The sequence below is a fragment of the Glycine max genome, chromosome 1 (genome assembly GCF_000004515.6).
Source record: "Glycine max cultivar Williams 82 chromosome 1, Glycine_max_v4.0, whole genome shotgun sequence".
NCBI lineage: Eukaryota > Viridiplantae > Streptophyta > Magnoliopsida > Fabales > Fabaceae > Glycine > Glycine max.
Window position 1 is genome coordinate 7,679,804 of NC_016088.4, and position 72,089 is coordinate 7,751,892.

At 34.3% G+C, this 72,089-nt stretch overlaps 1 protein-coding gene across 9 annotated transcripts; it reads right to left on the reverse strand.

Moving 5' to 3' along the window:
- Positions 1-24,448: 24,448 nt before the first annotated feature.
- Positions 24,449-30,535, reverse strand: LOC100794172 (probable ureide permease A3). Of its 9 annotated transcripts, none has more exons than XM_006573087.4 (8): positions 30,512-30,535; positions 29,356-29,661; positions 27,700-27,838; positions 27,022-27,196; positions 26,243-26,268; positions 26,052-26,152; positions 25,470-25,844; positions 24,449-24,890 (listed from the first exon to the last, which is right to left on the reverse strand). In XM_006573087.4, exons 2-8 carry the CDS (start codon positions 29,590-29,592, stop codon positions 24,723-24,725), a joined length of 1,221 nt encoding a protein of 406 aa, XP_006573150.1. In that variant the 5' UTR covers positions 29,593-29,661; positions 30,512-30,535; the 3' UTR covers positions 24,449-24,722. The 9 variants fall into 9 exon arrangements, with proteins under 9 accessions (XP_006573150.1, XP_003516366.1, XP_006573149.1 ...); XM_003516318.4 differs by having other exon boundaries at positions 26,243-26,265; positions 30,381-30,513; XM_006573086.3 differs by having other exon boundaries at positions 30,381-30,513.
- Positions 30,536-72,089: the final 41,554 nt, after the last annotated feature.

Here is a 72,089-nt window from a genome sequence, read left to right on the forward strand (position 1 = left end):
TTTAAAAATAGAAAAAAATATTAAAAAGAAATAAAAACTGTTTATAATATATCTAAACAAATAGATAAATAGATGAATGGATAAATAGATTAAAATTAAACTTAAGTATTAAATTATAAATTATAATCTACATTATGTGTTGCACAAACAAAATATTAATTATAACTATTGAGTAAAAGAATTATATAACAGCATTTTTTTTGTGATGCCACCAAAGATATGAGTAATATAGTACTTAAAAATGATAGTGTCGCCGACAACATTAATTATTTTTCATTTCGTCAAAGATACTAATTTTTTGTTGTACAAAAATGTATATTTCTTGAAAAGTAATTCTACTAGAATGGAGTAAAACTACTATAATCGTCAAAGATTTACTAGTTGTCTGAGTGGAAAGTATACTTAAATATAGTACGGCTTAATCTAATGCAAAGATAGAGAAGGTATCGATGTATTAAGTAGGGTGTCGATTATAAAAAAACAAAATAAATCAATTAACAGAAACCACTCATTATCATTTTATTTATTTTAAACTGTTTTTTAGGAAGTCCAACTTAATTAATTAAATAGTATAGGTGAGTTATTATAAATTGTCTAACATTATCTTTGATTTCAATAAATAAAAAAGTAATATTTTATTCATTTAAAAATATATAAAACTTGAACATGTGTGCTAATAATTGATAATGAAATATATATATATATATATATATATATATATATATATATATATATATATATATATATGAAAGTTCACACCCCTTTTTTCTATATTAGTGTGGTGTAGTTTTATAGTTTTGGAAAATTGTTATGGAATTTTTCTCATATAAATAATAGTTTGATAAATGTTATATGTATGAAATAAAATTGAAATTTCAATCAAATCAAATAAATATCTATTTTTAAGTTGTTATAAATTTTTTAATACTTGTTTTTGAAAAACTCCTTCTCTAGATTTAGTTGGAGTAAACAAGTGGGTGAGGAGATCCTTTTTCTGTCTGGGGAGGATGAATTTGGTGGATTTTCAATGTGGATCGCTAAAGAATGTGAAGTGTGAACAATTCAAGAAACGAATCATTTCCATAAAAAAGAATATCTGATTTTGCAAGTTAAACTCTGAGTGCGGTTCCTGTAAGGACTCTAATGCTCCAATTAATGTATGTAAAAAATGGTTAAGTGTGCAAAATTAGAGTATGTCAATTTTATATAGGCTTGTTTAACTTACAAGATTCTTGTGTTGGAGTTTTAATATTAACTTGGTGGTTGAAGAAAAATGGGAGAGAGGGAGGAGATGAATTTGAACTCCTCCCACTAATAAATTTACAACTAATATTTATTGATTAAAAAAACAAGACTTGTATTTTGTGTTAAAATTTTCTATTCTAATAATTAATATGAGTTAATATTATAAGATAATTATATTAGTTATTTATTATTAGTGAATTTTATTTTATGTGATCAAATTAGGTGAGCTCATTAGACAACTAAATCACATAATATGGACAATGAGCAAATGCCGGTATTGGTCCATTTGAGGATAATGAGAACCCTATTAGGTTAACACGCGATAAGAAGGTTATGGTTCCCATTATACCGTGTCATCACACATAGTTTCTCTTCTTCCTATCTAAAGAGTTACGAAGGTCTTATAGAGGAATAAAGAAGATCGGATTGAGGAAGAATCATGAAGCCATCAGTTACGATGTTAGCCAGTTATTCGTTGTTTCTTCAACATCCCATAATAGATCCTAAGAAGAGCACATAGATCGGAAATCACCTACAGATTCAGATTCTACTATGTTTGTTTGATCTATCATTATGGATCTATGTATTCCTAAAACTCTTCTTGATATTCTAACTAATGTGTTCCGGATGGTTATTAATATTTTATAAAGATCCCTTAAAATTCCAACAAGTGCTATTAGAACTATCATTACTGTTAGATTATTGGGACTTAAAGTTATTTGATTCTAATTATACTTGAATTGTTTTGGTTATATAAACCCAATTTTTTTTTGGAACAACACATATTAATGGTTAGTAAATTCAAATATTGCCATATTGGATATTTGATATTTTATTTTATTTTTTGTTAAAAAATAAAAGGGAAAAAATAATACAAGGGAGTACACGAAAATATTTAACTTGACATTAAAACTGAAACCACTTAAGCTAGAGCTTGATATCATTGTATGCAAGAGGAAGAGAGACGGCATAAAGACAAATATGAGAGTGTTCATTTAAGTTTGCTCTTAGCAAAGAAACAAAATAAAGATAAGAATTTACCTACTACTCCTACAAGAAATAAGTCTGGACACATGAAGAAAGAGTGTTCAAGGTATGCTACATGACATGTAAAGAAAGGTAAATCTTTTGCTCTTGTTTGTTCAGAAGTTGATTTAGCATATCATTCCCATTTATTTGCATATCTAATAATTTTTAATTAAATTGATTGACACGATATATTGCCAAAATAATTCTTATTGTGAAAATTGTATTGATTAAAATTACATAGATATTTTGTATGAAATTATTTATGTGAATTGTGTTCGGTCCAAAGGAAGACGCAATTTGACCAAATAATATTGTACCTGTAATGATAAATGTGTGACAATTATAAGGTGTTTTCATGTGAATAATATTCAGTCTAAAGAAAGATTATTATTTGACAAAATTTATTGTCAAATTTTTATCATTGCGTTGAGAATACTAATTACAAATTAATTTCTCGCCAAATTAATTACAAACTAATTGCGTTGAGAATGGAAAAATTTGACAAGAAAACTTTCAAAGATAAGAAAGAAAAGAAAACATATATCACTTGGAAAGATAATGACATGAATTCATCAAGTGATTCAGAAAACGAAATCGTAAATCTAAGCTTCATGGCCAAAGACTATGAAAGCGAAGAGGATGTAACATCTTTTAACTATTATTTATCTATTTCTTTTGATGAACTTCAAGATACATTCAATGATTTGCCTAAAGAATCTATCAAACTTGCCAAATTAGTTTCATTTTCTAAGAAAATCATTTCAAATTTAGAAAAGGAAATTTTGAAATTAAACGCAGAGTTAGAAAATCTTAGATCTAAAGTTAAAACATTAAAATCAATAGATAAAAACCAACCTTCTACAAAATGCTTAATACAAGAAAACAATGAAGCATCTCATTCATGTGAATGTTGTAATAAATTTAAAGAAGAAATTATAGATTTAAAAAAATGCTCTTGCCAAATTTACTCTTGGTAAAAATAACTTAGATATTATATTAGGAAGACAAAGATGTGTTTTTGACAAGGCTGGATTAGGGTATAATCCTAAAAATGAACAAAAGATGTACAAAAATTTCTTTGCCTCTACTCAAATGACTAGTTCTCCCTTCTTAACATGCTTTTATTGTGTTAAGAAAGGTCATAGTGTTTCAACATGTTATATTAGGAAGAATGATAATAACATTGGAAAAATGGTATGGATTCCAAAAGGATCTTTAGTCAAAACTAACATTCAAGGACCCAGGAAAATTTGGGTACCTAAATAAAAAATATGATTATATGATTGAACGACACAAAATTATTTGAATTTTGATATTTGTAATCGATTAGTAGCGAAGATATTTCAGAAAAACTATTGAAAACTCACAACCCTTCAAATATATGACTGTGTAATTGATTACAAGTGTCATGTAATCGATTACCAGTGAAAAGGTTTTAGAAAATATTTTGAAAAGACACATCTCTTTAAACTGTTTTGAACATGCACAATGGACATATATATATATATATATGCATGTCCTTACTTCTAAAATAAGTGAACTCTCAGAGAACTTAACTTTCAAAACCTCTCTAAACATCTTTGGCCAAACTCTTCCAAATTATTGAGAATTCCTATAAGAACTTCAAGTTGTATCATTTGCTCTAAAAGAAAAAAATCATTTTGTTCATCTTATAAAAATCAGTTGTAATCAAGAGATTGTTTATCTCTTGGCGTATGAGAAACTCGAACACAAGGGTGAAGGATCCCAAGGTGTGTTCAAAGATTGTAAAGGATTTACAAGGATAGTGGAAAATCTCAAGTGGGTTACTTGAGGATTGAACGTAGACACGAGAAGTGGCTGAACCAGTATAAATCGAGTTTGTAATTCTCTCTTCCCTTATCTCGTTTATTTTATTGCAATTTACTTTGTCTTACACATTTAAAGAACATTGTTAAATTGATTGCTACTTCTTCTTCTATATTCTAAATCTATCACATATCATTTAAAAGGGGATTAAAACTTGTTAGTCGGAAAATTTTTAAGACTTAATTCACCCCCCTCTTAAGTTACTGAGGCCACTTGTTCAACATAACATACCTTGAACGCCTTTCTTAATTTTAATAAGATTCTTGATGTTATTCAATTAATTGGTTCCCTTACGCGCTTTTAATCTCTATTTGAAAATGGTATTTCTGATACTTCATTGATTGCATAGTAGTGATCATCTACGTGTAATTGATAGAATTAGAAAGAGAATGATTTATACCAAGCTGGTCGGATAATCTCCGATAGGTTTATTAGTAAACTGATTAATCACCCTCATCATTACTCTTAATCCTTTAGTTTAAATTATTACTTGTCAATTGAGTATTTTTTAAGGCAAATAACATTATTAGACCACCGTCAATGACTAATAATTGACTTAGGAAAACTGACAATTAACAATCGTAAGAATCTTTTTAGAATTAGGATTGGGGGAATTGGTACTGCAAAATCATAATCCTTGGATATTAATCTCATATAATCTTTCAAATTATCTTGCTTTTTTAGATTCAATTTTGCATAAGATAATTGCTCATCAATCACATCTTAATTTCAAATTATTTCTTGAATTACTTAGTTACAAAATATATTATTTTGAGAACACAATTAGTCATTGGGGGATCAATATCTGGACTTTAGGCTTCGATACTAGTACGTAGGGTACACTTTCCCTTGTGCTTCACTATTTTATACATCAAGTTTTTGGCTCTGTTGCCAAGAACTAGTTGCGGAGTTCCTGAGTAATTATTTTTGTTAACTGAGTAATTTTGTTTATAGTGATGATTTAATTCTTTATTTAATTTTCCACCGCTCTTTACGTTTGATCCCTTCTGCTTGTGTTGATAGTGCATGCAAACCAAGTTCCAAAAAGCCAAAGTTGTTAGAATAATCTGAGATAGAAAGACATGCTTGGAGACTGAGAAAAGAACAATGAGAAAGAGCATTGGCAGAGGAAAAAGATGCTTCACGGACCCTTATAGATTATCTCACCCCTCACTTGAGGGAAACCAACAACATTCAACTGTCAGCCCTGCCTTAGGGGATTACTTTTGAATTCAAACACGGGTTCCTCAAGATTCTTCAACGTGTTCAACGGATCTTTCCATGAGGCATTTAAGGAGGTTCTTAAGGTTGTGGGACACTGTCAACCAACCCAACACAAGCAAGAAGTACATCGGGCTGATTGTTTTTCCTTTTTCACTAAATGGGAAAGCATGTAAGTGGTTTGGAGCACTTCCAGAAAATAGCATCACAAATTGGACCCAATGCTCCAACATATTCCTTAAAAAATACTTCTTTGTGATGAAAATTGATAAGCTGAATAGGGACATTGGCAATTTTACTCAAAGTGAACAACAGAAGCTTGGGAAAGATTCTAGGAGTTGATCAGGAGTTGCCCACATGATGGATTTAATCAATAAATGATGGCACATATATTCTATGGAGGATTATCTTCTCACAACAAGAGAAGCCTTGATGTTTCATGTCAAGGTAATTTGATAATGAAGCCACCAGCTGATGCCATCAAGATCATACAAGATATGTGTTCCAATCCCTACAACAATTTTGGGATAAGAGAATCATGAAGAGGACACTTAACCAGGTGGAGGATGAAGTAGCTACTTCTGGACTTGGACAACATATTCAAGCTTTATCTAAGCAAATTGAGACTTTAATGAATGCCCAATCCCTATTCCAAGTTCCTAACTCCACACCTTTCTACCATACTTATGATAGGTGTGGATCTGTCCATAGTCCAGGAGAATGCATAGTGGAAGGAGAATTGGCTTAAGCCATGTATGAAATTATGTGGGAGGCAGAAACAATGTCTATAAGTAGTTCTCCAATAATAATGACTTCCATCAAGGATAGAGTTACAGACAGGGGCAAAATCAAAACTTGTTTATGCCTCCCACCAACAAAATTAGAGGCCTAAACAAGAGAAGAGAAAACATATTGTGTAAGAATCACTAATGCAATACATCTCCCAAAATGATCAACACACAAAGCTTGTGGAAACCTAACTTCTTCCATACACTCTCTTTTGTCACAAAGAGATCCTTGCACACTTCCTTCTCAAATTGAAACTAGTTCAAAGAAGGAAGACACGAAGGCTATCATGACAAGAAACAAGAAGGTTGAAGAGGGTATGAAGCAGAAATAGGAATCCACTTAGACTATTACATAAGAAGTTCTTATTGGAGAGAACATGGTACCAGACAAAGAGGTAGAGGAAAGGGAGTGTACTGACATCTCCCAAGGCACGTATTCCTTTCACTCAAAGGGTAAAAAATAAGCAACATGATGAGTAGTTTAAAAAGTTTATTGATGTAATGAAGAGATTGCCCATTAACATTCCTTTTATTTAGGTTATTGCACAAATGCCAAGTACTTAAAAGACATACTTTCTTATAAGAAAAAGTTAGCAGATTTTGCATATGTAGGCCTTAATGAAGAATGCTTTGTTGTTTTCTCAAGGAAGCTACCCCCGAAGCTAAAAGACCTTAGGAGTTTTACAATTCCATGCATGATATGAGAGCTTTATTTTGAAAATTGCTTGTGTGACTTAGGGGATAGCATAAATTTAATGCCTTACTCTACTTTTTAGAAAATAGGCTTGAGGGAACTTGAACCCACTAATATCCCCCTTCACCTTGCAGACTGTTCTATGGTCCATCCTAGAAGGGTGATAGAGGATGTGCTGGTAAAGGTAGATAAATTCATTTTCCTTGCTAATTTTGTGGTTTTAGACATGGAGGAATATGAAAATGTCCCTATTATATTGGGACACCCTTTTTCTGAATACTTGTGATCTAGTGGTTGAAGTTAGGCTTGGAAGACTCACCCTTTGATTAGGTGATGAAAAAGTAATGTTTAATTTGTCTAATTATGTGAAAAAGTTTGTTTCTTTTGCTACTTGCAATTTTATTCAATCTAGGTACACTCTTGATAATTTGGTAGAGGCAACATTCCTAAGTGTAGGGGTGATTGATCCTATTGAGAGAGTTCTTATTCATGAGGACTTTGAATGGGCAATGAGCCTTGATGAAGAGGAAATACTGATGCTTTTTTAATCTCAACCAATGTCCAATCCGCATAAGTTTGAGAGGTTGTAATGGGGCAATGGCCCAATGCCAAAACCTTCCATTAAGGATCCTCTTAACTTGGAGTTGAAGCCCTTCCCATCCAATCTCAAATATATTTTTCTTGACCCACCTTCTTCTCTTCTAGTTAAGATTTTTTTAGGTTTACATGAAAATGAAGAGAAGAAATTGTTGAGGGTTCTCAAAGACAATAAGGAGACCTTTGTGTAGAACATTCACGACATAAATGGTCTTGACCTTACCATATACACCCACAAGATAAACACTGAAGATGGATTTGCACCTAGGAGACTACCCTAAAAGAGGCTCAACTTCAATTTGATGGAGGTAGTGAAAGGAGAGGTAATTAACTTGTTAGATGCAGGTATTATCTACCCTATTTATGATAGCCCTTGGGAAAGTCCTGTTCAATGTGTCACTTAAAAGAGGGGGGGGGGGGGGGCACTATTGTTATGGAGAATGAGAAACATGAATTGATTGTTGTTAGGAAAACCACTGGGCAACACATGTATGTCGATTATAGAAAACTTAATCAGGCCGCCTGGAAATACCACTTTCCTCTCCCTTTTATTGACCAAATGCTTGAAAAGTTGGTAGGAATTTTTTTATTATTATTGAATAAATGGCTATTTGGGCTATTTGCAAATTCCAGTTGCTTAAAGAGATCAAGTGAAAACTACTTCTACATGTCCCTATGGAACTTTTTCATATAGGCAAATGTTAGTTGGACTTTGCAATACTCCTACAACTTTCCAAAGACACACGATGTCTATTGTTTATGATTTGATTGAAATTTGCATTAAAATATTCATGGATGATTTTTCTATTTTTGGCACTTCTTTTGACACATGCTTGATCAATCTAAATTTGATCTTAAAAAGGTGTAAGGTACAAGGTTGGTTTTGAATTGGCAAAAGTGTCGGTTTATGTTAAGGGAGTGCATTGTTTTGGGTCACAAGGTGTCCCATGTTGCCATTGAGGTTAACCTTGCTAAAGTGAAAGTGATTGCAAGATTGCCTCCCCTAAATCGTGTGAGAGATGTTAGGATATTTTATGGGCGTCCTAGATTCTATAGGAGATTTGTAAAAGATTTCTCTAAAATGGAAAAACCCCTAAGCAATTTGTTAGCCAAGGAGGCTACTTTTGAGTTTTATAATGAGTTTCTAAGGGCAGTCAATTTTCTCAAGGAGAGGTTGGTAAATTCTCTTGTGGTGGTTGCCCCTGATTAGTCAATACCTTTCAAGCTCATGTGTGATGCCAGTGATTCAGTTGTAGGGGCAGTTTTAGGGAAAAGGAAAAATAAGGTGTTCCATACAATCTACTATGTTAGTAGAACACTTAATGATGTTGTGTTTTTAGCAGTTGTTTTTGCATTTAACAAGTTTAGGCATCACCTGGTATTGTATAAGGTTGTTTTTAGTGATCACTCTGCTATTAAGTTTCTCTTGTCTAAGCAGGATGCTAAGCCACGATTGATCTGATGGATATTGTTGTTGCAAGAATTCAACTTGGAGATTAAGGACAAAAAAAAGTCTAAAAATTTGGTAGATGATCCTTTTTCTTGATTTGGCTCCTCAGTTTCACAATCTGCAGATGATGGGATAATCAAAGAGAATTTTCCTGATATAAGTCTCTTAATTGTTGCTAATATTTCAAGAGCACCTTGGTATGCTGACATTGTCAACTATTTGGCATGCAAGGTGTTCCCAGCTGGCACCAACCGCTAAGGGAGGAAGAGGCTTACGTCTGAAGTCAGGAAGTATTTTTGGGATGATCCATACCTTTTAAAGGTATGTGGTGATAACCTGGTAACATGGTGTGTAACACGATGAGGTACATTCTATCCTTACTCATTGTCATTCTTTTAAAGTTGGAGTTCATTTGGGTCCTTTAAGGATTTCTTATAAAGTACTCCAGGGTGGGTTCTACTGGCCTACCATCTATGTAGATGCTCATGCATTTGTGGCAGCTTATGATAGATGCCAACTCATAGGGGCTTTGTCTAGGAAGATGGAAATGCCCCAAAACAACATACCTGTGATTGAACTGCTTAATGTTTGGGTAATAGACTTCATGGGTCCTTTCCCCAAGTCCTTTGGTAGATAATATATTTTGGTGGTTGTGGACTACATGTCTAAGTGGGTGGAAGCTGTGGAACTTCCCAATAATTCTTCTTGTTAGACAAGTGGCCTCAATAACTTAAGAGGGGGGTGAATTAAGTTTCAAAATTTTACCACTAACAAACTTAAACCCCCTTTTAAATGATAGGCTTAGAATGCAGAAAAAGAAGAAGAAGAAGAAGTAATCAATTTAACAATGTTCTTTTAAATGCGCAAGACAAAGTAAATTGCAGTAAAATAACTGAGATAAGGGAAGGGAGAAGCGCAAACTTGATTTATACTGGTTCAGCCACTTCCCGTGCCTACGTCCAGTCCTCAAGCAATCCACTTGAAATTTTCACTAACTTTGTGAAAAACCTTTTTACAACTTCTAAACAACCAGGGAATCCTTTTCCCTTGTGTTTAGGAAACTCACAATTCAAGAGACAACCAGTCTCTTGATTACAACTTACTTTTTGAGATGAACAGAAATATTTATTTCCTTTAGAGTGGATAATACAATTTGATGTTCCTAGATGAACTCTCAATAGATTTGCAAGTGTTTGCCCAAGAGTTGTTGAGAGAGCATTTGACAATGAAGTTCTCTTGGAATATCTCTCTCTTGCTTTTTGAAATCAGACACATATATATATAGGCCCTTCGTGCCTTTTCAAAATGGTTTGAAGATATGTATCTTTTCAAAAAGATTTTTCTAAATTTTTTCATTGGTAATCGATTACAAAGTTATATTTTGAAGGGTCATGACTTTTGAATTTGAATTTCAAGTGTTCTGTTGCTGGTAGTCGATTACAAACATCTGGTAATCGATTATAGGTTCAAAATTCAAATTCAAAACCCTTTTTAACAACAATTTTTCAAAATTGTCTTCTGGTAATTGATTACACTGCCTGATAATCGATTACCAGAGCCTTGGATGTCTTGGAAACACTCTGTTTTGAGGCAAGACTTGATCTTGAATTAATCTTGAAGCAAGGCTTTGTTTGTTGAAGCAACCTTGTATTAATCTTGAAGAAATGCTTATCCTTTGAAGCAACCTTGTTTGATTCTTCTTTGGCATCATCAAAATCATGTATTCATACATTCACACTTCTCAGGTGGTTGTCAAGTGTTAAAGAAAAATAATTTTACAAGGTTTGGCACACCTAGAGCATGGTGGTACTCATTTTTGCAACAAACTCTTTGATGGTCTTTTGGCCAAATATGGAGTCACTCATAAAGTCGGTACTCCCTACCACCCATAAACGAGTGCCCAAGTGGAACTTTCCAATATGGAGTTAAAGAGAATTTTAGATAAAACTGTAAGCATGTCCAAAAAAGACTAGGCAATAAAATCAGATGATTATGGAATTGTGTTTGGGAAAAATTGTCATTTACAGGACTTTTTTTAAAAATCCCATTGGAATGTCTCCTTATGGAATTGTGTTTGGGAAAAATTGTCATTTACCTATGAAATTGGAATACAGAGACTTTTGGGCTCTCAAGTTGCTTAGATTTGATTATGAGCTTGCAAGGAAGAACATGTTGATGCAATTGAATGAGCTAGATAAGCTTGGATTGACAGCCTATTAAAACGCAAAATTGTTCAATGAGAGAACTAAGGAATGGCATGATGCAAGGATTAAGCAAAGGAAATTCCAATTAGGGGAGAAGGTGCTTGTTTAAAATTCCTACCTCCGTCTATTTCGTAGGAAGCTTCAATCAAGATGGGGTAGACCATTTGAGGTGAACAAGGTATTCCCTTGTGGAGTACTAGAGCTAAAAAAGTCAAATGGCCACACCTTCAAAATAAATGATTATCGGGTCAAGGCATACAAGGAAGGATCGCAACAAGTGCATGCTATTGTGCACTTTTCTGACCCTTGATCTTATGGCCACACGTCAGGTTTAGGACATCGAACAAGTGTTTTCCAGGAGATAACCTATGACTTGTATCCTTTAAAATTTGGTTCATTTAGTTAGTTTTGCATTTTAGATTGCTTTTTTTTTATTGGATTTTCTTAAAAATCCATTGTAGGGATGATCATGGCCTTGATGAAGTCATCATCGGTCGTGATTAAGTTCTACATCAAAATTTGGTGTGTAGTCGGGGTGAAATGATCAAGAATTTGATCATTCGAGCTAGAAAAGTTCAAAAATTCGATGTGGGGCTGTGATCATTCACCATAAGAGCCATTGCAACCTTGATAAAACCATCAAGGTCATGATCACCAACACCATATAAATATTGATAGATGGGGGTGAGGATCATTTGATCCAAGCTGTGGTCTTGAACGTCCAAATTCTCTCTCCATCTTTTGACTCCTGTTTCTCCATTTCCTTTGCCTTTTAGGTTCATTTGACTCGTTTCTCCCCTGCATTGCATTTAGGGTAGATTATTTTCTGCATTACATTTTATTTTAGTTTATTTTAATTTTTGCAATTGAAAATTCTTGAGAAAAACATGAAGAAAGGGAGATACTGAAGCCCCCATCACAACCCTAATGAAATTCATCCATGCCGTGATTAATTTGATCCAAGCCATGATCAATTTTATCAAGGTCTTGATGAAATTGATCTAAGCCATGAAGAATTTGATCACAACTGTGGCCATTTTTAGCATGACTTGGATCGGTCTGATCACAATTGTGATGATCTAGGACCATGTTAAATTTTGGTTTCTTTTTATTTTCTCAACTAGCCACATTATTTCTTGTTCTAGTTTTCTTTCTGAGTGGAGATGGCTAGCGAAGGCAAATCCAAAAGGCGTGGGAAGTATTCGAGGACTGCTAGAACCATTCAAGGAAGAGCCTTATGGATCTAACTTAATCTGTTCACATGAAGACCACTGCTAGACGTCAACATGTGCTCGATTTTTCATCCTCCTCTCATCATCATTAGTCATCACTACCACCACTGCCTCCTTCTCCACTTGCTCAAGTCCATCCCGAGGCACATGCGCCATATGACACTCCTGTGTCGCAAGCATTCATGTAGTGGTGTAATGAGTTAAAGGTCCTTGAGTTCTACTCTACCAGGACACTTCATATGGAAGTTCTCTAGCTAGTTGGCCTTCACACACCCGTTGTAGTCTACTGCAAAGCCATTGGTTGGTCATGCCTAGAAGAAATTTAGGAGAAAGGCTATAGAGAGCTCATTATTGAGTTTCTTGATACATGTCAGGAGTGGGATCCAAAGCCTAACTCTATTCAGATTTCACCACTAACTGAGTGCCTCCTGCACATGGTGGCCTTTTATATGATGGGAGAGGGGAGGACTATGACCCTAGATGATTTCAATATCATCATGGGTTTTAAGGCACCAGAAACTATGGCCACACCAGAGTAGAGAGAGGCATTTGTCTGGAGACTGATGGGATACCAAGAGTTTGAGTCCTGACACACCATTAGTAGCTGCTACATGTTCTATTCGGGCAACTCTAAGGTCTGGGCCATTAGGGACCCTACACTCCATATTTTATTGAGGTGAATTTTTGGCTCTAACTTTAGCTGGAAGGAGAGCACGGGTGAAGTTGGGTCCAAAGATCTCCTCCTTATGTGAAGCATGCATCAATGCCTTAGGGCCAATATAGGTCTTATGTTCATCCGCAACTGCTAGCATATAGGCCTTAGGAAGCCCAAGGAGGGTAAGAGTTATATGTGTGAGTTCCCTCATTACACGCCTGACAGTCCACTTTGGCTTTGATGAGGCAAATGCATACCAGTGTATTGAGGCTAACCCCATTGTGATGAAGACAGTAGTATCCATAGGACTCGCTCGCCATGTTAATTGGAACCATTATGTTATAGTAGAGTAGGCAGAGGGAGAGCAAGCTACAAGGAGTAGTTTGACGTAGAGCAATGACACCCACAGGAGCAAGAAATGGCCTTACCATGACAATCACAGCAACAACCACCACCACTGTTCGCATTTGACATACAGACACTTTTGGGGCGGTTGGATGGCATGCAAGCTCACTTTGATGAGTGCTTTGTTGCTCAGGATGCACGAGTTTCCAAGAACCTTGTCGCATAAATGGAGTTCTTGACACAGATGCAAGAAGGCTTCTTTTATGGTCCACCTCTGACTTGAGGAGGTTTTATCTTGTTTTTCTTTTTGTTTTCTTAGTTTCTAGTATTTCCATTTAGTTCGTTATTTCAGTACTTTGTTATTTCCATTTCAACTTTTCATTTTGTTTTGTATTTATTTTGAATGCATTAAGGGCACTATATTGTATAAGTGTGGGAGGGGTACCACTGTTGTTTTCCTAACTTGAGATATGATATGAGTCTTTGCCTTTGTTTTGATTCTTGCGATTTGTGATCTAAAAAATTTCTCCTGGTTGAGATATTGTGTTTAAGAGAGACTCTATAAAAAAAATATGGAAAAACATGAATTGCATTGAGATAACATGAATTTTCTCAAGGGGAGAATCATCAATAGAAGTTTTTGTAGATTTTCTCTTTGGGTTTCCTTTAGATATGTGAGTACTTGAGCTGATAATTCTCTTTTGTGTGTTGATAAATGTGAAATTTGAGTTAATTTGATAGTCAATTTGGGTAAGAATGATTGTAATTTTTTCACTTTACTGTTGTTTTTAATGAAATAACGAAGAAATGAATATCTTTACAATTTTTTATCAGCAGAAGTCAAATGAAGAAGATTTCATGTGATTTGGAGGAAAATTGATGCAAAAATTGGAAGAAAAAGCCTTGAAGAAAAGTTGCAAGAATTGGACAACTCGCTTAGTGCGTGTACTCGCTTAGGGACCAGCTCCTGCTTTGTGCGAAGAAGGCTTACGAGAAAGCCCAAGGTCACGCTTAGCGCGTTGTTCGTGCTAAGCGCGTGATTAAACCGCCATTCTCGCTAAGCCCAGGAATGTGTGCTCAGTTTAAAGTCAACATGAAAAGTAAGCTACCTTAGGCCTATAAAAGGAGTAGGAATCAGAAGGGAAAGACACCGAGTCTCAAAGCTCTCTAGTGAAGATATCCAAAGCTTGAGCACCTGTAATTAGGGAAACCTTCCTTCTCTAGCCATTCCTCCCTTATTTCTTTTAGTCATTCAATCCCCTCTTCTATCCATATTAACCACTGAAGTGTAAAGTCTCTCATGGTTATGAGAGGAAAAACCCCTATTGTTGGGAGCCTGGCAGGCCAACTCTTGTAATGTAACTCTTTCTATTATTTATTTAATGCAATTCTGTTTCTACTACTCTTCTGTATGATTCTATGTTTTTATGGGCTGATCATCCATATAGTGTTTAGGGGATAATGCATTGAAAAATGGTTATTTTCTAAAGAATTGGAGAAGGGTATCAAAATGAAATCATTGCTAGAAATAGATTGATATTCGTTTAGCCTATTTCATACATCTATGATCTTAACGCAATTTATTATTTTTATCTTTGCAAAGAAATTTGGGAGAAAAGAATAAATAAATTAGGTTCTTCATGCGAGAAACTAAAGATAAAGTGTCTTAGTAGATGTGGGTGGAAACAAGGATTTCATTAGATAGAAAAAATCATTAACATTGCATCACAAGTAGTTTTGGCATGTTAGGCCCCGACATAATCACATTCAGGATTCATCTTTCTACATTTAAATTATTGTTTATTTTTCTTGTTATCTCTTTCTTTTCCTTTTATCCCCAATTTTCACATTTACAATTCATTATGTCTTCTACTTCTTCTAATTGCTTAATAATTGTGTTTCCATCACTTTAAGTACAATCAAAGTCCTTATGGAATCAACACTCGGACTTTCAAGTCTTTTACTACTTAAAGCGAATTGGTACACTTGCCAAAAAGTAGATAACATGGTGAGAAGGTGGATGATCCACCAGGGAGGAAGCCCAAAGCATATTGTGGCACTGTCACAGCTCACCTTATGGAGGCCATTATATGGAGATAAGACAACTACCAGAATACTCCAGGCTAGATTTTTCTAGCCCCCCATCTTCAAGGATGCCCACAACCATGTACTTCGTTGTGATCAATGCTAGAGAACAGGAGGAATTTCTTGGAGGAACAAAATGCCACTGCAAAACATCATTGAGATAGAGGTCTTTGACTATTGGGGGATTGATTTTGTGGGACCACTACCATCCTCATACATGAATGTATACATCCTGGTAGTTGTTGATTATGTGTCTAAGTGGGTGGAAGCCATAGCCACCCCAAAGAACGATGTCGAGATCGTGATTAAATTTCTGAAGAGGAATATCTTCTCCCGCTTTGGAGTTCCCAGAGTGTTGATTAGTGATGGAGGGACGCATTTTTGCAATACACAGTTGCAGAAGGTTTTGGGACACTATAATGTTAAAGTGGCTCCACCTAATAATCCCCAGACCAATAGCCAGGCAGAAGTGTCAAACAAAGAATTGAAAAGAATCCTAGAGAAGACCGTCACTTCTTCAAGGAAACGATGAGCAATCTCGAGTCAGCCTCAAAAGGGGTAGCCCGCATGGGACTCCTCCCAGTTTGCATCTGAGGTTTCCTGGCACAGATACCAGGACAATGTTTACCTCTGGAACATCCTTCCAGAGAGGAACGTGGAGCTTGCTTCCACCATGTACGACAAGTTATACGGGGAGCTCCAGAGGAGATAGCGGTACCCCCAGCTCATGCGCCTCCCACGGAAGAGGATCGGCGTCTCTCTGGTAAAGGAGTTCTACACAAATGTCTATGATCCAGAGGATGGCGCTCCCAAGCATTGCCGAGTACGGGAAAGTCATTCAATTCGATGCTAGGACATTGAGTGACTTCTTGGAGACCCTTGTGATCATTCCAGAGGGGGAGCAGTACCCCACCTACTCCCAGTATCTGCACACATACCCGGACCACCAGGCCATCACGGCCAAGCTCTGCATACTGGGTGTATAGTTCATCTTGAACGCTGATGGGGCCCTATGGAAGCTTCTACGGAAGGACCTCACCACACTAGCCCAAACTTGGAGTGTTTTGAGCTACTTCAACCTTGCTCCCACCTCTCACACCTCCAACCTGAACGTGGATCAGGCTTGACTCATCTAGGGCTTGGTGACACAGATGGACATGGACCTAGGCAACATGATATCATGATAGATTGCATAGATCACCTAGTCCAGCACCTCTCGGCTCAGATTCCCTGCATTGATCATGACAGTATGTGACATTCAGGGGGTCACTTTAGACACCTTGACCTTCGAGTCGCTGAGTCCCGTGATCAACTTGGCATACATTAGGAAGAACTATTGAATTCCAGCAGATCCTTCTATCACTTTCCCAGGACCAAGGCGGGTTAGAGCTGTTCCAGTCCCTCCACCACCAGTTTCGCCGCCATCACCAGCTCCACCAGCCAGCCTCCTTCTTCCTCTTCCCAACCAGAGCCGCTCGTGCAAATGATGCAGAGTGTTCACTACGGCCAACGCTTTATCATCGAGAGCCTTCATTAGCTCTCAGTTTAGCTTTCTCTCCAGCCACCACTCATGACACCAGCAGACTTCCTTTAGCGAGTCGCCTGGCCTAAAGACCAGCCCTCGCCTGATAGGGGGGTGACACCTCTAGTGCTGGAGATGCTGCAGACGTCGGGGCAGACACTGACTATGTTATAGATCTCATGACCGCATAGGGAGATTGAGACCCATGGTCCACATAGGATTGAGGCCATTTTTGAGTTGACCAAGATTTTCTTTTCTTTTCTTTATCTTTAATTTTCTTTATTTCTATTTTTGTCTTTTTCTTTTCCATTAAATTTCAATGTACTTTCTTTTTCAGTAATGATAATTTAATTTCAACAATTAAGTCCATTGGTTTAATTTTAGTTAATAAATAAAAATTGCATGATAGACATAGGGAAGCAGTAATTGGCTATGACTTGTTCTGGATGCATTGATGAATGAGATGTACTGATGAGATGATTGTGAAAATTTTGATTCTTGTGAGCAGGCGTCATTGTGAGTTATGAAGTATGAATCGAAAGCACAAGAGTGAAGAGGTTAGTACGTCTGAACGAAAATCATGGTATGGTAAGCCGAATACTTGATAAATGTCCGGTGAGATGTGTGACCTAATAATTGTGAGAGAATAATTGCCCTTAATTTCCTGATTTTGCATGATTCTTAGATTGTTAAGTGCATACATAAGGTGGAAATGATCAAGACCCTGTTTGGATTTTCTTAGCCACTGAGCCAAAAAGCCAACCTGTTACTAGAATGAATCCCTTGCATCCTGTTAAGCCTAATGTAATAAATTTTTTTGAAACCTGAGCCAAATGAAATTAATGACCACCTTATTTTAGGTTGTAGGAGAGCATGAGTCAAGACAAATTTATCCCTAATTTGGGGAGGAGGATTTTGGTTTTGGGTGAAAATTTTTGTTTCAGGAACATCAATAACAACATATACTCAAATGTAAATTGTGATAAGTTGCTACAGTACTAGTTTAGTTCAAAAAAATATTGTGTTTCAAATAAATAGCTAATAGCAACTAAGTGCCAAATAAATTTTGTGTGCTGTTAAGAATAGAGGGCAGGGAAGTTGGAGCTGTGAAATTTAAAGTAATGGGTTATCAGAAAAACATGAGGGAGGTGCTATCTTAGAACCTAACTTTGATTCCAAAGAAAAACCATGAGTTCCTTGTTAGCCCAACCACATTACAAGCCTAAAAAGTCCTTAGTGATCCATAGTATGTATGCATGATTGCCTTAACTGAGAAGAAGTGCAAAGTTGGGAATATTAGTTCAATTGTTGAAATTAAAAACATTCTTAGCCTAGACACTTATGCACTGAGGGAAACACTAGCCTTGTGAGGAATGAAGTGTTGTAATTTTGCCTTGATTTTAGTTGCTAACCTTTTTCATCTCAATGTGTATTCCTTCATGTTTTCATCATAAAAATCAAGAAAAATGCAAGCTCAGGGTCAGTCATTGAAAGGTTTGAAATGGTTCACAGTTATCTAATTTGTTGGTACATTCAGAACATGTCTTTTGCTTGAGACAAGAAAAGATTTTAATTTGGGGGAGTTGATAACTGTGAAATTTGAGTTAATTTGATAGTCAATTTTGGCTAAGAATGATGACAATTTCTTCACTTTACTATTGTATTTAATGAAATAATGAAGAACTTAATATCTTTACAATTTTTTATCAGCAGAAGTCAAAAAAAGAATATTTCAAGTGCTTTGGAGGAAAATTGATGCAAAAACTGGAAGAAAAAGTCTTGAAGAAAAGTTGAAAGAATTGGACAGCTTGCTTAGCGGGCAAGAACGACTCAACGCACGAGAATGGCTCAGCGCGCGTGCTCGCTTAGCGATCAGCTCATGCTTAGCACGAAGAAGGCTCACGAGAAAGCCCAAGGTCATGCTTAGCACGAACATTGCGCTAAGCACGTAATTAAACCACCATTCTCGCTAAGCTCAAGAGTGCGCTCTCAGCGCAAAGTTAGCATGAAAAGTAAGTTATCTTAGGCCTATAAAAGAAGTAGGAAACAAAAGGGAAAGACACAACGAGTCTTAGAGCTCTCTAGTGAAGATATCCAAAGCCTGAGCACCTCTAATTGGGGAAACCCCCATTTTCTAGCCATTCCTCCCTTATTTCTTTTAGCCATCCAATCCTTTCTTCCATCCACATTAGCCCCTGAAGTGTAAAGCTTCTCATGGCTATGAGAGGCTAAACCCCCATTGTTGGGAGCTTGGCATGCCAACTCTTGGTATTCGTTTAGCCTATTTCATACATTTCTGATCTTAATGCAATTTATTATTTTTATCTTTGCAAAGAAATTTGGGAGAAAAGAATAAATAAATTAGGCTCTTCATGCGGGAAATCAAATATAAAGTGTCTTAGTAGATGTGGGTGGAAACAAAGATTTCATTAGATAGAAAAAAAATCATTAACATTGCATCACAAGTAGTTTTGGCATGCTAGGCTCCAACATAATCACATTCTGAATTCATCTTTCGGCATTTAAATTATTGTTCATTTTTCTTGTTATTTCTTCCTTTTCCTTTTATCCCCAATTTTCACACTTACAATTCCTTATCTCTTCTACTTCTTCTAATTGCTTAATAATTGTGTTTGCATCACTTTAAGTACAATCAAAGTCTCTGTGGAATCGACTCTCGAACTTCCGAGTCTTTTACTATTTAAAACGAATTGGTACACTTGCCAAAGAGTTAATATATGTGTGATCAATCCTTTCGGTGGCATCCTTTATGTATTCTATTTTGATATACATATTCGTGAATGATGCTTGAAATTTATTGAAATGTTGAGACATATATAGGCATTCTTGTGAACCCAAATTTTTTAGACGAGTTTTCCATAGTTGTCCAAGTTGAGCCTAATTGAATATTTTCTTTGATACCTGATTTGTATTGGGTTAAATTGTGACAATGTGAAAAGGGAAAGTGAACTCCAACTTTCTTCTCTCAAAATGAAATAAAAGGGGTCAAAAGTTAGTTAAGGAATATATATATATATATATATATATATATATATATATATATATATATATATATAAAGAATACCCAAGTGAAATAAAAGAAAAAAAAGAAAGAGAAAATAAGGAGGAAAAAAGAGTGAATTTCGAAGTGAATAAGGTCAGTGAAAAGGAAAGGTAGAAGTTTCCCTGAACTTTGAGTTAATTGTTATTGTAGCCCTTTGGTTTCCTATTCCTTTTACTATCTACCTTACATTACAAGCCTAACCCCATTACAACCTGAATTGCCTCACTTGTTTGGAATTTTTAAATGTCTATTAGAGTTTAGTTGATTAATTAACATATTTGTGAATATGTCTACTGAATTATGATTTGAGTGTTTCTTGATATATGATACTACTAAGAGATTGTGAGAAGAGTGAACCAACAACTCATTGAGATTATTGTGCAAGTGTAGTTAAGCCTGATGGATTCCTTGAGTTATTTTGTGTGACTTGATGTGTTGAATGTTTTGTATAAAGAAGTACAAGGAACTCTATTACATAAGACTTGATTGAGAGAATTTGCTTAATTTGTATGAGAATTAGAATAATTGTTTGAAGGCAAGCAAAACTCAAGTGTGAGGAGGTTATGATGTAACCTACCTTGAACCCCTTTCTTACATAAGACTTGTATATGGTGTAACCGATATGTACCCATGAGTACCCAACAAGTACTGTGTACTATACCCGGTACGCGTATGATATGAGTAAGTACCCATGCTTTGAAGTATTCAAGTGCTCAATGTATGTGCGCCTAGGTGTGGAGACAAAATGGAAAAAGCCTAATACAAGGCAATTACTTCATGCACTTCCTTTTTTGCATCATGTACCCCCAAAAGACTTGAACAGCCAAAAATACCCTTCACCCTCGAGATTGAATTTGCCTCAGTATATAAGATTGATGTGAGTATGACAAGTTAGCAATAGAAGATTCATAAGAAACCGCAAACTAGTGTTGTACTTTTCTTCAACTATGGACAATGAGAATTTAGACAATATGTTGTGCTATTAATTAATTATGAACATAATGTTTTTGTTTCCAATTTCTCAATATTTTCTAATTTTTGTCTAATAACATGATACTTCCTTTTTTGCTTCATGTATCCCCAAAAGACTAGAACTGCAAAAAACACCCCTCACCCTCGAGATTGAATTTGCTAATGTATATAAGATTGATGTGAGTATGACAAGTTAGCAAGAGAAGAATCACAAGAAACCAAACAAAACTAGTGTTGTACTTTTCTTCAACTATGGACAATGAGAATTTAGACAATATGTTGTGTTATTAATTAACTATGGATATAATGTTTTTCTTTCAAATTTCTCAATATTTTCTAATTTTTGTCTAATAACATGATACTTCCTTTTTTGCTTCATGTATCCCCAAAAGACTTGAATTGCCAAAAACACCCCTCACCCCCAAGATTGATTTTGCTATGTATATAAGATTGATGTTGTAACATCCCATTTTTCATAAAATAAATTAAAAATATTTTTATTTAAAATAAATAGAATTTTAGGAAAATACTGAGCTTTTTGTAATTAAATAAATAAGAGAAATAGTTTTATTAATTAAAATAATAGTTTTAAGGTAAATAAAATAAATATATGTTTTTAGAAAAAAAAATTATTTATTTATTTGACATGGAGTAAAATAAATTTTCTTTATATAAAATGATAAAATAAAGAAAAATAGAGTAAATAATAGACACAGAATACCCTAACTATAAATAGAGACCAAATAGATCACTTTTTACATTTACCACACATTTCTACGCTTTCTCTTTCTCTTTAATCTGCTTTCCCTTCTTCCTTTCCCAAAATCTTTTTTTTCCCGCATATCCTCAAACCTGTCTTAGTAAAATGACGATTCCAGACTCGTCAACCGTTGGATCATTGTAAACTTTTAACACGAGGTTCAAAATTTATTTTCACAAACACCCACCATTGAGATTTTGAGAAAATATTTGTGGTGGAAGAAATGTTCCTCGCACTAAGCTTTCTCTTTTCCTACATACACCCAAACATGTCCCAGTAAAACTATGATCCTGAACTCGTTAACCGTTGGATCATCTTGAAATTAGTACACTATTGGGATTTGTGAAATAATGTTTTTGCATGGAGAAATTAGTCTCACACGTTGATAGTAAAATGGAGACTACAATCTTTTTTTCTTCTCTGTAACGCTTGGAAATCCTAGCAGAACAATCAAAGAAAAAACTTGAGGAGTCTCACAGAACCGCTAGAGATGTCGCTATCACTATCAGATTACACCTGTGAGTCCATTTAGAGGTAATGGATGAGTTTATCGCAATTGGGGTTATAATGAACACGTGTAAGGATCTTTAGGGGATCAAATTGAGGTTTATTTTGAGATATATATTTGATTGTAATTCTTCATGTATGATTATAATCACGAGATTGTAATATTGAGATCATGAAATTGCGATTAAAATTTTGTGTAAGTGATTGATTGAATATGTGATGAATTATGGGATAACATCTTCCTTTTAGATCATAATATTGTTATTGAGATTGAGTATAAATGCAAAGTTGAAGATGCATTGATTTGTGAGATACACATAAACATGTGATGATGGATTGTGACGTTGTGATATGTTAAAATTGTGGACATGAAATTTGGTTGTGAATAAGTGTGTGGTTAACTCTTGATGTGACAATACTTGTGTTGTGAGCTGTGAACTATACAATAATCCGACTGGTGTTTACTTTGACAAAAGTGTTTATGCGCAGTGTTAAAGGGAAAGTGTAGGATTCCTAGTTAGGAACCTAAAGTGTTAAATTATATCACAATGTGTTAAATGTGTTTGAAACACGAGTGTGAGGTCGTGGGTATAGTATAATTCATGAGCAGTATCTGCGTGCAAAAATTGTCTTAGGGGTTGGACCTGGATCAGGAATATGATGCCCTAATGGATTCTTCGGAGTCTAGGCCTTGGGGTAAATACACTCAGTTTTAGTGTTCCTTTAAGCCTTTGTTGATCTCATATGGTTGGAGCATTCTCGCAAAATAGAGTGACCCTGACTGGTCACCTTATGATTTTACTTAGTGAGAGTGACCTGGCATACTCATTGTGTGGTGTGTCTTGTTATGTACTTCTAAGCGCCCTAGTGTGGTTTTTCACTGACATGGTATCACATTGCATATAGACTTGAGTTTTAGTATAATTTTTGCATAACGTCTGCTGATTATTTATTATGAAATTGATGAGTGTTATTACATCTTGACCCGAGTGTATGATTTATGTGTAATGTGATTGGTGATTGAAAAATGAATTTTAAGTGATAAAGTGGTGATGTGACGTGGATTATATTAAGTTGAGCTATGTTATAAATACTTCTATAATTTATATTAATTATGTCTTTGTTTATTTGTATTTTTTTAGAAATGTAATAACTCATTCCCTGTGTGCTATTTGTGTTTGGATCTTGTGATGATCTCGAACCTTGTGTTCGTGGGAGCAGATGACTAGGTAGATGACTTTAAATAACCTCGTGCGAGAGGACGTTGAGACACAATGCTTTGATAGGATGTGACATTGGCGATGAGTTTTTATTTTAATTGGATGATGTTATTTTATTTTATTTTACCTCACTGATTTAACAAAATTTCTTTTGTAAACTTTGACGGCCTTGTTTTGAGCAGGATATGCTTTTAATAAGTTTTATTTGGTAATAGTGAAGTGAATGTAAATCTTTTACCTACATGAATTTATTTATTTGTATTTTTATATGTTTTATTTATTTATATGTATGTCAGGGTAGAAAGTGTCATGGATATGTGAGTATGACAAGTTAGCAAGAGAAGAATCACAAGAAACCAAGTAAAACTAGTGCTATACTTTTCTTCAACTATGGACAATGAGAATTTGGATAATATGTTGTATTATTAATTAACTATGGATAAAATGTTTTTCTTTCAAATTTCTCAATATTCTCTAATTTTTGTCTAATAACATGAGACTCAACTTGAATTCAACCAATTGGATCAATTCAATTAAAAAATAAATCAAAAACTCAACCAACTCAGGATATTATACTTAATTTTCTTGAAACCCGACATGTTGACCTATATTTAGGTGTTGTTTCTCTTTAAACCCGACATCATGACTTGAACTTACCCCTAATTGGACTCCTAATTTCTATTTTTTCTCCAAAATAATGCACTTACAAGAATATTTTCTATCTTTTGTATATATTTTTTTGGGTGTTTTTTGTATTTATATTGTTATAACTATTTTTCTTTACCTTAACCCCGTGGTACATTAAGAGAAAAATATTTTGACTAATTCAGAGTTCAACAAGAAAGTAAGTAAAACCTGACCAATAATGATTTCTGCCAAGCATCGATCTTAAGCATTACCCGAACGATTCAATTTTAACTTTTAACATATTAACTACTTGTGTTCAATCACGTAATTTGTTTCAACTATTATTTTGAAAGCATAGGACACGACAAATAGTACACAATATAAAGCCAGAACAAACATTGGAGATATTATATATATATATATATATATATATATATAATCGTACAATTTTTCATTTTGGAAGTCCAAATATACAGAAAAATAAAAAACATAAAAGCATTTCAATAAGAATATATCAACTATGCTCCCTGCTTTATTTCTTTTTCTGCACTCTTTTCTTAATAGATTTTTTCTTCTTCTCTTATTCACACCAATGAACAATGAGAATTTTTCTCCCTTTGCACTAGGCAATCTATAAACAACTTGTGTGTTGTCCAATTATTCCTTGGCAGTGCTGTTTCTTTGCCCTGATGATGCCATTAGCACAGCAACAGCCACTATAAACATAAACAACATACTCCCTAGCAGTATATATGTTCTTCTTGATGATTTCCTGTACTCTCCAAACAGAATCACGCCCCAAAAAGTGCTTACAAGTGGAAGTGCCTGTTTGATCAACACACATTATTCAAATGGTGAAATGATTCAATAATTCGTTGAACACACAGAAGTCAGATATTCATCATTTGGTGACGTTTGGCTTGGTTTTTGCTTTTCAATTACATTTATAATAAACCAAGTGCTACCTAGTTTTAAGGTCATTTGATGCTTTGTTAATTTTATCATTTCCCTTGCAAATTCTTAAACCAGGAAACAAAGTAAAAGTAAAGTGAAATTCTGTAATTAACAGTGAAACCCTGAAAATATATCCACTAAACACCAATTTGAGAAAACATGTGTCAATAAATGACAAGTAATGACTAATGAATGCCACACTCGTTATGATTTTTTGTTTCCTTTCATACTTCATACTTGTAATAAGTATTATGTTATACAAAAAGAGTTCATGCCATGAATGTTTTTTAAGAGTTTAATGTTAATGCATTGTCAGTGTAAAGATTTTATCATACATAACAATGTTACGAAACGTAACAATCTATGATTAAATGACAACGTAAATAACCTTTACAATATTAGTGTATTCCAATCAAATTCGTTTTTTATAATCGAAGTAATAAAACTAACCTGGACTGCATCTGCTGCTGCATATCCTGCTGCTTGACCACCCATAAATTGAAGACCATTCCCAAACCCACAAAGTAGACCAGCCAACAAGGCCCAGACTCTGCCATCTGAGTCTGCCAAATAAGCCTTAAATGATGACTTGGGTAGGTTTAGGACAGGGTGGTAGAGGAAGGTGATGTTTAGAATCATGGCAATAACAAAACAAGATATTGAAAAATAGAAGAATGCAGTATAAACTGTCAAATGGGGAACCCCTTTTTTCAAAGTATTCCATTGGTCATTTGTTGCTATGTTGAATGCTGGTGAGAACATAGAGAAGCAAAGTCCAGCAAAGAATGTTAGAGCCAATCCAATCAAAGTGCTCTTCCCAAAAACCTGCAGCAAAATTCAAGTGTGAGATATAATCATTTCAGATTAAGGCCAAGGATTTGCCTAACAAGGTTGGTTAATTGAATGCATGTTTAAGTCATCATCCAATTACACATTAAATATATCATCATAAAGAGAAATTCTAGCCACACTCTCTTCTTTGATACTTTCTTTCTTATACTCTTTGATTGGTTGAAATTTATAGTCACCTGCCTTAATAGCTCTTTTTTCCTCAAGCTCCACGAGAAAAACTGCAGTTCCTGCTTCGACATTGTCTGCAGAACTACTTCCGCTCTCGAGATCTTTTGATTTAACTACAATAATAAATATTGAGGAGGTAGAATAAGTTGACATGTTACCAAACACAATAATCTCACATATTGAACCACATGAGATCTTCTCACCTATATCCCCCTCCTTGGAAGAGCTGCTGGCAAAAAAAAGGTTGCAGATAAAATTAGCAACACTACCAAATTTAGATATCAAAAGAAGACAGCATCAAAATCCAATACAATCATTGACATAATACGTGTGCTAGGATCCAATAGCAAGGTAGGAGACTTGAGTCCCATATAGGAAGTATGTGATTCTAGTGAGGGATTTATAAGAACTTTGGCTCCTCCACTCTACAACTGCTAGCTTTTGTGGTGTGATTCTTCCCAGGTTCTTATCCATATGATATAGCATATCTTAACCAGTTGTATGCTAATACTCCTATGAAGAACTATAAATAACCAAATCAGCACTCATTCAAGAAGCTAAAATAGCTACAGCAACCAACTTCAATAAAATAACAATGGTATTTATGAATTCATTAAAAAAAAGGGGATAAGAAAAAAAGTCCACACATCCCTCTTGTATTGAGTTTCTTCTCATAAAATATTAATTGAGCAGGTTGTAAACTTGTTTATTCAACTGTGGCAATTTACTTCATAAATTTAGCTAATTTATATAATAGTTATTAGAGTTCCCAAAGGCATTTTCCTGATTTTGTTTCCAAATGGAGCCTAAACAAGGAAGACCATATCCCTCCCTAGAAAAAAGAGAATGAAAGAAAGCATACAGGGTCAAAAGCAAGTTGAAAACAATAATAGGGAAATCAGTGAGGGGCATTAGCCGTAAATTAACACCTATACCCAATACTCATATCTCAATATAACTGTAATAAGCAAACAACACATACATGTCTCCATCTTTATAATCACCGGTGAAATTGCTGAGCTTTGCTTTATTATCAGCAGCATTAGATGAATGAACAGCAGAGCCTAGAAAAACTGCAATCAAAAAGCAACCAACTCCTGGGAAAAGGATCTCAGCTTTGTTGATTTTGTCATCCAAAAAGTAATTCAAGGTTGTGCCTGTTACAATTGGAACAAAGATGGTGCTAGAATTCAGTACTGAAGCAAGCTGAAAATCATCACAGAAGTCTAAACTTATCAGTACATAGCCTATGTACACTCACATCCTTGCATGACATGTATCCATGTCGTTGAGTGTATATTTTCTCTAGCATTCATTTTATGTGTTTTAATATTTTGTTTGCATAGTTATTTAATTATATTTGTACAGTTATTTACCGAGCCAAATGGCGTCACACGATTTAGATAGCTAATCTCATTTAGTTGGATAAGATTTTTTTTTGGTAATCATGTTATTGGTGTAAAATATCAACTGACTTTACCAATGATTAATCTTTGTCAGTTAACTTGATTCACTAGTTACCTTTAATGAAATTTCTCCTTTCAACCACATTTTTTCTTCCACAAGGTTTGAATCTAAGACCTTTATTAAGTGGGATAAAACTTTATTTTTGTTGTTATAGTTATTGAATTATATTGGAGTGGTTATGTCATTGAATTACCTATAACAACAGTTATGCTTGCCGTGATCACTTCAGTAACAGATAGCCCAACAAAAGCAAATGCATATTGGCTTGACAGATTCCCAAGGCTAAGGAACAGACCACCCCCCATTGCAAAAAGAACGGAGGGCCAATTATCCTGCAAGTAACAACTTAATTAAGCAGATTGATAAACCAATTGAAAGCAAAAGAAAAGAAATTACATATGAAGTTCAAAGCTAAACATTCTTATAACTGTATAGTTTCAAATATAATTAAAATTAAACTCAGTACATATTACTAGAATTTATGGGATATTGAGCAAAATACTCCAACCTTCCCTAGATTTTACTGATTGTTCCTCATGTTCCCAATAGTTTAAAAACCTACATGTACCCGCTCGCTTCACTTTTGGAAAAAGTTGAGTGTATTTATCCAAATTAGAATGAAGGAGTGTGGAAATCAGGTTCAGGCAACGAAGGAAAGAGTTTGTTAGCCTTTATTTATAGATATTTGTAAAGCATATATATTAAGAGACTTGTTTCATGGAACCATTACCATTGATATCATTGAGAAATATATTCATAACTTTGATAAAAACAATTTTACCACAACCTGGAACCTCAAGACATTTCATCTTCCAATATTATTCCGCTCGTGATTTTTAGATTTCTGGTATTCGGACACAACTTGTAGCTTAAATATGATAGTGACATAACATGTAACTCTTCAATCCATTTAATTTGTCATGGTTACTTCGTTTCTAAAATCACACTTTCCAAGATATCTCCTCTGTCCCAAAATACACTGATGAAGAAAAAATAATAAATAAACTAAAGAGACTCTTAATTTTACAAAACTATCCTTATATTATCATTAATTTATGTATAGATTTTGTTGTTCACCATTAATTTTATAAGAGATATAAGTGAAAAAAATATAATTAATGTTATATTAAAAAACTAAAATAATAATTATTTTGGGACTAATTTTTTTTTTCTTACAAGACAATTATAATGGACTAGGGAGTATCATCTACTTCATTCAATCCATTTTTTTTGTCTTAACCTCCGGAGGAAAAGGGACCTTAAATAGTCTAGAGTTCGGTTAGGAGATAAGTAAAGCTTGACCAAGAATTATTTCCGACAAGGATCAAATTCGAGTACTACCCGATCAATTTAACTTTAATTTAAGCACATTAACAATTTTTGTGCAATCACTTCGTTTCTTCAACCCATTTAATTTGTCATGAATGCTTTTGTTTCAAAAATACACTTTCCTATATAACAACAATCATCAACTAACGAGTCACAACGCCTCTAGATGGGATCAGGATGACTCTAACATGCTTTATAATTTTTTTTAATTACCGTATTATTGATACAGAGTATCCGATTTTGTTGATGATATATCTTAGTTGAAAAACCTAACTTAAGGAGACCAATCCAATATCACTTGGACAAACAACTTGTAGGTGATTATCTTCTTTAATCTTAGGGTAAAACATGTTTTCAATCTCTCAATTTTTGGTCAAAATAAGTCTTAGTCCCTATTTTTAAGAAGGACGATGATCAAAATTATTGTTTTAAAGTATAGAGATAAAGACCAAAACATATTTTACCCTTTATTTTATGACGGTAACAACTGCAAAATTCAATGAATAATAGCCCCCCGTACCTGAGCAAGTTGAACTAAGAAATTTGGCTGATCATGAGTGCCCTTGCCTATCCCACCAAGTGTAAAAGCAATGAGTAAAGCAGACAAGAAATTGGTGATTGAGTAATCAAGGTAGGTATGCTGAGGAAGACGACCACGCCTTTCTAACATAGTCAAAAGAGCAGGCCATGTCCCCAAGAAGAAAAGAGCCAAGAACATGCATGTTATGGCACCTCCTTTGCTCTCCACCAAATACATTTTCAACCCAGTAGTGCACAAAATGCTCTCGGAGAGTGAAGAAACCAAGGAACAAAGACCAGAGAACTCCTGAAAGCATTATGAATTAGTCATACTTCAGAAAATTACAAAATTATGAGCTATAATTAAGGACCCCATAAAAATTTGTCCACACAAAAGGGGTGAGAAATTCATGCAACATGATAAAGGAGGAGGTGAATCTCTTGAAACAGATACAAAATCAAAATCCAAAAGAAAGACAAAAGTGTACACAACTGCATATAAACTGCTTATAAATTACTTTTAATAATGGAAAACTCATTGGATAGGGGTGAAAAGGAGAAACATTATCTACACACAAACACAACCAATAAGGGTTAGATCTGGTGAAAGGGACTAGTTCCCATGACGTGGTGAATAAGGTTCAATCCTTACTGTGAAAGGTGTTTACATTTAGTGTTGACAAACAAATGCATGAGACAGGATTGCCTCCAGAAGAGGATATCTGTGATGAACCAAAAAAATCTACACAGAAACACATGGAAAGGAACTGAAAATAGAGATTGATTATCATAGAATCCATGATAAGTCAATGAAACCTTAATAAGTCACCTGATCCTCTTCACTGATATGAAGAAAGGGGTGACCAGCTAAAGACAAGTATATATAATTGAGTTAAAATTCAGTTTTCTTATTAACCATGAAGTACCCAAATGGGATAATAGGGGGAAAAAAAAAGGATTCATCTTCACAAAGTCAAGCATGGAGATACACATTGAATGGCAGAGAACTGAACGAATTGCAGCTACCTTGGAAGCCATAGATCAGAAACAAACAGGAAGTCAGCAATTATAAAAAGTCAAAAGATAAGAGCCTTTGTGGCAGCTAATGACCAATTAAATAAAAACCTCAGAGCCTCAAACAGTGAACAAAAACCTACCCAGTTGCTTGTAGCCACACACTAAAAGCAACAGTGGGGGCCATATGAAAAAGAAATGTTTGAACCTTTGAAGCACCAAAGTGTCCAAAACTTCCACGCAAAATGGTTTCAAAATCTCAAAAACAGTTGGTGGTGAGAAATATCTACCTCTGCTGATCTGCATTATTGAAATTGGAAGTACTTGAATAGAGAAACAGTACGGAGAATAAAAACAAAAGAAGATAAAAAGTAAGGGAGAAAGTTTAATGAATGGTTCAGTGACACCTTCCAGTGAGAAAGGCTATAATGATGTAAACTTTGAATTGTGATTTGTATGAGTTTCACTTCATTGGAGGCAGCACCGTTCAACTGGAATCTTCACACAGGATTCCAATTTTCTGTTGATAGTGTCAATTAGTAATTGATTATTTTAAATTGGATGAATAAGAATCTATTATTTTCAATGCTTTTTATTTTCGTAAATTCCAAAAGAGACAGATCAGCTACCAGTTAGTGCTAGGAATGATTAGAGATACTTTCTCGCCATCGTATCTTTTCGAATCTTGGATTTTAAAACATCTTATGTACTATGAATGAATGTCAATTATGGGTTTTTTTTTTATGTTAATAAGATGGCAAGTGATTAATATTGATACATGAATTCAAACATCTCATGAACTTTTTAGTGTAATTACGAAAAAGTACCTTAAATATAATTTTTCTAGAAATCTGTTATTTATTTTTCTTACCAAATAATTTTTTACTGTGCATTAGTATAAAATGCTATATTTATTATATGTAATATATAACCAAATGAAATGATATTATTAAATATGCAAACCATTAATTATAACATATTATGTATGATTTTTCATGATAATGAAAATAGAATAGAGATTAAGTCACTCGGCTAAGTAATTGTGTAGAAATATTACTTCTGTCAATAACCTTTTAAGCATGGTAAATTTTACTAATCAACTGTTAAATATTATGATACTATCACAATAATTATGGATACTAAAATTTAGATACGTTATACATTTATATATATATATATATATATATATATATATATATATATATATATTAAAAATTATTTTATGAGAATTTTGATTTTTTATAATAATTTTAAAAATCATTTTCCAAAACCTAGCATTACCTTAAACATTTTTAATTATGTTTCCCACTGAAACTTCTCTATGGGAAGGACGTAAATTCAACATTTCCATAAAGGAGAAAGTTTTTTATGGTATAAATTAAAATATTATTATTCTATCATTCCCGAAAATATTTTAGACGTACATACCAAATGTAATTATAGAAAATAGGCTATCAACAAACAAACGGTAAAATAAATAATCTTACATCATAATTCAACCATAATTTATATTATCATTATTTATAATAATTATTTTAAAAATTATATCAATAATAATTTGTGATTTGTATGATTTATACTATTAGTGTATTATTATTGAACTCTTTTTTAAGTGTCTATCATTTTCAATTTACTCCTATTCCAAAATAAATGTCATCCTAAATTATTTACAACAGATCAATAAAAGTTAACAAATAAATGGAAGATAGTAGTAATTTTATAAAATTAATCTTAATATTAATATTACATTGAAAACTAAAATAAAACCTATTAAAGATATTAGTGAAAAAAATAATTAACATTATATTAAAAAATTAAATATAACACTTATTTTGAAATATATTTTTTTTTGAATGCGATATGTATTTTGATCGCTGGCTAACTAATATGACAACTTATATATGACAATTAATGTTGATTTTAGCACAAATTTAAGTGTCGGTGATTATATCGATGAAAGTCAAATTCCAGATAGAAGTTCACATGAAACATATGTGTAGAAGGCATTTTTTATGCCAATATTGATCCTAACAACATGTCTCCTACTTTTGTGGCTGCACCCTCAATTCCATTGATCAACAAGCATAAGTTAGGGGGTTAGTAAGACGATATATGTTGTTTTTGTACGTAACAATGTAGTACTATCTATATATCTGTAACTTCTTTTTATTACTTTTATTTACTGGTGAAACACGAAGTCCATGATACTGGGATACGTCTCACCACACTGTACATATATCAATTGGGGTCACCTTGATCAAGAGGTACTATTTCCTGGATTAATATTGGATGTTCTTGGTAGCAAGCATGTCGAAGCTGAATTGTAAGTTGGTTTACGTTTTGGTAGCAAATGCGCGCGACGTGCATGCGCAAATATATGGCTGAGAAAATTAACATTATTCAATGACAATCCATCTATCATTTCGTGTGTTGTTGAATCTAAGCCCACAATTTTGCCAATGGGATGTCCAAATAAGGCATAAGGTACGTTTTCCATGGATGATGAGAACAATGTTGTTAAAAAAAGACAAATAAATGAGTAATTTCTAAATGGGACACTTGTGTATATATGAACATATTGTTATCTCAAGATCATAATAAATTAGCTAGACTCTGAATTTATTTGAACATGCATAATAGTAGATACAATTCTCGAAGCTGATTTTTATGTTATTTTTCTAAGTAAATTAAATAACACGTTCTTTAAACTATATATATGACAAATATTTTAAATTGTATATGATAATGTGAATTTCAATGTGTTTTTTAGGTACGGCGACGACTCATTAATCTCTACTTCATTTATACAAGAATTAATAAACTAAAAAATATATAAAAGTATAATAGATAAATAATACCAAATAGAAATTAAATTTTTATAATTTCATAAATATTTACTTATACAAGTATGAGGGGTATAGTAATTTCACAAATAAACTATATGGTTGTAATTAAAAAATAAAATAAAATATATGTATGGGAATAAGTTCAATTATATTTGGTTATCAGATTAAATCAATTATTAAAAATCAAACTCAAAATTCAGTCTAATAAAAAATAACTAAATTTTTATTTATTTTAATGTTTACCATCTGTCAGTTTATCAATATCCTTAACTTAAAATAAGATGTGTGGATATATCCTTAAATAATTCAATATACGACTAGTTTATTTTTAAATAAAAATATATACCACATATTTAATATTTTATTAAAAAAAGATTAAAAAAATGGAACAAATGAATATAGTCTCAAATATTTTGAATTATTTAGACTTGTAATAATACTTCATAACAAAATATTGTAAAAAAAAAATACTTCACAACGTACAAAATACAATTTTGATGCCTACATACATGATTATCAAACTCTCGAGTTAACTTGCTAACTCTTACAAGTTTACGAGTCAATTTGTCCTCTTCGACTTGACTCTTGAGTAAACTCTTTTTTAGTAGACTTTGGATAAACTCTATAAACTCTAAGTAAACTCGATAGACTCTCAAGTTTACCACCGAATCAACCAGTTAGCAAGTTAAAAAAATTAGATCAAAATGTAAGTAATTTTTTATTGTGTTTAACATTCAACATATCTTCATTTAGTGTGTTATTTTCAAATACAAAATTCTCACCTTTAATAATATCAAACTCTTATTCTCTAATAATATCAAACTCTTGATAAGAATGATCTACTACTATAACCTCTACAAGTTATTGTCTACTAGTAATGTATTATTACTATACTTACTATACTTTGTTATTTAAATATTCTGAACTTTATGATTTATTGTTTTGCTTTATTATATTATTAAAATGTTTAATTAATATTTATTTATAGATATTTTGTTATTATTTTTATACAAAATAGACTCTTATGAATCTATGAGTTAAGTCTATAAGTCGAGTTTATAGAACTCTCACAAATCTGCGTAAACTCTCAAGTTTAATAATTTTGTTTGCATAGAATTGTTGTCAACACTTAATTTTGAGTTTAATGTTTTTAAATTTGTCTAATATTTTATAGATAAAATACTACAAAAAGATGGAATAAAAAGAGAGACTATGATGAAAAAAAAAGATAAAAATAACGGGAAAAGGAAAAACTAGAAGGAACAAACAAATAAAATAAAGTAAAAATACAAATATTAAAAACAGTGGGTAGAGGCAACATTCCATTTTCTCGCACAACATATTAAGGTACAAGTCCAGCTCTCAACTCTTATTAAAGTAATTATTTATTAATTTCGTAGTTAATATCTTTAAAAATATTTTTCTTTATACTTAAAGTAATAAACTTTGAAATTTTCTTTTGGGGAATGGAAAAGGACAAAAACAGAAAACAAGACCCTAAACAAAAATTAGAGAAAGCTAGCAACGACGAAAACACCTGATAAAAAGGGAAGGTTGAACAGTTGTACAAGGAGAATTCAGAACTATAAGAGTTTCATTAACCAAGAAAAATATAACGTTAATTAAATGATCGATATGGGTGTGTTTCACAATATATTTTAGTTAATTTCTAAAATTTTTTATTAGTAAATTTTTTTATTTAAATGTTTAGTAAATGAATCTTTAATAGTTTTTAATATTTTTAAAATATTTTTAATAGTTTTTAATATTTTTAAAATATTTTTAAAAGGTTAGTTTCTAATTTTTATTATACTTATATCTTTTTGTTTTGAATATTTATTATATTTCCCTTTTAATCTTTTTTATTTAAGGTAAAATTTTATCATTTTTATCTTTTTTATAATTTTATATTTTTTTTAACTATTTCAATCAATAATTTTATCAAATTCTTATGATTTAATAAAATATTTTTTTTTAATTTTTAATTAATTTTTAACTAGCAGCTAATTTTTTTCAGCTTTTAATTATTGAATTAATTTTGCCAAACATACTCATTATGTTAATAATATTTTATATATTGATTAACAATAGTAACTGAACAGGAAAAAAAATTCAATAACTCACCGAAACAAGTGAATGCAACAAAATAAGAATTCGGGACTGCTTAAGAAAACTTGTGGAAAGTTAGAAATGAAAACGAAGGATGTTATATAAATAAGAAACCCGCATTTCATGCATGTGACACTGAATTCTTTTTTACGTTTAATTGATAGAAACCTTAATTTTATTTGACTTAAATATATTTTAAGTTTTTGGTCAATTTTTGTTTTAGATCTTTAATAAATTTTTTTATTGTATTAGATTCTAACTGATGATGTATCTTATGAACAAATTTTTTTAACATAATCGACAATTAAAGTAATATTATATTATTACTTAATTGACATATATTAAAAAAACTAATATATCAAATATTTAATGTAACAAAAAAATTCATTAAAAATATCATTCATTACGAGAGAAGTAAAGTATATTTAAGTCATCTTATTTTTACCAATGTCTTCAGAGCCTCGAAAGTCGCTCACGCTACTGTCACCATCTTCACTCACCAACGCAAAACACACACAAAGCACACAAAATGCCATGAAACAAGGCGCCAGGGATGATCGCCTCCCCTAAAATAATTAAATTACTTTTTTTGGGATAAAATAATTAAATTACTTTGCATATACATTTCAAGGGAATTTTTTCCTAAAATAAACTTTCTCTCTCCAATATTTTTCCAATATACACAGTTTCTATTTTTATTACCCGAAGCATATTAGATTTTAGGTGCTATGAGAAGTCGGGACCCCCGACTTCTAGACATTGGCGCTTTCTTTTTTTAATTTTAATTTTATTTTATTTTTAAATTTATTTTTAATTTAAATTACTAAAATAATAAAAATATTATATTATATAAAAACATTTTTAATTGATTTTAAAAAAAAATTTATTGAAATAATTTTTATTTATTTAAGAAAATAATGTTATTAATAAGTATAATTATTTTTCTTATATTATTTGATTTATACAAGACAAAACTTTTGAAGAAATTAAAATTCTCAAATAACAATTGAAAATAAAAAAAATGAATTTAAAACATAATAAACAGAACATAATAAAATAAAAATAACGTAATATAATAATAATAACAACTTTAATATGAAAATGACAAAAATAATTTTAGTTTGAAACATGTTGTACAACAGACATGTCTTCTTGGAATAGTTGGATTATTGGTTTGTTAAAAGTAGTTAAAATTTATATTGGACAAAAACGTTTTTAATAATTGGATTCTATTAGCACCTTTAACATGTTTTCCTTGGTTATTAATTCTATTATTTGATACTCGATTATTTTTTATGAATATTCTGTATTTTCTGACTGTCGAAAGAAAAATTGTATAACCAATTATGATTCATTAGTTTCATAAGGGGGAACCCCTATAGGCACAACTTACTTGATGACATCCTTGAGTTTTTCGATGCTAAATTCTGAAGGAATTTGAAATCTTATTCGATTTGTTCCAGTAAAGGAGTAACCCAAAAAATCGCTTTATCGTGGTATATGTTTCACTTGTCGTTGTAATACAACATTGCATCATGAGTAGGAGTGATGATGAATCAATGTAAGTTGAGTATACCATTGGATGTTCTATTAATGGTACATAATAATTCTATAGGGTCAACAAATGAGTATTGCTCATTGCACATTAACATTGTTTAAACATTATCATCATTTTTCAATTGTAGAGAATGAAAAAAAGATTGTTTACATGCATTTATAGATGGTTGTCGGTAGTAGATTTCATCCACAAATTGGTCATTGGTTAGTCAAAGGGTGTTGTGAATTCTACTGTTCAGTGTCTCAAAAGAACAATTTTCAAGAACTCGCATCAGTATTGGAGTAGAACATTGAAAATAAACACCAGTTTGATTATGAATGATTGATCCATTTGGGAAAATGAATGCTAATCTCGAGTTAGAAATGGTCTGAGTGCTTGTTTCTCCTAAGAATGTCATAATATTGAGATTGAATATGGTTTGTGAAGGTATGTTGTGTGAAAGTGTGTGACTATATTGAGGATGTTTTGTGTTATTTATAGTTGTTTGATGCTTCACCTCGTTGAGAAGAAAGGGGTTAGGGTTGCATATATTCGAGCTATCCAAGATATGTATGATAGGGTATCGACTAGTGTTAGGACACAGGGTGGAGAGTCAGACGATTTTCCCATCACAATTGGTTTACATCAAGGGTCAACCCTTAGCCCCTACCTTTTTACCTTAATTCTGGATGTCCTCACGGAACAAATCCAAGAGATAGCGCCGAGATGCATGCTTTTTGCAGATGACATAGTCCTCCTTGGAGAGTCGAGGGAGGAGTTGAATGAGAGGTTGGAAACTTGGAGACGAGCTCTAGAAACACATGACTTTCGCCTAAGCAGAAGCAAATCGGAGTATATGGAATGTAAGTTCAACAAAAGAATGAGGGTTTCTAACTCAGAGGTGAAAATAGGAGACCATATTATCCCTCAAGTCACACGGTTTAAATATCTTGGGTCTGTAATACAGGATGATGGGGAAATTGAAGGGGATGTGAATCATCGCATTCAAGCAGGATGGATGAAATGGAGAAAAGCATCGGGGGTGTTATGTGATGCAAAGGTACCGATCAAGCTAAAGGGAAAGTTTTATCGGACTGCGGTAAGACCGGCGATTTTGTACGGAACAGAATGTTGGGCGGTCAAGAGCCAACATGAGAATAAAGTAGGTGTAGCGGAGATGAGGATGTTGCGGTGGATGTGTGGTAAGACTCGACAGGATAAAATTAGAAACGAAGCTATTAGAGAGAGGGTTGGAGTAGCGCCTATTGTAGAGAAGATGGTGGAAAATAGACTTAGGTGGTTTGGGCATGTAGAGAGAAGATCGGTAGACTCTGTAGTGAGGAGAGTAGACCAGATGGAGAGAAGACAAACAATTCGAGGCAGAGGAAGACCCAAAAAGACTATAAGAGAGGTTATCAAAAAGGATCTCGAAATTAATGGTTTGGATAGAAGTATGGTACTTGATAGAACATTATGGCGGAAGTTGATCCATGTAGCCGACCCCACCTAGTGGGATAAGGCGTTGTTGTTGTTGTTGTTGATGCTTCACCTCGTTGATGTTTATTGACACATGTCATTATTGTAATTTCACTTTTATCAATATAGTGTATAGTATTATGAATTTTCAACTATGATTTTACCCTACTACTGGGTGCACCATATCGTCCATTATCACTTTGAGAATTGGTTGCAAATTGTGAGTTGTCAAATCAATGTCAGTTTTGTTGGTAAAAAATCTATTGTTTTTTCAGAGACTTGGGTAAATTATAAAGTGTTGTTGATTTCAACTATGATGTTTCCCAACTAATTGGTGAACCAAACCATCCATTATCACTTTGAGAATTGAATGCAATTTGTGAGTTGTCAAATCAATGTCAGTTTTGTTGATGAAACATCTATTATTTTTTCAGAGACAAGTAAATTATAAAGTGTTGTTGATTTTGGCTATGATATTACCCAACTACTTGGTGCACCAGATCACCCATTATTACTTTGAGAATTGAATGCAATTTGTGAGTTGTCAAATCAATGTCAGTTTTGTTGATGAAACATCTATTGTTTTTCAGAGACTTGGGTAAATTACAAACTGTTGTCGATTTCGATTGTGATTTTATCCTGTTGTCTGGTGCACCAGACGTTCATTATTATTACTTTCATACTTAAATTTAAATTGTGAGTTGGCAATTCAATGCTAGTTTTGTTGGTGAAACATATATTATTTTTTCAAAGACGTGTGTAAAATTGTAAAGTGTTGTCGATTTTGAATTTGATTTTACTCTGCTACGTTGTGCTTCAGACGTCCATTAATATTATTTTTAGACTTGAATTTAAATTGAGTTTTCAATTCAATGTCAATTTTTTTTGTAAATAATAAATAGTTGATTAATTTGCACAAACTTATAAAAAAACAAGTCATTTTTTAGTTTTTCATTTTTTTTTACCAAATTGTCAGCACAAACTGAAACACATGATTTATTTCATTAGCTTAATTAAGTACTACAAATAACAAATATGAAACGTAGTATGCAATGTAAACTCACAATGACTTAATGTTAAAGCATTGAACACCGACATGGCACACCATTGGATAACCTCAAAATGGGAACAACACATGTATCATCCCCAGATTTCCAACTTCGTTTGAATATTGGTTCGTGGGAAGGAGACATGTTGCATCCTTCCAGCCTGAAATATGAGTCACTATCACAATCATGGTCTTTGACCAAACAACTCTCGTATTCATATAACAGGTCGTCAACATTGGAGGTTAAGTCATGTTGGTTGTTTGGTGGGTTATTGTTGTCACAAATTATGGCAAATAACTCCATGAATGGTAGTGTTGGGTTGTTGCAAAAAAAATGTTGAACATTTGTTGAACGTCAGCATCATCTCCCAGAATAAAAGATGCATACATATATGGTTGTCCTGACTCAAATATGGGGCATCAAAAGCGAAGTTCTTCAATATGTTGGTGTGATTCAATGTTTATTTTTTGGTGAACATGCTCAAGCAATTGCGTAAGGGTTATGGCCCTATTGACCATGAAAGATTGATGTGTCATTATTTTCTCCTATTTATTAACCCTTTTTGTCACCATTTTAATTACTGATTAGCCTTAATTATCAAATTAATTATGCAGTTTTATCATTTGGGCCTACTTGACTAATTTTGTCTTTTTAATTTAATTTCAGAAGAATTATAAGCAATTGGGCTTGGATCTGAAATTGAGCTGAACCGGCTTGGACTTGAAGAGAGCAGACAATTTTATTTTATTTTGTCCAATTTTATTTTATTTCGTTTTTTGGGCTTGAACTTAAAAAAGATTTGTAAGCTTGGGGCTGAGGACCTATATAACAGCACAAGGGTTTTAGTAGAGGACAAACTATTGACATAGGAGAAAATTTTAGGGTTTTGCATTTTCAGTTTCGTGTTACTGTTCACGCGCATTGTTCACGTAGCAATAAAATTTCATTTTCTGCTTCAAATTGCAATTTCGTTCTTTGCTTCTGCCCTTGAATTCGTTTTCTTTCCTGCTGATTAATTGAAGGCTAAGTCTCCAGTGTTGTTTTTTCTTGAGGATCAAACACAGCTCTCTTTGATGTTTTGTTATTATTATTGAATCCTGATCAGTTTTTCCCCTTCACCAATTGCTCTGTATTTGTTGCTATTAATCCATGCATGCCTAATGCTTGATTAATTTTCTCTGTGCTTAATTTACGTTCATGTTTAATGATCGGTTTCGTTCATGCTTAATGGACACGTGAAAGGGATTAATTGGTGTATGTGTTGCTTAATCACATAATGACAACCTTATGTTAATTTTCGCTTAGTAAATTAATTTCGGGTTGGATTAAGTGGTTGAACTGATTAGGGATAAATTCTCATAACCTAGGATAAGAGACTTGCTTTTGAATCAAGGGGAAACAACATGTTTCAGTTCTGTTATTTCTTTAATTCGAGTTTGCTTGCTGTTTGAATTACAAAAACAACAAACCCCCCCATTTCATTACTGTTTCACTATTACATGTTATGAACGTTTGGTTGATCATTGCTCACTGGGAGATGACCTAGGATCTCATTATCACAATATTTTATACTTCAATGATCAAGACGATGACCAGTCCTATAGGGTGGTGGACGTTGATTACGTTGCAGATTTCTTCTTTTCTGTATGACTGGTTCTCTCACATGATGATGATGTTGTTGTTCTATGTTAGTGTATTTAGTGTAGGTTGTTGCAGCTGAAGAACCTTGTCCTTGTTCTCTAAATGAATGTGGTGCATTGAATTGTTGTAAAGAATTTAAATATGATGGCATGGAATTTGGTGTATTCAAATCGATACAAAATAAATTGGTCATCCATTCATGGCTAGTTACGCCGACTGACTCACAAGTCTGGCCAAAAGTTTGATGAAAAGGTAAAGGAGTACAATACATTGACTAAGGATGTGGAATTTCAAAATGTGTTTGTTTAGCACTTGTCCCTGCAACATTATGGGTAATTGTTGTGTGTGGATCATTTAGTTATTGTGCAACAGACAAGAATAGAATAGTGTTTTTTCTATACCATTCCATGTACTCTAGTGTATGTGTCACTATTTCTTCAATCCATTGTCCAATTAAAACATCATTGCATTTATTTTTCCAGATATTAATCCACTCTGCATAATATTTGATAACTGCTAAATAATTGTGAATTAATAGTAGTTAAATAGTCAAATTTTGGCTTAAAATTAATTATTTAGCAGTTATTTATAATTAAAAGTTGAAAAATCAATTAAATTGAATTTCTGGTTGCAGATACGAAAAATGAGGTTACATTAAGAAAAAAGGGCAACAGAAATGAAGAGAAAGAAGGAATTCTGAACCAGGTCCAGCCCAACAGTGGCGCTAAGCGAGCAACCAAATGCAGGCGCTAAGCGTGGCATTAAGCACGAAGGAGCAGAAACTGTTACGCGCGCTAAGCCCAGCTAGGCGCCCAGCGCGCGATCCAACAGAAGCACAGGCTAAGCCTGCAGGGCGTGCTGAGCGCGCGATCTGAACGCACTAAGCGCGAGGTGTCACGCTGAGCGCGACTATGAAGGCCCAAAAGCCCACTTCAGCAACTATAAATAGAGAGCCAGTCCCAAGGAATCATCACCTCGTCTCAGAGCACTGTTCTTAGCACTTCAAGCCTGAGCTCTCCCTTCTTTCTTTATATTCTTGGTTTTTATCCCCATTCTTTCTTTCACCCCCAGTTGTAAGCCCTCAATGGCCATGAGTGGCTAATCCCCTAGCTAGGGCCTGGCAGGCCTAAAAAGCCAACGATGTACGATGTGCTTCAAGAATTATCAATGCAAAGGGAATTTATTCCAGGTTTTTCTGTTCTAATTCTTTTCTTGTTATCTTGCATTTGTTCTTAAATTTCTTTTGGGTTTTATTCGCTTGGGAGAGGGTATTTCCTAATAAGGATTTAAGAATTAATGCATGCATTAGTTTTAGGGGTTATACACTTGGGGAAAGGGTAACACCTAACAGAACATCTTAAGAAAAGAATCATTGGGTTAGCATTACTAGGCATAGAATGATAACCCACTGCCCATGCATTTAAGCAACATCTAGAACTTAACCTTAATCCATTTTAATTATTGAATCTTCGCAAAGGCATTTGGGAGATAGGTAGTTAAAATAGGCTTGCCAACGTGAGGCATCAGGGGCAAGTAATTAACAGATGTGGGTAGAACTAATACCAGTGCATTGGTAATGAATATCATATTTACATGCATCGTAGGCCAATTGGGTTTGTCCGGTCTTGGCATCTTTATTAATTGTTTTTCCTTTTAAACTATTTGAATTGGTAACCACCCCTTATTTCTGCATTTATTTCTGTCTTTATTATCTTTACTCATACTTACAAATTGAGAAGTATTTAATAAAGTGCAATAAAATCCCTGCGGAAACGATACTCGTACTTCCGAGTTTTACTACTTAAGAGCGATTTGGTACACTTGCCAAAGTCTCAATTATTAGAAGTTTGCCAAGCAAGGGCCTAAGGGGAGGAGACAAAAGTATTGCGAACGCGCTGAGTGCTCCTCACCAGCTGATACAGCACAGTGGACACAAAGCACGCGCTTAGCGGGCGCTGCCACGCTAAGCGCGCTCATATACCTGGAAGCACGCGCTAAGCGCCCACTCTTGGCGCTAAGCGCCTGGCAGCAGCAGCGTGCAGGGTGGCGCCAAGCGCGGGGCTGGGCCACAGGGCCCATCAGCCTCGCGCCTTGCTTCTTGCACCCCCTTCTACTCTCCTCACCCCTTTTGCTCTACTTTCTGCACCCCCCTTCTTCATAACTTCACCCTCCTTCTACTTTCTGCACCCCCCTTCTTCATAACTGCACCCCCTCTCTTTCTGCTTTCTGCACCCCCCTGTCTACTAACTGCAGTCTATTTTTTGTTGTTTTGTTTTTTTCAGATGGCTTCTCGCAAGCGTCGTGCCGTGCCTACACTAGGGGAAGCGTCCAACTGGGACTCTTCCCGCTTTACGTTCAAGATCGCTTGGCATAGGTACCAAGACAACATTCAGCTTCGAAACATCTTTCCTGAGAGGAATGTTGAACTTGGGCCTGGTATGTTTGATGAGTTCCTCCAGGAACTCAGGAGGCGCAGATGGGACCAGGTGCTGACTCACCTACCAGAGAAGAGGATCGACGTGGCTCTGGTGAAAGAGTTCTATTCGAACCTTTATGATCCAGAGGACCACAGTCCCAGATTCTGCAGGGTGCGAGGACAGGTCGTTTGCTTTGACGCTGACACGATTAACGACTTCCTCGACACCCCAGTCATCTTAGAGGACGGGGAGGAGTACCCAGCCTACACCAGATAACTCAGCACTCACCCCGATCCTGACACCATCACTGCCACATTATGTACTCCAGGGGGGCGTTTTGTTCTTAATGCCGATGGTCTCCCCTGGAAGCTACTGAGGAAGGACATGACGACACTCGCTCAGACATGGAGTGTCCTCTCTTACTATGATCTTGCGCCCACTTCTCACACATCTGATGTTAATCTTGACAGGGCCCGCTTGATTTACGGCTTGGTGAGCCGTATGGATATGGACGTGGACAGCTTTATATCGTAGCATATCAGTCAGATTGCCCAGTCCAGCACCTCGAGGCTCGGGTTCCCAGCATTGATTACATCGCTGTGTGACATTCAGGGGGTGGTTTCTGATACCCTGATTTTTGAGTCACTCAGCCCTGCGATCAACTTGGCTTATGTGAAGAAGAACTGCTGGAACCCCGCCGATCCATCGATCACCTTTCCAAGGACTCGCCGCACACGCACCAGAGCCTCGGCGTCGGCATCAGAGGCCCCTCTTCCTACCCAGCCTCTGTCTCAGCCTTCTTCTCAGAGACCGTGACCTCCACCTGCTTCCACCTCAGCATCCATGGACATGCATGGTCAGATGCTGAGGTCCATTCACGTCGGACAACAACTCATCATGGAGAACATGCATAGGCTGTCCTTACACCTGCAGATGGACCCCCCGCTCATCACTCCAGAGGCTTATCGTCAGCAGGTTGCCTGGCCAGGAGACCAGCCCTCCACTGACAGGGGGGAAGAGCCTTCTAGAGCCGCTGAGGATCCTGCGGTCGATGAAGACCTCATTGCTGACTTAGCCAGCGCTGACTGGGGCCCATGGGCAGACTTGGGCGGAGGCAGTTGATGTTTTCTTTTATGTTTTGATGTTTCCTTTTATGTTTGGTGTTTTCTTCTTTCTTATGTTTCGTTTATGTGGTCTGTTTGGGTATTAAAAAAGAAGTAGTAGTAATAATATCAGTATTTCAGTATGTGTTTTCTGAGTAATAATTGCATGATAAACTTGAGCAGTCATAATTTTTTAGCTTGTTCTGGAAGGTTCAAACACTTGAGAAGCCACTAATCCTTGGAAACTCTGGTTCTGGAAGCACAAGTCAGGTCAGGAAATGGAACATGAATAGCACAAGGTGGGAAGGTTAGTCTGATGGAACAAGGTCATAACTGGTACGCCGTATACTTGCTTAAATTCTGGTGAGAGTGTGAACTTAATTGTGAGAGAAAACGCCTGTTTTTAAGTTCCTGTTTTTGCATCAATCTTGGATTGTTAGAATAGTTACTTAAGGTGGATATGATCGATGTTTTTGCATCAATCTTGGATTGTTAGAATAGTTACTTAAGGTGGATATGATCGAGGCCATGTTTGTTATATTTAGCTACTTAGCCAAAAAGCCAACCCGACATCATTTTTTCCCTTGCACCCATGATTGAGCCTATATATTATTTTGAATTAACCCTTGAGCCAATAAAGTGATAGTCCTACCCTTTAGGATGATAAGAGAGCAAAAATGGGTTATAAAGGTCTTAATTTGGGGGATTTTGGAAAATAGGTAGCTAAGACAATAGTACATCACATAGTAAGACACCTCTCACAAACTTGAAGCCCAATTATAAAAAAAAAAGAATGTAATAAAGGACAGAAACAAAAGAGCAAGAGAGGTGTCAAAAGAAAAGTGCTGTGGGAAAATGAAAGGGTTAAGAAAAAGGCTTCGGAAGAATTAGAAATTTTTGAAATTTTTGCTCTCTTAATCCTAAGTTTGAATTTCCAAGAAAAACCATGATTTTTTGTAAGCCAAGCCCCAATACAAGCCAATAAATTCCTTAGTGATCCACCTAAAGGTAACTAAAGATAACTGTACTTAAGATGAAATGCAAAACTTTGAAGTCTTACTTGCAGGTTGTTAGTAAAATTGCAAACACTGAACCAGACACTTGTGAGCAGAGGGAAACACCAGCCTTGTGAGGAAAGTAAGGCGAGCCAGATTTGATCAAGATTCCAGAGGACTGATTAATTCCATTCTTGTGTTGTATGCTTTCATTTTGAGATGTTGATAGATGCGGAAGGGACCACTGAAAGAAGGAGGAACTGAAGCCATTGATAGTGTTGGAACACTCAGAACTTGTTTGAAAATTTATTTTTGGTTTGCTTGGGGACAAGCAAAGTTTAATTTAGGGGATTTTGATAACTACTAAATAATTGTGAATTAATAGTAGTTAAATAATCAAATTTTGGCTTAAAATTAATTATTTAGCAGTTATTTATAATTAAAAGTTGAAAAATTAATTAAATTGAATTTCTGGTTGCAGATACGAAAAATGAGGTTACATTAAGCAAAAAGGGCAACAGAAATGAAGAGAAAGAAGGAATTCTGAAGCAGGCCCAACCCAACAGTGGCGCTAAGCGCGCGTCAGGCGCTAAGCGAGCAACCAAATGCAGGCGCTAAGCGTGGCGTTAAGCACGAAGGAGCAGAAACCGTTACGCGCGCTAAGCCCAGCTAGGCGCCCAGCGCGCGATCCAACAGAAGCACAGGCTAAGCCTGCAGGGCGCACTGAGCGCGCGATCTGAACGCGCTAATCGCGAGGTGTCATGCTGAGCGCGACTATGAAGGCCCAAAAGCCCACTTCAGCAACTATAAATAGAGAGCCAGACCCAAGGAATCATCACCTCGTCTCAGAGCACTGTTCTTAGCACTTCAAGCCTGAGCTCTCCCTTCTTTCTTTATATTCTTGGTTTTTATCCCCATTCTTTCTTTCACCCCCAGTTGTAAGCCCTCAATGGCCATGAGTGGCTAATCCCCTAGTTAGGGCCTGGCAGGCCTAAAAAGCCAACGATGTACGATGTGCTTCAAGAATTATCAATGCAAAGGGAATTTATTCCAGGTTTTTCTGTTCTAATTCTTTTCTTGTTATCTTGCATTTGTTCTTAAATTTCTTTTGGGTTTTATTCACTCGGGAGAGGGTATTTCCTAATAAGGATTTAAGAATTAATGCATGCATTAGTTTTAGGGGTTATACACTTGGGGAAAGGGTAACACCTAACAGAACATCTTAAGAAAAGAATCCTTGGGTTAGCATTGCTAGGCATAGAATGATAACCCACTGCCCATGCATTTAAGCAACATCTAGAACTTAACCTTAATGCATTTTAATTATTGAATCTTCACACAGGCATTTGGGAGATAGGTAGTTAAAATAGGCTTGCCAACGTGAGGCATCAGGGGCAAGTAATTAACAGTGTGGGTAGAACTAATACCAATGCATTGGTAATGAATATCATATTTACATGCATCGTAGGCCAATTGGGTTTGTCCGGTCTTGACATCTTTATTAATTGTTTTGCTTTTAAACTATTTGAATTGGTAACCACCCCTTATTTCTGCATTTATTTCTGCCTTTATTATCTTTACTCATACTTACAAATTGAGAAGTATTTAATAAAGTGCAATAAAATCCCTGTGGAAACGATACTCGGACTTCCGAGTTTTACTACTTAAGAGCGATGTGGTACACTTGCCAAAGTCTCATCAATATTCCATCCAGTCACTGTAACAATTGCCTTGCATGTCAATTTGGGGAAGTCGATCAAGATTCATTGGATCAACATGGATATCTTGTTGTAGTCTAAATTATAGCTTGACCCAATTTGTTTGATGTCATTTCACAATCAGAAAACAAATAATTGTAGTACATGCAGACCAAATCTTCCTGTCTCTGTATGCATGTCTCGGTAGGTGTTATTCAAATTCTCTATTTGGGACACAAGAAAACTGAAATATATGTTAACAATGCAACATTAGTAAATGTTAATATGTGCATATTGATGGTGCATTTCATGATAGTATTATACCTCATGGCTCTCCATATGATTTGTACGAGATCTATATCTGACCAAGTCACCATGAGGTGTGATCCTATATTCTAATGTACCACCACACTATCTGAAATGTAAAAGATACAAAAATAGTATTCATTGTAATGTTATAATACACGTCATTGAAATTAAAAGCTTGGATTTTGCTATATGTAAATAACCTTTTAGCAAGTGGATAAGTTGTTTCGTAGGACTCTTGGTGCAATAAAAGGCATGCGGTACCAAGCCCATGACTGCAATAGTATGGCACAACCACCCATAACTCGATCAACCTTCGATGATGTCTGTCATAGTTCTCTGTACAGGTTTGCTAAATAAGCCGAACTCCGACTATATTTTTTTATGTTGTTCAAATCATGTAATAGGTTCAAATACATTAGATGAACTTTATTTCCAGATTTATTAGGAATTAAAGCACCGCTAATCATGTACATTATGTAAGCTTTATACCTACATTGTAGCTGGTGTGTTGTTGGTTATTTAGGCCATGGTGTGCGCAAGATGCTAAGGAACCATGTAAGCTTCCGTGCAGCTCCCTTGCGTGTATTTTTTAGAGGGATTTCCCCTAGTAACTCGTCGCATAACTTATCCCAATGTAAGAAGCTAGGTCCAGTCACAACACAATCATAGACTCTAATGCCTAGATGCAATGCAACATCTTTGAGTGTGATGGTGCACTCACCCCATGACAGGTAAAAGGTGTGTGTTTCAAGCCTCCATCATTCAACCAATACAAGATAAATTCTACACTGTTTGATTAGGGCAATATGTTGGAACCCGATAGACAATAATAATGGTATAATTTGTGGTTATGGTTCAGGTATTGTATGGTAACATGAAGTGATTAAGTCGTTATTCGTGGTACGTGAATGGTGAATGTGTTGATGACGCAATAGAGGTTTATGAGTCATGACAACGATGTTAAATGGTAAACGGAGTACAAATGATATAAAATTTGAAGTTGGGTGATGAAAATGTGGTATTGACATGAACTTCCCATCTATTTATCATATAAACTGTGTTGAGATTCCAAAGCACATTCACACTTTATCTCATTGTAAGGCTTCAAGATTCCAAAGCACATTTTTAATTTGTCTCATTCTAATGCCTCGATATTTAAAAACACATTAACTCAAATATGCTAGTGTCACGCATCGAGATTCCAATTCACGTGAACCATGGATCTATGATTGATTGTATATATAAATGCACCATATCACCAAAGACTTTGCACAATTACATCAAATCAAATTGTGAAAGTAAACAGAGAGAGCAAGCAAAATAAGTCAAAGCCAATTTGTGCGTGCGTTTATATCAATGGTGAAATCATTCAAAGTTCAAGTGCAAATGCTGTTTTCAAAGGTGACAACACAAAATCATTACTGTTGAATCCAACAATGGTGCTGCCAAACATAATCACCGCAATACAATCATCAATTACAAATAATGATGTTACTCCTATAATTATTGCACTTTGGTATCATTGTCCTGTATATGAATTCAATGGTCAAGTTCAATATAGGGCAGTTCAAATTATTGATGAAAAAGGTGTTTTGTGCATGTTTCATACATTTGCGAATATGGAAAGTGTAATATGTATGGAACTTAAGTTTATGTTCATAATTCATTATTAGCTACTCAATTTAATAACCTAAGTTGGGTCGAGATGGAGCAGAAGTTGCACAATCCCCTAAAATTAAAATGAATAATTTAACATATTTTATTTTTGTATTGCATTTAAGTTTTTCTCAATCTTTATTATTTATTTGTAGTTGTTGCACGCTTTGAAGTTGTTATTTTTAATTTACTTCAATAATAATAGGCTACACATGCATGATTTCAGAGATGCAGAATAGTGTCATACCTAACCCTCACATGCATCGACAACCCCATTAATGTGTGGTGTTGTACACTGTTCACTCATATGTGTATGTTTAGCGCATTAACGTGGTTGTCAACAATCCACAAGGGCCCGTGTGCAATGTGGAACATTGCGGTCAACACTTTTGTGATGTACATTAATGTATGGTGTTGCACATTATTCACTCACATGCGTACATTTACCCCATTAACGTGGTTCTCAACAATCCATGTGGGTTCGGCGCATGATGTGGAATATTGCGGTCAACACTCATGATGCAATAGAAAGTCTGTCATGTGTTGCACGATGTTCACTCACATGCAAACATTTATCGCATTAATGTGGTTCTTAACAATCCACATGGGCTCGACGCGCAATGCGGAACACTGCGGTCAACACTAATGATGCAACGTACAATTTGTCATGTACATTAATTTATGGTGTTGCACATTTTTCACTCACATGCGTACATTTACCCCATTATCGTGGTTCTCAACAATCCATATGGGTTCAGTGCATGATGTGGAACATTGCGGTGAACACTCATGATGCAATAAAAAGTCTGTCATGTACATTAATGTGTAATGTTGCACACTGTTCACTCACATGTGAATGTTTACCGCATTAACGTGGTTCTCAATAATCCATATAGGCTCGACGCACGATGCAAAACAATACAGTCAACACTCATGATGCAAAAGACAGTTTGTTATGTACATTAATGTGTGGTGTTGCACACTCTTCACTCACATGTGAACGTTTACCGTATTAACGTGGTTCTTAACAATCCGCATGGGCCGACGTGCGATGCGGAACACTGCAGTTAACACTCATGATGCAATGGATAGTCTGTCATGTACATTAATGTGTGGTGTTACACACTGTTCACTCATATGCGTATGTTTACCCCATTAACGTGGTTCTCAACAATCTGTGTGGGCCCGACGCGTGATGTGGAGCACTGCGATCAACATTCATGATGCAAAAAATAGATTGTCGTCCTTGGAAATTTATGCAACTGCACAATATTCACTCACATGCATTGAATATCCTACCTAATCCTCGTACCTAACTTTGCCACCTAACCCTCCTAGCTAACCTTCTCACCTAACTTTCCTACCTAATTTTGCCACCTGACTCTAGTACCAAACTTTCTCACCTTATATATAATCTCACCATTTCACAACATATCACACAATAACATTATCACAAAACAAACCTCTATCCATAACTCTCACGGTCTTCCCACTCGTATCCCACAAGTGCCACCCATGGCTCTACCTAAAGAAATTGCGATTGTCATTTACCACCATGCTCACATTGCAGACGACTCGGTTCAGGGATCAGTGTACACATGTGCGAACCCAATATTTCTATACGTGAGTCATTCTATTATGTTAACATAATTGATTCAGAAAATTAACAATTGTTTCCCTACTCGGACAACTGAAAAAGTTGCTAAATTGTTACATTGTGTCCCTATTTCATTTCATCGGGGTCAGACATGTTGTATTTCATCATAACTACTCGACAATGACAATCTCAAAGGCATGGTGAAAATAATTCTCCAGAATCCACAATTGAATTATGCCGAATTATATACTGTTACTGACCTTATTCCTCAACCACAACCACCGTCTCCCCAACCATTGTGTCCACAACTACAACTACCGCATCCACAACAATTAACATACAACAACCTGGACCTTAATGATCCAGTCTTCATATAACAACCTCGAAACACAAGAAGCCTTTGACATTTATACTTCATATACACAAATATTATCCCAAGATGATTCTTTTTTTGATGCCCAACAAACCTTCTTTGACCAACAAAATCATCCTTCATCACAATATTTTATGTCACCCTCACAACAACCACAAACATAAACATTAAACCGAAATGAACATCCAATCACTAACGAAGATCCTATTATACGATTTCAAGAGGAAAACATGGATGGTTTTAGTAAGGATGAGGATCACCGGTTCTTTGATCACATCAATCACCAAAGCGATGACAAGGGTGTTGGCGGACCAATGTCACCTCCGTTGCAATATCACCAACCTAGGTGTCCAGTGGACTTGAACCTTAATCACCTACCACACTACATTGATCGACACCATTTCGTTCAACAACAATGTACAACTATAAATCAGTGTACTTGAGGTTGACATGACCTTCGATGAAAAAACATAATGTATTCGAGCAATCAAAGAATACAACATCAGAAATTATTTTGATTGCAGAACAATATATTTTGACCAGAACTAGTGTGTAAATCACATGAAAATGATTGTACATGGAGCCTAGGCGCATGCAATTCAAAGAGTTATAAGAAATGGATTATCAAGAGTATCAAATATCAAAGATCATCACATTTGTCTCACGCCCATACTCAGACAAGATCATCGGCAACTCAACAAACACGTCATAGCACATATCGTCCAACCAATTGTCAAAACAAACCCTACAATCTCCATTAAGACATTGGTTGTAGAGATCAAAACGTTCATGAATTATACTCCATCCTACAAAAAGACATGGTTATCAAAGCAAAAATCGTTGGAGATGATTCATGGAAATGAGGAAGAATCATATGTCAAGCTGCCAAAACTTTTGGGAGCTTTGCAATCTTGTGTTCCTGAGACTGTGGTCGCTACTAAAAAAAATCCGTGTTTGAATGGGAGAAATCGTATCGGGCAAAAAAAATGTCTAAACGTGTCTTTTGGTTATTTGGTCCATGCAATAGGTTTGCATATTGCAAACTCATAGTACAAGTAAATGGTACATGTCTTTGCAGGGAGTATACTGACACATTATTGATAGCTACAACACAAGATGGAGCTAACCATATCTTCTGAGTTGCCTATGCCATTGTAGCAGGAGAGACAACTTGTGTGTACTATCTTTCCTAAAGAATTTTGAGAAGACATGTTATTCTACAAATGAACATTTCTCTCATTTCAAATAGGCACCCCTCGATTATAAGTGCCTACAACAATCCAACTAACTTATGGGTTTAGGACACATCCCATTTCTTATGCATGCGCCACATTGCACAAAATTTCCTTCGCGGTAACTCAAATTGCAAACATTTGAAGAAATCACTCATGTTGGCGGGTGAACATCTATTTTATTTCTTCGCTAAACTTTATTTTGAATCAAATTTCATGATGCAATAGATTGATTTAATAATTATAGGTTACGCATACACGGAGAAGATGCATGGGCGACATCTTGGGGATATCCGTGCGAATAATCCAAGTGCAATGGCTTGATCAATTACCCAAAAAAACTTGGGTACAATGCTTTGATAAGGGAAAACGTTAGGGACATATGACTATAAATTTGTATGAATTGATTAATTCCATGTTAAAAGACACAAGGCGAGATTTGCCAGTGTCATCATTGGTTGAGAAGACGTACTTCAAGATCACAAACCTCTTTGCGATTAGAAGAGACAATGATCAACTCTGGCTCACAATATTCCAAAGTTGTCTCTGAATGAATAGTCATTAACAAGAATCAAATACACATTGTTAACCAGTTCCACATACACAACCACACATTTATTGTAACATAGACTCAATCCCCACTTCAAATACCCAAATCATTTGGAAGGGTTTATGGTCATGTTACAATCCCAAAATTGTGATTGTGGTGAAGATCAGGCTAAACACTTACCGTGTTCTCATGTAATGATTGTCTGTAAATCTGTCAATGTTGATCTCACGAAGAAGATCAGTAGGATCTTGATCCAAGGAAAAAGAGGACCGCAAAGGATTGTCCGATTAACTGGCATTCCTAATATAGACGAAGAAAAAAATGAATGAAAAAATAAAAAAATGTAAAATTTATTGGCAACAAAATTATAATATAAGCAATTAAACTAATGTACTTTATGTAATAAATAGAAATTGGTGTATATTGAAAAAATATTGGAGAGAAAAGATGTATTTGAGAAAAAAAAAATCCCATTTCAAGGCACTTTACAACCACTGAAAATTTTAATGATCAACACTTAATTATATACTTTTATGATGCGCTACATATATTATTCTACGCAATGACATGTGATTATTGAAAATGGTTTTGATAATATGGTGGTATAATTGGTTTCTGGCAAATGTTAATGAATCTTGACTTACATTTTGACAGAGAAGAATTGTTTTATTTCTGTAAAATATCTAAAGTCCATTTTTAATCTTTGTAAAAAAAATTGTTTTATTTTTTTTATCTTCATAAAATTTAAATGATTTTTTTGGTATGGAGTTAAATTTAAATACAACCAAACTTAGGTGTCTCATGTTTCACCACTAAAAGTTAAACACACGGTTCTTTATTTTATTTTTTTTTTCTATTTTTTTGTTTTCTTTTTCTTTCTCATTCCCCAATCTTCAACAACACCATCTTCCTCACCCCCACCCCTAGCGAGTTCTGCACCCCTTAATCGCATCAACCCCAACCACATAATTTATCAAGAGTTCTAAACAGAAATGACATATGCTCCTGCTAGCAAGAAGTTCACACTCCACATATTAGGAAACAAATTCACATATTATGGAATGTTCTTTTGAACCGGAGGACTAGCTAATTCATGATTTAACCGGTTGAATAGGCCAATCTTCCATTGGATTGATCCGTTGAACCACCGGTTTGGGCGATTCATAACAGATTTTACCAGTTTATATCACTTTTTTATGGAATGTTCTTTTGAACCGGAGGACTAGCTAATTCATGATTTAACCGGTTGAATAGGCCAATTCAATCCAATTTTTAAATAATAATACATCTAATGGTAATACAAGACATGGTGTGGTCAGAAATCTAATTAAAAGTGACAATGTCTCACTTGAGTATGTAAAATGTGAGAAATAGGAAAATAGTCCTGGATCTGTCGAGGGGATTAAATCCATGAGTGGAGGAAAGTATGGTGAACACTCGTTGAGTAGTCAAATGAAGCCATATGAATACCCTATGCACTATATACTTTTCATTCCTATGGCACTTCGTAGTGTTATCGTTTTTGTTTTCTACACCATCTGTGAAAAACCTTCCACAAGTCCTCCTTAGTGAACGTTTTGGAGAATTTGGGGAAGAAAAACATTGAGATGCCATTGTTTGTCTTTCTGTGTCCATATCTCTAACTACCTTGAGTGCCCTCTCATATTCTCTAAATCAAAGATCAACATCCTATTCTCTTTCTTGCTTTCAATTTAACCAGTTAACTTAAGAGTCATGCACTTAGAACAATGATTATTGTAACAACACAATTTTCTTTTTCATTTCTTTCCTAATGTATATATCTTTTATTTCTCCTAAAAAATATTATAAAATATGCACCGAATTTTATTTCTGTTCTATTTTTTTATAATTAAAAAAGTTAGGGGAGCAAAAGGCCCCACACCAACAAATAATTTTCATCATTGGTCACATTATTTTTTTAATCTATAAAAATCAAATATATTAAATGAGATATATAATAGCTCATACATCTTGTTGAAATTAGATTCCTTGACACCGGTCACACAGTTTGTTTCTTATGTAAATGGTCCCAATGATTAAAACTCTAATATTTCAAGCATAATGGACAAGTGAGCATCATCAATTGAAAAACATTGCAAGTTTAAACTCGGGCACCATCAATAAATTAGGCGCAATAAGCAAGTGATATTAAGGAATCTAAGTTCAGGTTAAACAATACTACAATAGAGCTGGAATATTAATTGATGTACGTATTTGTGTTTTTTTCTCTGGCATGTGCATGTGCCTGCCTATATATAACTAATCTTAATTGTTTGAGGTATGATCGAATATTACATGTAAATAAGGTCGTGTATAGATATTTTGGGGCCTAAGACGAAAATATTAAAGGGATCTTTTTTTTACAAGAATTTTTATATTTTGGGGCCTAAGATATTGAAAATTGTCATGTCCGATAGGACCCTTTTCTATCATTAAATCTGTAAATTTTCCATCAATATTTTTCCATAGTCCTGGGTCATAAATATTTGTAGGTACTTCACTAGAAGTGTTATTATGCTCAACATTCCCTTCTACTCCTATTTCTAAAATATTGTCTTCTAGTTCTTGATTGAAATTATGATTATTTGTGTTGTCAGTATTATTTATAGGTGGTTGTTCTATCACGTTTTCACCATTATCAGTATCATCTCAAGGTGGTTGTTCTACATCGTTGTCAGTATTATCTATAGGTGGTTGTTCTATAACATTTTTCCTCGTTGTCAGTATGATCTATCAGTGGTTGCTCTATCACATTTTCATCTATTGAACTTGCTTTTGCGTAATTTTTATGAATAATAACAAATTTATCAAGGGCACTACGTTGAGATTCAATTAGCTTTTCAACTTTTCATTTTTTCTTCAATTTTTCATAACCAGATTCATACTTTTTATTTGACATTTTCTTTTGTAAATAATCAAAATAAAAAAAATTAACTGAATATTAAAGAAATTTAAATAAACTAAACTCTAAAATAAACTCTAAAATAAATATAGAAAATGATGATCAATGAACAGAACGATAGAATCTGAAATTGGAAACAAACAGAGATTTTGTTGTTTAGATGTTGTGTCAGGCGTAAGGGTGTTACGTGATACGTGTTGTATTGCTGCATACCCAGAGTCATGCCCGTGAAATGAATCGTTCCACCAATCCACCGGGATGGAGATGAAAGGCTCCGTACGCGGGACGCTGGGATGTATGCGGTTTATAAGCGTTCAGAATCCAGACGATGTCAAATCCAGAGAGGTTGAGCCGTGGAGACAAAGTTTGATCAATAGACAATAGGTTTCATTCAAGGAAAGGAGAATAATAGATTTTTTTATGAACAGAAGATGAGGAGATGAAAAAACGTGAAGAATGGGTCTGGAGAGTGAGATACGTTAGTTAGGGAATTGAGATGGGTTAAAGGAAAGTTAATAGGGATTTACTTTTTTGGGATAAATAAAATACTTTAAATGACATTAATTGTGATATTGGTTAATTTTTAAAAAGATGATATTGATTGACTAATTTTTAGGGAAGAGAGAGATTCTAAATTATTTTATTTTGATCAGTTAAAATTTGTTAATAGTTAGTAATAAAAAAATTTTGGGGCCTAAAAAATTTTTTTTTTTGGGCCTTAGACTGATGCCTAATTTGCCTTGCATCTTGCACGACCCTGCATGTAGGGGTGGAAATGAGCCGAGCCAAGCCAAACTTTACTAGACTTGAGCTCGGCTTGAGTTGAATACGCAAGGCTTGAGCTTGGCTCATTACCTGTCATAGGTTTTTTTTAAAGGCTCGGCTCGACTTACATAAAAGTCTGACTTTGCCTACGAGCCTATTTAAAAAGCCTGTCTAAAGACGTCTTTAACCAATTAATTGTTTTAAAACTAGTGAAATACTACCTAAAAAGAGAAACTTATAAAATTTTGTATAAGTAACGTACAAATCCAAAAATAATTGATAAACAAAATCATATTGAATTCAAGTTATTAAAACACAAAGTATATCAAAAGAAAATGAAAAAAGACAGCATAATATTAAAAAATATATGGATTAGAGATGATTTATACTAATATAGCCAAATAAAAATACTTAAATTATCTGAAAATATCTTTACGAAACATTCTTTTCTTTGGAAGTATTAATCTGGTTGCATTATCCTTTTAACTTATAAATACGAGTTAAGGTAGATTGTCCCACACTGGAACTTCCGCGTAATAACTCTACCAAAGACGATCCTATTACAGGAATAGCATCGGGTACGCCTGTTACAATTTTGACTGCCCAATAACCAATTTGATCCCAAGGTAAGGAATAACCGGTTACACCAAAAGATGCGGTCAATACAGCCAAAACTACACCCGTAACCCAAGTTAATTCGCGAGGTTTTTTAAAACCGCCTGTGAGATACACACGAAATACGTGTAGGATCATCATTAAGACCATCACACTTGCCGACCATTGATGAACGGATCGGATTAACCAACCAAAGTTAGCTTCAGTCATTATATATTGAACAGAAGCAAAAGCTTAAGTAACGATCGGACGATAATAAAAAGTCATAGCAAATCCCGTTGCTACTTGGACTAAAAAACAAGTAAGTGTAATTCCTCCTAAAGTCTTTTTCTTTTTGAAAATTGTCCACATGTAAGTGAACTCTCTAAGTACTTTATGTCACTTCATCCTGTTATTCATAATGTCATAAAAATGGTATAGATAATAGTTATTATTATTATTATTATTATTATTATTATTACTTAAACAAGTCGGCTTGTCAAGCTTAACAAACTTTTTTTATAGTTTGACTTTGACCTTTTTATCTAAAAAAACTTTTTAGGAAGCTTGAGCTTGACTTTTATAGTAAACAAGTCAAGCCGAGCCGAGCCTTAAATAAACCTTTGACGAGCGGTTCGACTCATTCTCATCCCTACCTTCATGTAAACACGTTTTCTTACCAGGGATTCCAATGCAAAAAAAATAGTAATTAAAACTAAACTGAATAGACAAATTAAGAACAAAATTGTTGGTCATACGTTTTTATAGTTGCTATATTTCAAGCAACAAAGAAAAAAACTCTAAGGTGTAGACTTATGAACTCTTATGTCATATGATCGAATTTAATATTTGCAATGCATCACACTATTTTCATTCATTTTCTCCGTCCGTCTCCCATGAGTACGTGGATTCTGCTAGATTCGCTTTCAGAACAATTTCACTTTGAAACGGAAAAAATAAAACATAATTAAAAAGAACTACGTATGGTTTTAGATACTAATTGATTAATATTGAGGATCAAATTGTTGAAAAATCTTCACTTAAAGACAGTCCTATACACTGTCATATTTGAAAACAAACAATCATATTATATTTTTTATCTTCACCAACTCTCCGAAAACTATGACTATTAATTCATCGGATTGAATTATCCGATAAATCTAACAATGCAAACCAAACCAATTAAAATGGTTCGGACTGATTTGATTATTTGATTCTTTTCAACTCATATTTAAACAATTTTTTAAAGGCTTAAAATAAACTTATTATCATCTATTTGGTTATTGAATTTCTATTTTCTTAACATGAATAAATCAGATGGTTGGATAAAATATTTTTAACTTATTAATATATTTTAAACTTTAGAACTTAAACATTTCTTTTATATATTAGCCTTTATTTTTTGTTTATTTTGATTTTCTTATTATCTTATCTTGTAATACCAAGTACCTTAGTTTGATTAATTATATAATTTATTATTATATTATGGGTAAAGAAGTTAATAATATATGAAGAAACAAATATAAAAATAAATAATTAGTCATTAAAGAATAAGTAATATTTCTACCTTACATTTATATATATGGAATTAAATATTTATATAAAATAGAAATTAATGAAAATAAAACTTAAAAAATAAAATAATTTCTTTTTATTTATAATCTACTGAAACGAACTAAACTAACACGACCTTATGTACAGAAAAAAATACAATGTACCAAAAAAAAAAAAAAACTAACATGATCTTAATAGGATAAGTGTGGTTTAGACTGACTAGAAAAAAAAATTAAACTCAAATCAAAATTTGAAGATAGAGAGCTCTTAGGTGCAGATGTATGAAGATGATTTTCTTGTGGCCAAGAGACCTTAATATGAAGGCAGTGCAACTTGGCTGGGATGCTGATTGTTAGCCATTGGAGAGGATCAAGGAAGTCAATGATCAAATTCAAAAGAAGTATTGGATGCTGATTTTCTTGTTGACCAAAAGGAATTGGAATTGGATGATGCAGTTGGGGAAGAAAGTTAGATTCCAAAAGCCATAGCTAAGAGCAATTGTGTCAAACCAAAATGGAACAAAAGACGTAGTATTTTACCATGAGGGTAGTTACTTGTATGGAAAATGGTTGGATTAGATTGTTTTAGCCACTGCGACTGGTGGGTTTTTACTGTTAAGAGAATAATAGACTCGTATCATGTGTTTGTAGCAAGCTGGTTAAAACAGAATGGATGCTATATATGTAAAAAGTTTGAGATAATGTCGATAAAAGGGTTCCATATCATATGTTCCTGAATAATTTCCTTGAAAAGGGCTTATGCTTCCCATGGAATATCTTGGTAAAAGATATGATTTCTTTAAATTTGAAATTGAGATTTATTTGTCTATACAAAAATACTAGTAACACTTTTTTTTTATTGATTGAAATTTATTGAAAATTAAAAAAAATTATGTGTTGCAATAAATGTATTTAATTTTTCTCTCATGATTTTAAAATTTCTAATAAATTTTCTACTAATATAAAAGTGTTTAAAAGAGTGTGCTAGGAATTGTTTTCTTGTTAGCTTAATATCTTCTTTTCATAAGTGTTTGAGGAGGTTCTTCCCTTTGTATTTGGTTTATAAGATAAAAATATAGAGGATTGAAGTACATTTTTTTTTTTGTAAATAAAGTAGAATATAGAAATATAAGATTCACATAAAATTTATATAATTTTTTCTCTGCTTCTCTCCTCTCTCCTTTGACCAAACATAGCTTAAATGAGATAATATCATTTTAACTGTGGTGTGGTGAGATTGTTGGACGTGATTACCTGAGGTGAAATTAGATGTGTGCATGACATCAAATTGTGTTCTGGAATTGTAATGGCCGTCTTAAGATAAAAGCTTTTTTCTTACCTCAACTATACAATTGTAACAACACAAAAACTTTTATCTCAAGGTAGAAATTTTCTACTAATATAAAAGTGTTTAAAAGAGTGTGCTAGGAATTGTTTTCTTGTTAGCTTAATATCTTCTTTTCATAAGTGTTTGAGGAGGTTCTTCCCTTTGTATTTGGTTTATAAGATAAAAATATAGAGGATTGAAGTACATTTTTTTTTTTTTTTGTAAATAAAGTAGAATATAGAAATATAAGATTCACATAAAATTTATATAATTTTTTCTCAGCTTCTCTCCTTTCTCCTTTAACCAAACACAGCTTAAATGAGATAATATCATTTTAACTGTGGTGTGGTGAGATTGTTGGACGTGATTACCCAAGATGGAATTAGATGTGTGCATGACACCAAATTGTGTTCTGGAATTGTAATGACCGTCTTAAGATAAAAGCTTTTTTTTTACCTCAACTATACAAATCTCCATGTCTCTCCTTGTGAGGTTTTTTTTTACTGCACTACACCTTCTCTCTCATCTAAATACTCAATCTACACTAGTTTGGGAAAATATTCCCAAACTACACCTCTTTTTTTGCTTTATGGGAGTTAGGTTCTGCCACCCCAACTTTCCTTCTTCATCTTTTTTTTATATATAAGTTTAAATATTATTAAAATTAAATATTATATTATATAAAATTATTTTTTTATTGATTTTAAAATTATTTATTTATTAAATTAATTTATGTAATATTATTTTATAATTTAATTTTGTTATTAAGAAAATGATATTATTAAATTTAAGTGTTTTTGTTACATTATTTAAATTATTTAAGATATTTTTTGGGTGAATATATGTTTTAAAATCTGAATTTTGTATAATAATATATTTATTTTAGTACATATTTATTTTGTATAATAATCTGAATTTTAAAATTTTTAATTTAATTATTTTACTAAATATAATTAGTTTGTTTATGTTATTAGATTTAATTAAAAATGATAAAACTAAAGCTTTTAACAATTTATTTATAGAAGAACATTATACTATGTTATCAATAAAATATTTAAACAATGACATTTGACTAAGGAAAAATTTAAGATGAGGATATATTAGGACAATTGTTTCTGCTATGATCATGTTATCGGCAAAGTCCACATTTTTTTTCTACTTGATCGTTCATTTTCGTCTTCATCCATCTCAGTAGGAATGTGAGTTGAAACAGGACGTCCCTTTGCAGTCCTCTTTTTCGTTGGATCAGGACCCCACAGATCTCCTTCATATTCTTGCCACATTGATTCGTGTGGCAATAAATCAAAGGAGTTGTCGTTGATGTGCAAAATGTGTTGTAAAGTGAATCACATCGACACATAGGTCATGGGATCAACATTGACTGATTTACAGGAAGCCATGACGTGAGAATACGGTATATGTTTAGCCTGTTATTCACCACAATCACACTTTTGGGATTGCAACATTACTCTAAACCTTCCACGTGGTCTGAGTGTTTGAAGTGGGGATTGAGTCTCTTATATAATAAAAGTGTGATTGTGTCTATCAAATTCATTTATAATGTGTGTATTAGATTCTTGTTGACTGCTATTCATTGCATTGAAGACGACTTCATAATACTGTGAGCCAGATTTGATCATTGCCTGAGTTTGACGACCTCTATTAGCAAAGAGTTGTGCGGTCTTGAAATACGTCTCCTTAACCAACGATGACACCGACAAATGTCTTGTGTTTTTGAACATGGAATTAACAGACTCCGACAAATTGATAGTTATATGTCTCCAACGTTTCCCCTCATCGAAGCATTGCACCCATTTTTGTTTGGGTAATTGATCAAGCCATTCAGCTGCACTTGGCTTATTCACACGGATATCCCCAAGATGTCGCCAGTGCATCTTCTCCGTGTATGCATAACCTGTAAATATTCAATCAATCTATTATGTTATAAAATTTGATTGAAAGAAAATTTTAACGAATAAATAAAATAGATTCTCACCAGCCAACATGAGTGGTTTCTTTAAATGTTTACAATTTCAGTTACCGCGAAAAAAGTTTTGTGCAGTGTGGCGCAGGCAAAAGAAATGGGATGTGTCTTGGACCCATAAGTTACTTGGGTTGTTGTAGGCACTTATAATTGAGGGATGACGATCTGAAATGAGAGAAATGTTAATTTGCGGAGTAACATGTCTTCTCAAATTCTTTAGAAAAAATCCCCAATCGGGAAGATATGGTTAGCTCCATCTTGTGCGGTAGCTATTAATAGTGTGCCAGTATACTTCCCGTAAAATCATGTACCATCTACTTGTACTATGGGTTTGCAATATGCAAAACCATTAATGTATGAACCAAATGACCAAAAGACACGTTTAAACAATCTTTTGCCTGGTACTATTTCTCCCCCCTCATACAAGGATTCTGTTTGAGCAGCGACCATAGTCTCGGGAACACAAGATTGCGAAGATCCGAAAAGTTTTGGCAGTTCGGCATATGATTCTTCCTAGTTTCCATGAATCATCTCGAACGCTCTTTGCTTTGTTGACCATGTCTTCTTGTAGGATGGGATATAATTCATGAACGTTTTGATGTCTGTAATCAACGTCTTGATGGAGACGGTTGAGTTTGTTTTGACAATTGGTTGGATGATCTGTGCTATGACGTGTTTGTCGAGTTGGCAATGATCTTGTCTGAGCATCATCATGAGACAAGTGTGATGACCTCTGATACTCTTGATATTCCATTTGTTATGCCTCTTTGAATTGCATGCGCCCAAGCCCCATGTACAACCATTTTCATGTAACTTACGAAGTTTAGCCTTCTCTGGTCAGAGTAAATTGTTCTGCAATTAAAATGATTTATGATGTTGTATTCTTTGACTACTCGAATACATTGTGCTTTCTCATCGAAGGTCATGTCAACCTCGAGTATACCGATTGGTGGTTGTACATTGTGTTGCTGATGAACAAAATGGTGTTGATCAATGTAGTGTGGTAGGTGGTCAAAGTTCAAGTCTACTGGACACCTAGGTTGGTGATATTGCAACGGAGGTGACGGAGGTGTCGTTGGTCTGCCAACACCCTCGTCATCGGTTTGGTCATCACTTTGGTGATTGATGTGATCAAAGAACTGTTGATCCTCATCCTCACTAGAATCATCCATTTTTTCATCATGAAATCGTATAATGGGATCTTCGTTAGCAATGGGATGTTCATATCAGCTTGATGTTTGCGTTTGTGGTAGTTGTGGAGGTGGCGTAAAGGGGGATGAAGGATGGTTTTATTGGTCAAAGGAAGTTTGTTGGGCATGAAAAAAAGAATCATTTTCAGATAATAGTTGTGTGTATGAAGTATACATGTCAAAGGGGTCTTGTGATTCAAGGTTGTTGTATGAAGATACTGGATTATTGAGGTCTATGTTGTTGTACGATAATTGTTGTGGAGGCGGTAGTTGTAGTTGTGGACATGAGGGTTGTGGAGATGATGGTTGTGGTTGAGGAATAAGATCAGTAACAACATAGAATTCGGTAGAATTCAATTGTGGATTCTAGACAATTGTTCCCATTGCGCCTCTGAGATCATCATTGTCGAATAGTTGTGCTGAAATAAAACGTGTCTGACCCAGATGAAATGAAATAGGGACACGAAATAACAATTGAGCAACTTGTTCAGTTGCTCGAGCAGGAAGACGATTGTTAATTTTTCGAATGAATTGTGTAAACGTCGTAGAACGACTGAAGTAAAAAAATATTGGGTTCGCAGACGTGTACATAGATACGTGAACTGGATCGTCTACAATGTGACCATTGTGGTAAATAATGGTCGTAATTTCTTTAGGTGGAGCCATGGTGGTGCTTATGGGATATGAGTGGAAATAGTGTGAGACTTACAAATCGAGTTTTGTTTTGTGAGAAAGTTATTGTGTGTGATATGTTGTTGTCAATCGGTGATATTATATATAGACTAAGAAAGTTTATTACGAGAGTTAGATTGGAAGGTTAGGTGGGAAAGTTAGTTACGAGGGTTAGATTGGAAGGTTAGGTGGGAGAGTTAGTTACGAGGGTTAGATGGAAGGGTTAGGTGGGAGTGTTAGATCGGAAGGTTAGGTGGGAGTGTTAGATTGGAAGGTTAGGTAAGAGAGTTAGATCGGAAGGTTAGGTGGGAGGGTTAGACAGCAAAGTTAGTTACGACAGTTAGGTGGGAGGGTTAGGTAGGACAAGTGCATGTGAGTAAATTAGTGTACACATGTGAGTGAACAGTGTGCAACCCCACACATTAATATACATGACAGACTGTTCATTTAATCATGATTGTTGACCGCAATGTTCCGCATCGCATGCCAAGGTCACATGGATTGTTCAGAAACATGTTAATGGGATAAACATACACATGTGAGTGAACAGTGTGCAACACCACACTTTAATGGGGTGTCAGTGCATGTGAGGGTTAGGTCTGGTATTGCTCTGCATCTCTGAAATCATGCATATGTAGACTATTATTACTGAAGTAAATTGAAAATAACAACTTCAAAACATGCAACAAATACAACTAGATAATAAAGACAGAGAAAAACTTCAACGTAATACAACAACAAAATATGTTAAACTATTCATTCTAATTTCAGAGTATTCTCCAGCTTCTGCTCCATGTCGGCCCAACTTAGGTCATTAACTTGAGTAGGTGATAATGAATTATGAACATCAACTTTAAGTTCCATACATATTACACTTGTCATATTGAGAATTGTATGAAGCATGCACAAGACACCTTCTTCGTCAATAATTTGAATTGCCCTATATTGAACTTCACCATTGAATTGATATACATGACAACGATACCAAAGGGCATTAATTATAGGCATAATACCATTTTCTGTAATTGATAATTGTATTGAAGTGATTATATTTGGCAGCGTCATTGTTGGATTCAAGAGTAACGACTTTGTCTTGTCACCTCTGAAAATTGCATTTGCACTTGAACTTTGAATGATTTCACCATTGATATAAACGTATGCACAAATAGGCTCTGACCTCATTGCTAGCCCTCTGTGTTTTCTCTCACAATTTGATTAGACGCAACTGTGCAAAGTATTGGGTGACATAGTAGGTTTATATATGCAATCAATCATGGGTCCATGGTTTATGTGAATTAGAATCTCGATGCGTCACAGTACCACAGTCATGTTAACGTGCTTTGGAATCTCGAGGCCTTACAACGAGACAAATTATAAATGTGGTTTGGAATCTCGAGGCATTACAATTACATTAAGTGTAATGTTGAGGCCATACGAAATGTTGAGAATGAAGGTAATGCAGTTAACGTATGCATGCGGGTGAATAGTGTGCATGAAAATGTCATTGGTTCACGTGCATTAGAATCTTGATGCGTGATAGTACCACAGTTGTTGTTAATGTGCTTTGAAATCTCGAGGCCTTACAACAAGACATTATAAATGTGCTTTGGAATCTCGAGGCGTTATAGTTACCTTAAGTGTAATGTTGAGGACATGCGAATTATTGAGAACCAAGTTAATGGCGTTAATGTACGCATGCTGGTGAATAGTGTGCACGAAAATGTCATTGATTCACGTGAATTAGAATCTCGATGCATCACAGTACCACAATCATGTTAACGTGCTTTGGAATCCCGAGACCTTACAATGAGACAAATTATAAATGTGCTTTGGAATCTCGAGCCATTACAGTTACCTTAAGTGTATTTGTGCTTGCAAAACTGAACACAATTTAAATGATAAATAGATGAAAGGCGCATGTCAATACCATATTTGCATCACTCAACTTCAAATTTTATATCATTTGTATTCGATTTACCATTTGACATCATTTTCATGGATCATAAACCTCTATTGCATCATCAACACGTTCATCGTTCACATACTACGATTAATGAGTTAATCACTTCCTATTACCATATAATACCTAAACCAGAATCACAAATTATACCATTATTATCGTGTACCGGGTTCCAACATATTGCCCTAATCAAACAGTGTAAAATTGATCCTGCATTGATCACTGCATTGGTTGAACAATGGAGGCCTGAAACACATACCTTTCACCGGCCATGGGGAGAGTGCATCATCACACTCAAAGATGTTGCACTTCATCTAGGCATTAGAGTCGATGGTCGTGTTGTGGCTGGACCTAGCTTCTTACATTGGGATGAGTTATGCAAGAAGTTACTAGGGGAAGTCCCTCCCAAAAATGCACGTAAAGGAGCCGCACTGAAGCTGACATGGTTGCTAAGCATGTTGCTCGCACCATTGCCCGAAGAACCAACATCGCACCAACTACAATGTAGGTGTAGAGCTTACATAATGTACATGATTGGCGGTGCTTTAATTCCTGATAAATCTGGAAATAGATTTCATTTAATGTATTTGAACCTATTACATGATTTGAACAACACAAAAAAATATAGTTCGGGTTGTTTAGCAAACCTGTATAGAGAACTATGTCGAGCATCATCGGAGGTTGGTAAATCTATGGGTGGTTGTGTCATACTATTGCTGTCATGGGCTTGGTACCGCATGCCTTTTATTGCACCAAGAGTCCCACGACCCGAAACAACTTTTCCACTGGCTAAAAGGTTATTTACATATAGCGAAATGTAAATTTTTTTATGTCAATGACGTGTATTATAACATTACAATAAATACTGATTTTGTATGTTTTACATTTCAGATGGAGTGGTGGTAGATTAGAATATAGGGCCACACCTCATGGTGACTTGGTCGAATATAGGTCTCGTATAGATCATATGGAGAGCCATGAGGTATAATACTATCATGATCTGCACCTTAAATATGTACATACATACTAACATGTTGCCTTGTTGGCATATATTTCAATTTTCTTGGGTCCCATGAGGATTTGAAGAACATCTACCCAGATGTGAATATAGAGACATGGAGATTTGGTTTGCATGTACTGCAATTATTTGTTTCTCGATTGTCGAATGGCATCAAACAAATCTGATGAAGCTACAGTTTGGACTACAACAAGATATCCATGTTGATCCCATGAATCTTGATCTACTTCACCAAATTGACATGCGAGGCTATCATTACACTGATTGGATGGAATACCATGCAGAGTGGATTAATATATGGAAAAACAAACACAATGATGTTTTAGCTGGGCAATGGGTTGAAGAAATAGTGACACATACACCAGCGTACATGGAATGGTATAGGAAAAACACTACTTTGTTCTTGTCTGTTGTACAACAACTACATGATCCACGCACAACAATTACCCATAATGTTGTAGGGTCAGGTGTTGAACAAACACATTTTGAAATTCCACATCCTCAGTCAATGTATTCTACTCCTTCACCTGTTCATCAAACTTTTGGGCACACTGGAGAGTTAGTCACCGCAACCACCTATGAATAGATGACCGATTTATTTGGCATCGATTTCAATACACCAAATTCAGCATCATCATATTTAGCTACTTTACAACAGTTCGATGCACCACATTCGTTTGGAGAACAAGGTCAAAGTTCTTCAGCTGCAACAACCAACATTGAAAATACTAACATAGAACAACAACATCATCGTGACGTAGGAGAACCACTCATACTGGAAAGAAGAAATCCGCGACGTAATCGGCGTCCACCACCTTATGGGACTGGTCATCGTCTTGGTCATTGAAGTATAAAATGTTGTGATAATGGGGTCAAATATGTTTAAGTACCATGGAATAACACCTCAAAATAGAAGCACAAAATAAAAAAAAAAACTATGATTTAAACCCTTACAACTATGGTTAAGTACCCATGTTCTGCATTTTTTTTTAAAATTATGTCGAACACATTAATGATATTTGTGACTCGCTTTTTCTATGTTTTGAACGTCAAAGAATCCAAAAAAAAATTACATTGTGCACCAGTTCCATGGAATAACACCTCAAAATACAAGCACAAAATAAAAAAAAAACTATGATTTGAACCCTTGCAACTATGGTTAAGTACCCATGTTCTGCATTTTTTTAAAATTATGTTGAACACATTAATGATATTTGTGACTCGCTTTTTCTAGGGTTTGAATGTCATAGAATCCAAAAAAAATTATATCGTGCACCAGTTTCATGGAATAACACCTCAAAATACAAGCACAAAATAAAAAAAAAAAACTATGATTTGAACCCTTACAACTATGGTTAAGTACCCATGTTCTGCTTTTTTAAAAAATTATGTCGAACACATTAGTGATATTTGTGACTCGCTTTTTCTATGGTTTGAATGTCATAGAATCCAAAAACAAATTATATTGTGCACCAATTCCATGGAATAACACCTCAAAATACAAGCACAAAATAAAAAAAAAATTATGATTTGAACCCTTGCAACTATGGTGAAATACCAATGTTCTGCATTTTTTTAAAATTATGTCGAACACATTAATGATATTTGTGACTTGCTTTTTCTATGGTTTGAATGTCAAAGAATAAAAAAAAATATCGTGCACCAGTTCCATGGGATATCAGTTCAAAATACAAACACAAAATAAAAAAAAAACTACGATTTTGGACACTTTTTTCATGATAATAACGTAAAAAAATCCAAAAAAAAATATTCGTAACACACTCTGCAGTTTGCACAAATCAGTTTTTTTTTACTCCGGAATTATAATGGACTTCTGCTTCATCAATTACCAGGGATAAATCACAGTCGAAATTGACAACACTCAACAATTTGCACACGTCTCTAAAAAAAATAAATGTCGCACCAGTAAAACTGACATGACATGGACAACTATATTTTTTTCACTTTGATAATTATAATGGACTTCTACTCCATCAATTACCAGAGATAAATCACAGTCAAAATTGACAACACTTGGCAATTTGCACACATCTCTAAAAAAATAAATGTCTCACCAGTAAAATTGACATGACATGGACAACTCAATTTTTTTCACTCTGATAATTATAATGGACTTCTGCTCCATCAATTACTAGGGATAAATCACAATCGAAATTGACTACACTCAGCAATTTGCACACATCTCTAAAAAATTAATGTCGCACCAGTAAAACTGATATGACATGGACAACTCGGTTTTTTTTCACTCATTTGTTTTTTTCACTCTGCAATTTGCACATTATGGACCCTTGTAAATATGCTTTAAGTGTTCATTTACTCGTTCATCTAAATGCACAGTTAACTAGTGACTCACCTAACTATAACCAAATTCTATAAATACCACTACAAATGAAGACATTCGTAACAATTTCAAATTTTTATCTCAATCCCTACCACAATGTGCCACCCAACTGCATATGTTTGTGTTTACTACGACGGTCAAATTTGCAATACTAATGAGGGCACCACCTTCGTTAGTAACAACACAAAAACATTCATGGTCAACAAGGTCATAACCTTTACACAATTGCTTGAACTTGTTCACCAAAAACTAAACATTGACCCACAACAACATATCCAACATCTCCATTTTCGGTGCCCTATATTTGAGTCAGGACAATGTTATATGTACACATCTTTTATTTTACAAGATGATGCTGATGTTTGACAAATGTTCAACATTTTTTACAACAATCCATTACTACCATTTGTGGAGTTATTTGCCATAATCTGTCACAATAATAACCCACCAGGCAACCAGCATGGCTCAACCTCTAATCTTGTGAACTTATCAGATGAATACGAGACTTGTTGGGTCAAAAATCATGATAATGATATTGACTCCTCTTCCGGGCCTGAAGGAAGTAACCTGTCTCCATCCCACGAAACAATATTCAAACGGGATAGGTAATCTACAGATCATTCATGTCTAAGTTGTTTCTTCTTTGAGATTTTCATGTAATGTCTTATGTCCGTCTTCAGTTATCACTTTACGTATTGAAATAATTTTTCCTTTAAATTTAAATTAGCAATTTTCAGTTTACCCACTTTTACTGTAGTAGTTGACATGGTAACATACCTGTCAAAATTCACAATACTTTGCAATTTACACTAGACTGTTTCTAAAAATTAAATGTCTCATCGACATAACTGACATGAAATGGACGTCTGCAACTTTAATTACAAGGAAGGGAAAAATCACAGTCCAAATTGGCAACACTCTGCAATTTGCACACGTCTCTAAAAATTAAATGTCTCGCCTGCAAAACTAACATGAAATGGACAACTCATAATCTCTTTTTTCACTCTGAAATTATAATGGAAGTCTGCTACATCAATTACAAGTGAAAAAGAAACATTGAATTCCAATACACATCAACGTGACAAAATATTCATACAACTATAAATAACACAACACACACATAATACAAACGCACAATCTCACACAACATACTCTCATAAACCAAATTCAATCTTATTACTATGTCATTTTTGGGAGAAACAAGCAGCCAGACCATTGCTAACTCCAGATTAGCCTTCATTTTTCCAAATGGATCAATCACTCACAACCAAACTGGTGTTTACTTTCAAAGTCCCACTCCAACACCAATGTGAGTTCCTAACGACTGTTCTTTTGATACACTCAAGCGTAGAATGCACAACACCCTTCAACTAACCAACGATCAATTAGTGGATGAAATATACTACCGACAACTATTCATAGATGCAGGTCGCCAATATTTTTTTCAATCTCTACAATTGAAAAATGATGTTGATGTTTACACAATGTTAATGTGTAATGAGCAATACTCGTGTATTGGTCCTATAGAATTATTATGTACCATTATTAGAACACTGGATGCTATACTCAACCTGCTTCAATCAACTATCACTCCTACTATGATGCATTTATGTATTACAACGGGAAGTGCAACATACCACGTCAAGGTGAGTTTTTGGGTTACTCCTTTACTGGAACTAATCCAATAAGATTTGACATTCCTTCAGGATGTAGCATGGACAAACTCAAGGATTTAATCAAGCAAGTTGCACCTACAGGGGTTCCACTAATGGAATTCATGAATCACAATTGGTTAGATGATTGTTCTTTCGACAACCAGGTCATGCTAAGTATTCGGAAAATTTAATTGAATATGAGATAACAAAATTGAAAAATGACGAAGACGTGTTAAAGGTGTTAGCACAATCCAACTATTGAAAATGATTCTGCATAATAGAAATTTTGGCTATTTTTAGCAAACCAGTCATCCAAATAGAATAAGACATGTATCCTGCACAACATATTCCAGATTATCATTAGTTTTGTCATATTTGTGTTGTAATTATAATTTTTAATATGTTGCATTGTTGTAAACTATCATCTCAGTTACTACAATTTAAAATTTTGTCTATTTTATAAGATAGATGTATCAATTATTTTTTTACGGTGTTTTTTTAATTTATGTTAATATTACTAACTAATTTTATTATTTTTTAATTATAAGAACATAACAAAAAAATCAACAAAACATAAATTTAACTACAAAATTACATATAACGTAAATAAATATTATAATTTTATCCAATTTTTATATTTTTCTTTATATGTATATTTCTCTTTAAAAAAATTATAAAATAATATTACATAAATTAATTTAATAAATAAATAATTTTAAAATCAATTAAAAATAATTTTATATAATATAATATTTAATTTTAATAATATTAATACTTATATATAAAAAAAAAAAAAGATGAAGAAGGGAAGTGGGGGTGGGGGAGGGGTGCAGAAACCGGACTCCCGTAACCCAAAAAAAGTGGTGTAGTTTGGGAATATTTTTCCATATTAGTGTAGATTGGATATTTAGATGAGAGAGAAGGTGTACTATAGTAAAAAAAGACCAATTATATTTTTTTTATAATTTCTTATAATATAAAAAATGATGACGAAATTATTATATCTATGATGGTAATCACAGTTTAAAATCATGACAGTGTGACTGTTACACAGAGACAGAGGACTATCCAACCAAATGAAATATCACTACATGGACGATGCCGATGAAAGAGGGTGGCTCATTCAATTAG

What these genes read in the sequence shown, in the direction of transcription:
- LOC100794172 (XM_006573086.3), bottom strand. An exon ending in GATTATAAAGATGGAGACAT is followed by an intron (nt 26,269 to 27,021) that starts GTATGTGTTGTT and finishes TTTTTTTGCCAG; the next exon opens with CAGCTCTTCCAAGGAGGGGG. An exon ending in TTCCAAGGAGGGGGATATAG is followed by an intron (nt 26,153 to 26,242) that starts GTGAGAAGATCT and finishes TTATTATTGTAG; the next exon opens with TTAAATCAAAAGATCTCGAG.